Source organism: Piliocolobus tephrosceles, chromosome 9 (assembly GCF_002776525.5).
Source record: "Piliocolobus tephrosceles isolate RC106 chromosome 9, ASM277652v3, whole genome shotgun sequence".
Lineage (NCBI taxonomy): Eukaryota > Metazoa > Chordata > Mammalia > Primates > Cercopithecidae > Piliocolobus > Piliocolobus tephrosceles.
Window position 1 is genome coordinate 88,600,921 of NC_045442.1, and position 72,089 is coordinate 88,673,009.

At 44.4% G+C, this 72,089-nt stretch overlaps 1 long non-coding RNA gene across 2 annotated transcripts; it reads right to left on the minus strand.

Annotated features, from left to right (window-relative positions):
* Positions 1–29,251: 29,251 nt before the first annotated feature.
* Positions 29,252–31,982, minus strand: LOC111531328. Of its 2 annotated transcripts, none has more exons than XR_002728229.1 (3): positions 31,857–31,982; positions 30,792–31,006; positions 29,252–30,334 (listed from the first exon to the last, which is right to left on the minus strand). It is a non-coding gene; the product is annotated as an uncharacterized LOC111531328 (long non-coding RNA). The 2 variants fall into 2 exon arrangements; XR_002728228.1 differs by having other exon boundaries at positions 30,792–31,009.
* Positions 31,983–72,089: the final 40,107 nt, after the last annotated feature.

Sequence of the window (72,089 nt, forward strand, 5' to 3'; positions counted from 1 at the left end):
ATATCCTCTTTGCTCCAGTGAAACTAGCCCTTTCCAACGCAGGAAGCAGCAGGCTCACATGTCTGCAGGAGCTTTTCTGCACCACCACTCCCCACCCCTACCCCCTGAGATTCTTGCATGGCTGGCTCTTTCTGGTCACTCCTGGTCAACAGGTTCAGATGCCATCCCCTGCACTTCCTGTCTCCTCCCACAGGCCATCCTGACTGCCTGCTATGGTATGCCAGAGAGCTGCTGGGCCATTCACTCCTGCGGAGACGCTAGGGTTGTCTTCTCATCTGTGAACCCCAGTCCCCAGTCAAGGCCCTGGCACTACGTTGATGCCCAGGGAAAGCTGAGAAGGGAAGGTGGGCAGGACCGCTCCCAGGCCACGAAGCAGGTGCTCTGCATATACTTCTGCTCACTTGTGCCACATTCAGACCTGTTATCTCATTTGAAAATGACCAGCCTCTAAAACTCATTTCTGTAATATTACATTCTAGTCATCGATCAAATTCTGGCTTCCAGAGCAGCCAATATGGCCCATGTGCCTGGGATATAGATGCATCGAGGCAGCCAGGGAATGGGATATGCCACAGACCAAGGTCAAGGATGTGGCCTCTAATGTGTGTCTTACAGCTGGTTGCTGTATGACCAGATGCTCCCTGAGGCTCCACTTCTCCAAGAACAGGAGGAGAGGCTGTAACTCTCTGGTCTCTGCAGCAGGAGGACAGAGGTCCTAAAGCCAGCTACGCCCAGGTGTAAATCATGCCTCTCTCTCCTACTAGCTTTAGGGCCTGAATAATTAATTTAGCCCCAAACTCCACTGATCATCAGAAGCTCCTGGTGAACTCTTGGAAATTACAGATATTTTGACTCCAGAAATGTTAATTTAGGACGTCTAGAAAGAAACTCAGAAATCTGTGTTCCAAAAGCTTCAGGGTGATTCTACTGACCAGCCAGGCTGAGGAGCCACTTCCTCAGTTGCTCTGATCCTGTTTCCTCAACAGTAAAATGGAAATAAGAACAATGTTTTCTTCAGAGGATTTTTAAGAGGGCTCATGAGATAATGTGTGCACATGTCTCGGCAGGCACAGCGGGCATGCCTGTGGGTGGTTGGTCGATGGTGACTGGGTCAGTAGGGATGCCTGAGACCTGCCCTACAAGGCACTTCGTCTGGCACTGGACAGTGATGATCATGACAGGTGCTTTCCTGGCCCCAGGGAGACTGTGGGCCAGAGCAGGGGAGACAGACAGCACACAGAACACTGAGGAGGCATTTCTGTTTGCCATTCTCATTCTCTGGGTCTGCCACTAAACCCTCCCTGGACAGTCACTGTAAGGGTGGCCAGAGTGCAGAGGTCCCAGGACACAGCCTGGGTGCCGGGGACAGGTGGGGCTGGAGAGGCAGAGAGAGACCATATTCTGAGTGAGGAGCCAGCTGGATGCTGACTCAGGAGGAGATAAAGAGGTGCCTGGTAGGAGGTGGGGGCTGTGTGGGGAGAATTCACTGGGGGTTGGGGTGTCCAAGTAATGGGGAAGCTGCAGGTTCAGTAGGTATCGTATCTTGAAGGCAAGAGAAATGGACATGGCTCGCCATTCCACTCTCATCCCTACCGAGCAAGTTGAGCTCTGACGAGGAGTGAGGCCACTTTGGGATCATTTCATTCCTGGATGGGGCATGGCAGCAGAGGTGATTCAGAGGCAAAAAACTCAGGACAGGAACCCTCGGCTTCCTGGAAAAGCTGAACCACTATGTCCCTCGTCCTTAGTGAATGCCTATGAGGAGGGAGGGGTAGGAATCTAGGGTATGGGGTGAAAATTTGGTAGAGTTTAGAATAATTTAGAAGAATAAGGATTTCTTGAACGGGGAAAAATGAGCTATGAAAGAATAAGAAGTAACGGTTTAAAAACAAAACAAGCAGGATGGAGTTATAGGTTGCTCTGCTTTGAAAACAAAATTTCGGCACCTGGGCTAAAGGTCAAAGCTGATGGATCAGATGTCCACCAAATTTTGGGTACTCAGGCAGCAAGGTGAGACAGCAAGAGCTCAACTGTCCCTGAAGGCATAAAACCTCAGGGAAGGAGCTGGAGCCAATCGGAGGCCCTGTAAAAGGCCATAGGTGCCTGTGCAACTTGTGATGAGCAAAGAAGACACCTGGAGTTACATCAGCCAAGTGGTAGCTTCCAGCCCAGGACCTGAGGGCTTCAGAAAGGATTTGCCCTTAATCTACACTTAGCAGACTGGTGTCTTTGAGCACATGTAGGCTCAGTGAGTTGCATGGGGCATGTAGAGTTAGAGCATGTATGTGCCATGATAAAAAGAGGAAGCAAAAATGGGAAGGAAGGAAGGAAGGAAGGAAGGGAAAAAGAAAGGAAGGAAGGAAGGGAGGGAGGGAAGGAGAGAGGGAGGGAGGGAGGAATGGAGAGGGGTAAAGGAGAAGGAGAAGGGAAAAGGAAGTGTGAAGATGAAGGTGTAATTCCAAAGCCTCCACCCTGGGTCCTGCACACTGCACTCCTGTGCAGATCAGATGGGCTCATGCACCTGTTAGCAGCCCTGTGTCAACTGCTGAGCCTGTGCCATGGCAGGGGGCACAGTAGCACTGAAGGGGCCCACCCCTCTAGATGAGTGTTAGTTCCAGGAGGGAGGCTTCAAGTTTAGCCACATCTTCACCCTAACAGACAGCAACCCCTTGATGTTGCAAACCCATGCAAGAGTCCTCTCTGAACAGGATTTCCTTATTGGTTAATTCTATAGGAAAGTATTTTCCCCCTAAAAACTTGAAGAAAATAATTTCAAATTGGCTGCAGTATGGAGAGAAATCTAGGTGTAACCAAGCCTAGGACTCATCAGATGAAGAGCAATGGAAGATGCAGAGATACACAAAGGCAGGATGGGGTGTTGTGGCCCGAGAGCCTGGACCAGAACCACAGGCCCAGGGCAGCCCTTTCTCACCTATGTCTTTATGCAAGCTATTTATCCTCACTGCGCCTCAGTTTCTTCATCCAGGAAATGGGATATTAAAAGTATCTCTTGACATGGCTGTGAAAAGCAAATGGATTAGCACACATATGAGCTAGAACAGACAGTATGGCATGTAGTGACACTGCACAGGGTGCTTATTCTTATCAGGTTCTACAAAGCTCTGCTCCCCAGGTGTGCTTTGCCACTGCTGACGTTTAGAAGGAAACTGACTGCAGAAAAGACGCCAGTCATTAATTTCTGTGATCTCCTGCCCCCAGGTTGCAGATCAGAGCTCAGAAAGGACTTAGGTGCTCACCCTGAACTCAGAACATTTTTGGCAGAACTTTTCCATCCCAAGGAGTCACCAATTAATTATATCTAACATGCCTTGCTCTGAGCTAGAAATGTCACAACAAAGATTTTCCTTCAAGAGATGGATCGGGGGCCTGTCTGTCCTGAAAACACCAGGGAAGCTGACAAGACATTCAATGGATATGCTGCCCTGCAGAGGAGAAGCAGAGCAGGAAAGGGGAGGAGAATCAGCAGCAAAGCGAGGAAGAATAAACAATTTTGAAAGGCACTTCAGTTTCATTTTATCCTCACGCAGGTCAGAAACTGTCTTTCAGGGCACATTAGCACCACCTCGCTCTCTGCACTCTCTCGCCCGGTCCTCCATGGCTGTGACCAAGCAGAGGTTGGGTGCCATGTTACACCTTGCTATGTTCTGTCTTCACCCAAATATGATAGATCATCAAGCACTACTGCTTTTGTCTAACCCTGAATGGGTTCAGGATTTCATTACCACCACATGGCTCACTTAAGGAAATCCGTCTGGCAGGAAAAGAAAGGACAGCTCTGGGTTTCATCCTATGAGGGAAGTCAAGAGGAGAGGGAAAAGCATCCACCAATGAAAAATATCTAAAATTCAGGCCAGCTGCAGGGAGGCATCTTTCACCGCGTTCTGGGCAAGTGTGCCCTGAACTCTGCCCTGCACCCCACATGGAGATCTGACTTTTCTTATCTTTGCATCTCCCTTTGGTTGCTGCCAATCAAATGCCCCGGAGCCCACACAGGCCCTGCTGTCCAAAGGCGTCTGCTCACAGACCCTCTCTGTGAGTCATCTGGCTCACCCTGGTCCAATGTCGGCATCCCTGTGTGTGTCTCATTTTCAAAATCCAGAAGAAAGACAGTGTAACTGGTCAATATGGCACCATATGGAGCTACTCAGCTGGGCAGGGCTTTCCCAACAGGCCGCTGACAGAATATCTGAAGTCAGCTGCTTTCCAGCAGGCTCAAACCCACAGTCCCATCATTTATAGCAACATCACGTAAAAAACATATATGTATTTTTTGACCTTCAGTGGTCAATGCACTCACATTGGGCAGCAGCAGGTATGGGCATGTAGGGAATCATGCATTAGAGGGATGAGAGGAAGATAAAGAACAACAAGCTCCTGAACACATTAAAGCTCTGTTGGGGTCATGTTGCACTTCATGAATCCAGACCCATGGCAGAGAAGAGTTTGCCATAGTCAGTTACAAATTGTTTCTTTTACAATGTTCTTTCTTATCAGCAGTTCACGGGAGGAGTGTCTCTACCGCAACCCACCAGGGCAACCCCACACGTGAAGTCAGCATTTAAACATTGGCCAGGGATGCACGAGACCACCCAGGCTCCCACAAACTCCCAGCCCGGCACCCACGCTGGCCAGGCCTGTGCTGGCTGGAGCTCTGGATTGGGGCTGCCAAGATGCTTTGAGAGGTCTGACATTACCACTTATTTAACCACGGCATTGAGGGTACAGGGTCAGAGTGTGGTCTCCATGGGAACAGATTGTAGCATTGCACATATCTGGAGGGAGAAGCACATTTTTAGATAGATGATAGAGGAGGTAGTTTGAGAAAAATGTCCAGAATGTAAAACTTTTTTGTGGCATTGGGAAACTTATTTAACCTTCCACTTCTTTTCCACATAAAGGAACTATAGATGTGTACATGGATTTCAGTGGAGATTGGTAAGAGCAGTCTAGGATAGCATTTACCCACTAGAATAGAGGAGGATCATTTGGCAAGGGGTGGCTTCATTTTCTGAAATTGGCTCCAATTTTAGAAATGATAAAAAGCAAATGAGATCATCCTGGTGGCCTGACAAATACCTTCAATTTATCCCATTATTCTAGTTAGCTCTTTAATCTTAAACAAAAGATGGCTAAAACTGTGACTTTCATAGAGTTGCTACACAGTAATACTATGTATGGGTCACCCCATTTCCTTCCTGGGCTAGTAAATACCTCTGCTTTTATGGTGAGGACTTCTGCCAGCTGTAATGAGCTCCCCTGCATTCCCCTGGGCTGAGAGCAACTGTGTTGGCCCCTCATGACTCAGCTTCCTGTGCACCTGGTTTCAGGTCTGAGCCCTCAGGCAGCTGACCTGGGGAAAATGGCTCCTGCTTCATGAGATCAGCATGGCTTTTCATGCCATGAGGGGCAGGCACCAAGGCCCTGCTGAACCCAAGTCTCCTCTGAGCTCACAGAGGGCAGCCCCTGACTGGCTGAGCCAGCCTCATGCCCCATCATGATCAACTGGACACAGAGCCTGGCCATCTAGGACAGGGACAGAGGGCTGCTGCCAAGAGCTCAGTCCTGGCTACTGTCACCCTGCAAATGGGGAGGAAAAATGTCCTCTTCCAGCCCGTGGAAGCTGGGAAACCTAGCAGATATTCAAATGAGTTCCTAGGACCTAGAGAGTTGATAATCAGGGCTCACAACTGCTGAAATGAGCTCCCAACCAGAGCCCCAGCCCAGGTTGGTCCAAGAGTAAAAACAAAGCAGCCCAGAAGACCTAACTAACAGGGAGCTTGAGGGAGCAAGCCAAACTCTACAACACCCTAGGAATTAATACCCAAAGTAGATACATCATGTTAAGAAATAGCTAAAAGCAGTCATGTATAATTTAAAGCTTATCTCACATCTCTTGGAGTAAAATCAAAGTCAGATTTTACTCTGACTTTACTCTTAGAATTTACTCTTCCTCTGTCTTACAGCAGCGGGAGAATCCTGAATAGGCTTGATAGATACAGATGGATATGATTGGTCAGGAATTTGGCAGAATGACCGTAAGATCAACTTCATGCATTGCATTGAAAATGCTAAGTTCTGGGGTGGAACTGCCTTATTTCAGAATATATGATGCTTGAGGGCTCACAATTATCTGAAAGAAAAACCCCCAGAAATAAGATGTCAACGACTTCATTTTTGTAACCCATATTGATGACTGTGAAAAACTCTTTGGCATCAATAAAACTTGAGTGATTGCCTTTTCCAATTGTCCAAAATGAGAAGCAGACCCAAGCAGGCACATTTCTGCCAAGGGAGATTTCTCTTAATTATCCCTGAACCTCAGTGACTGCAGGGCTTGGTAAACAGCCGCAGCCTCTGCTCTCTGTAACATGACCTCCTGTACAGCACTCGCTCATGTGTACAGGCATCTGCACACACATGTACAAAATGCACACCTAAGAAGAGAAACCAGCAGGACCAAGCCGGCTTGGAAAGATGACAATAGGACTTGCTAGGTAAGAATGCGGGCAGAGCACAAGACAGATGACAAATCTTTGCCAAATGCTTTATAACATGGGACCCAGTTCACTAAGAGGTCCTCAGCCTCTGTGTTTGGATAGATGAGGGTTTAAATTACTCAAAAGTGACTTGCCTTCCAAACCCACATGGAATTTTTTTTTTTTTTTTTTTTTGCAATAAAACCTCAAGACTCCTAAATCTCAAAGAAGCAAAAAAACCATGTCCCTTAGGATTAAAATAGAAAGAGAAGGAAGCAGCAGCCAAGAACATTATTTCCAGCTCACATAGGACCACCCCTCTGTTTGCATACCCGTTACGACTTGGAAAGGAGGTTAAGGGTCCAGTTTAACCCACCAACATTAATATTTTGAGGCCAAGTGGCATCTTCCTGGAGTGGGAGCTGAATAGGCGCATGGAGAGTGTGTGTTCTTTCGGAACGACGACAAGGCTGTAGTGCCTTCAGTGCTTACATCCAAGGAGCCAATGATAATTACCAAAAGACTGTGCTTTCTAAGGGTAGAAGGTGAAGGGAACAAATGATGCTCCATCTCCCTGAGGGCTGGGAAGATTATTAGGTTACCATTTCAAGACAGGAACATTCTGACATGATGTAGTATTTGGACTCAAGAGTGGAAGGCTGAACCCAAAGCAAATCAGTTAAGCTTGGATGTTGGGGAAGTGATTTCTCTTCTCCCAACTTGACTATTTTCTTCCTGTATTGATTCATTGCATCTACAAACCTTAACACTTTTACCACATGACTGCTATTTTTCTCTCTATCTTCCCAAATGCCCTCATTGGAAACCACTGTTGGCCAAACATGCTAACGAGCGGGACTGTCCTGGCCAAGCCACAGGAGAGACAATTACAGACTTTGACTGCAGGCCACACACTCACTGGCTCTCATTCTAACCTCCATTCTCTTCCTTCTTTATCCTCCCTCTGTTGGGGTGAGCATTTGGCATCAAATGAACCTAGGCACGGTTCTGTGCCCTCACTAGTGTTGATGGTGTAGGCAAGAAACAACTTTCTGAGCCTGTTTTCTCAGATGGGAGATAAAACCCACAGGGGTGAGAATTAAATGAGATAATTAATAAGGGTGATGCCATTAACCTACCAGCCCTGAGCTCTATCACACCAGCCCTTTAAAAGCAGAGAGCTTGCTCTGGCTTCCCTGCGGCATGGGTGGGTGCAGAATTCCCAGGGGCTCGTTTCACCAAATTTCCCCACAAAGTCCTGCGAAAAAGGTTCTTGTAGGACCCAGCTCCATCTGAGAGAGCCTGTCAGGACAGGTCAACAGCCTTGTTTCCAAATAAGTAGAAATATGAAATACGCTGGTATACTTTTGTTTAAAATCTGACCTCTTTTTAAAGATGGCCATTGTTTTTCTAAATTCACTTTCCTTCCTTTGCTTCCTGTCCATAAAGAAAGTTCACACTCACATGCTCAAAACACCTCACAGCATGGAATGCACATGATGTCACCCAGGAGGACCTCTGCAGGGGAATTCCAAGTCAGAGCTGTGCCACCGTGAGAAGTCACTACCAGTCTTGGGTCGCGTGGATCATGTTCGGATGCTCCGAGCTGACCCTCCCACTGCCCTCGACATGGCATGTGCACACACGCCTCTTGGGGGAGTGGAGCCCCATGAGCCCAATAGAGAGAGAGAGAGAGAGAAAGAGAGAGAGAGAGAAGAGGCTACAGAAGGCTACAGAAGGCTCTGTCGGTGATGGGCTTTCCAGATGGCGATTTAAATTATCCTGAGTTGTCTGAAATAACATTGCCCTTATTGTTTTTATGTTTTTCTTATAGACTTTTTAATTCTAATAGATAAAAGGCTTTTAAGTGATTTTCCATAAAGGTATAAAATTATCCCTACAAAGAGAAAAAGTACTAATGCATATAAATAAATGTATTCTGTTTACAATTTTTTGATTGCAGGAGAGGCCAGGGATGCTTTGATTCCTTTGCGACCCCTCCTCCCTTCATTTTAGAATGTGCCTTCATCTCTTTCTGCTTCCTTCCACCTTTGAAATGCTCCCACATCACCTCTTTGCTGATGGTGTTCCCTGCTCTCCTCTTCCCCCAAGAAGAATAAGTTCTTCCCTGTTGATGGCTTTCTAATTGTTTTATTTACCCCAGCTACAGCATTGATTACTCCCCAATTATCTGCATAAACTCTACTTCGCAACTATAATGCTAATACCACAGGAAAGCTCCTGGTCCTGGAAATTAAAAACAAGAAACTGAGCCCAGAAACCACATGGCAGGGAAAATGTAGAGAGTGTGAGAGACAGAGCTGGTGGTGGTGTGGGTTGATCTAGGCAGTGGGTGAGTGAGTCTTTCTCAAGAGAATTCGTTGAGGGATTTGGAAAGAAAGCACAGGTGTCCCACTGGCTATTAGGCATGCATGTGGAGTTGGGCACCTTGGTCTGGTGGGGTAACACTAGCCACATCACACCGGCTGGGAATAAGTGGGAATTACCTTCTCAGTCTGGAGCTCTTTGTAAATGTTTGCACTATTCTTTCCATGAAGGCAAAGCTAGCAAGGAGGGACAACACCACGGCCCCAAGAGGCACCCTTTCCTGGAAAGGAACTTGAAAGAGGGAGGTTCTCCAGGGCTGCCTGCAATGGTCCCTTCATCCATCCAACCAACTTGAGTTTAGTCAGCACCTGCTGTGGGTTAGAGACAGTGGTAAGTTCTAGGAAGGCAGAGCAGATTCTCAAACCTCTTTTCCAGAGGAGGATGAAAGAGGTCTTGTTGAAAAGTTTCCCAAATCCAAAGAAGAAAACAGTGTGAAAACAAGTCAGGCAGATGGAGAGAGGACCCCCAGCAGTAAGTCTGAATTTGTCATAGTCAGGGCAAGAAGAGCAGGTCCCCCGGGCAAGCCCTGAATGCGGTTTCTCTGGGGGCAGCTCCCAGGTATACAACCAGGAAATTATTTTCTCAGGGTTTAACCCTAAATGTGGGCCCCAGCACTGTGAGGGAGAGGGAGAGCCAAGGCCACTTGAGTCAGGTGTGACATTTGCACAAAGAATCACTGCTGGGGGACTGTGTAAGCAGGGAGGTGCCTTAGCTGGGTGCTGGTTTTCCCCAACCCACAGAATATGCACAGTTGGGAAAGAATTCCTCCACGGCGCTTGTGACACAGAAGCCAAAACATTGACTTTTTTCAAAATGAATGTATTGGGAAGCTGGGAGAAAGAGGGACGCTGGGCAGGAGAGAGAGAGAGGACCTGATTCTACTCCATTTGGGGAGGAAAGAATAGAGGGTTCAGAGAGGAAGAAAACGTGTCGACAAACCTAGAAGAGGGATATGTGTGTGTCACCTGGAAAGGGTGGGACAAGAGCAACCTTGACAGAGAAAACTCCATGAAGTGTGGCCAGAGCACAGGCTTGAGAAAGACACTGCGAAATAAGATCAGACAGGTGGAGAGGCCACACCTCAGAGGGCAGCGCGGGACGCACTAGGACTTTGTGTTTCTTTGGATAGAGTGATCTCCCTTAACCTTCAAACTCTTTAAGGAGCCTGATCTCATATCCCCTAAGGCCAAAAGGGAACCCCTGTGCACATAATTTATTTTAAATATTTTTTAAATATTCCAGTTTTATCTTCTACTCTGTAAATACGTTGATATTTGTTTTAATATTTAAAAATAGTTCTAAGTTTCAGGTAAAATGGGTGCTCCAGAGTAACACACGACATCTCCCAGGAGTCTTTTGGTGCCCTGGAACCCAGGGAAGTGCCCCCAGGGAGCCATGCAGCCCAGCCTGAGAAGAACGGTTACATACAACCGGGAGTCCTCGAAACGTTATAAGAAGCAGAGTAATTTTAGTAAACTAGGAAGCCACCTAGGTTAGGAGATTTGGAGCTGATGAGTACAAGAGGCGTCAAGGTGGAGACTGTCGGGGCCTGCTGATGGTGGGAAGGGCGGGGTGCCGGAAAATGTTCTCTCCTTGGCAACAGTGGAGAACCGGAAACAGTTGTAGAAAGGGGAGGGAGAGGCGGGGGGCTGGTGCCAGGCAAAGGAGGCGTTTACAATACCTACTGCCCCTAGCAAGGCAGGCACCAGCCACAGAGCAGACGCCGGCCAGGGCACCGTGCCAATGTGTGTCAGCAGCTGCGAGCCCTGCGAGCCCAGGTCGGAGAGCTCGCGGTGGAGACTGGGGTGGGGGGACACCCACAGAGTGGCCACAACACCGCAGGTCCCCCGCGAGCGGTGGGATCGAAATACGAGGTGTAGGTGGCCCCTCAATGCTAATGGAATAATGCCGGCGAACGGGAAAAATGACTTCTTGATAAACGTGGCTCTGCCCTTCACACGTGCTTTCGCGGAAAAAAAGAGAAACACCAGGGCACTCAGGCGCAGAGCCCTGGAGGGCCGGGGCATGCGGGTCACTGAGAGGCAGCGCTGGCTCCAACATCCGCTTCATAAACTGGGCGCATGTTCACGCTTTGCACAGTCACCCTCCTTGACTGCGGGGCCATTTACCTTACTTCCTGTAGCGGCAAAATTGACCCAAAAATGTAAAAACAAAACGAAATAAACAGTTCCTTTCCCCTTAGCCCTAAACGCTGATGGGGAAAGGAGGCGCAAAGGCCTGTCGGAGCCCTGACCCGCGACTTTAGGGTTCAGCAGCTGCCAATTTACCCCGAACAGCGGACTTCCAGAGCCCAGGGAGCGAGGACCACCCAGGCTCCGGGGCCCTGCGGGCTCCTGCCCCAGCACAGCGTTGGGAAGGGCCTGGGCCTGTGTCCTTACACTCACGGTGGAGGAGCAAGGGACACGGGGTGCTATCTGACCGCAAGCGGGGCCTCACGTGCTTTTGCCACGTTCATCTCCTGTCCCCTTCTTCCTGGCCCTTGCAAACTGTAAGCTCAAGAAGGGGAAATCCCTGCCAAAGGGCAACCCAGCCTCTGCTTAGAAACTTCGGGCCACAGGGACTTCAGTTCCTCCAGGCAGAGCCTTTGGACATTCCTTCCTTTGGACATTCCTGCCTATGTGGTTTTCTTTCTGCATAGCTCCCCATAGTCCCTTTGGAGAGACCGAGGAGCAGTGCGGCATCTAGGAGGCTCCTTCCGGAGTTTTCCTAGTGGCAGGATGCTGCCAATGAAGGGACCCTCCCCTGACTGTGGAAAACCCAGGACCTGAGCATCTGATACTTTCTGAACTTCATCTCGGAGCCTTTCCCGTTCCGGTGGCTGAACACTCTGCCCCGACCACTGGTTTCTGTGGCAGGCAGAGGGTGTATATGTGTGTATTGCGGGAAATTCTCCCTTCCAATTTCAGTCATTTCTCCTCTTGGGCAAGCAGGTCAACTAGTAAGGAGGACACCTCGTTTGGATGGGTGAATACTAACTCACTTCTGCTCATTTGCATCTGCAGATGCAAAGCGGACTCCCAGGATATTTCCCCATTTTTCTTCTGCCCCACCCCATCTCCAGTCACTCCTCCTGAAGTGACAAAACCTAAGTGACAGGGCCATGTGGTCTCCCCTTTAGCCAAGGCTTTCCAATTACTTTTTTTCTTTCATTTTATTTATTTATTTATTATTTTTGTTGTTGTTGTTGTTGTTGTTGTTGATACAGAGTCTCGCTCTGTCGCTTGGGCTGGAGTGCAATGGCATGATCTCTGCTCACTGCAACCTTTGTCTCCCGGGTTCAAGTGATTCTCCTGCCTTAGCCTCCCAGGTAGCTGAGACTACAGGCAGCCACCACCACACCTGGTTAATTTTTGTATTTTTAGTAGAGATGGGGTTTCACCATGTTGGCCAGGCTGGTCTCAAACTCCTGACTTCAGGTGATCCGCCTGCCTCAGCCTCCCAAAGTGCTGGGATTACGGGCATGCGCCACCCCACCTGGCCCTGATTTCTTTTACGCAGTGAAAATGAACCCTAAGCCATCCATAAGGTAGAACTCCTTCCAACTTGGAAGCTGTTTTTAAGGCTGCCATCGTCTCTCACCTCCAAGGGCGCTCTCTTCTCTGCATTAGGAGAGATGCTTACCTTGCCTTAGTAGCCTCTTCTAATTTGGTCTAAAATTTATTGCATTCGGTACATATTCTTCCATTCATTATAGGAGCTGAGTTGTTTCTTTGTTTCACCAATGACCAACTCTTTCTTTACACTGGGGTCTTTTTGTTCATGGGGGGCATTCCAAGAGGGACGTTTTATAAATATGTACTTCATCCACAAGCTTCCTAGGAACTCTTGCTTTATTTTTCATGGTGCCTTATTTGACACACATAAGTTTATTCATATTATTTCTTTACTGTTAATTGTACCTCTCATCAATAATATAACTTTCCTTATGTTTGTTAATCTTTCTTTCACTGAATTCTACTTTTCATGAAAGTGGTCTTTTTGGAGAGGAGCTGCATGTGAGCGGCAGTGGGGAGGGTATCTGTGCCTAGTTTTACTTGGCATACTTCTGTGTCTTTTTAGGTGTTTTCTTTTACGTTAACTGTAGTTGATTCTATTCATTTCTTAATTTAAGCTGAGTGACTTAATATATATTGTTCTTAATTCCATCATCTCATTTTATGCTTTCTACTTTGGTAAGCTTTTACTGTTTCTTTTGTGCTTTTCTTAAGGACATCTCCTTTGTTTTTATTTTCTTCAGTGATTTGGAAGCATATAGGCTGTATCGAATTTATTTCTGGTATCCTTTAAGATTTTCCAAAACATACATCTTTATTTGTTTTCTCTAATTGTCAAATTCAAGAAAATTTAATAACTTTTGACCCTCCCTTAGATGAAAATGTTTGCATGCTTTTATTTGTTTGCTTATGCCAGAATGATTATTTTTATTATTTTACTGTTGAAATGTCATGTACCTTCTGATTTAATATGTTTTAATTTTTTATAAACAACTTTGACTCTTTATTTACAAAACTATTTAATATCTGGCTCTACATGTGTACCTGGTAATAATGCCATCAGGTTTTTTGTTTTTTGTTTTTTGTTTTTTTTTTTTTTGGAGACAGAGTCTTACTCTGTCACCCAGGCTGGAGTGCAGTGGCATGATCTTGGCTCACGGCAACTTCTGCCTCCTGGGTTCAAGCGATTCTCCTGTCTCATCTTCCCAAGTAGCTGGGATTACAGGTGTCCGCCATCACGCTAGGCTAATTTTTATATTTTTAGTAGAGACCGGGTTTCACCATGTTAGCCAGGCTGGCCTCGAACTCCTCACCTCAAGTGATCTACCCTCCTCAGCCTCCCAAAGTGCTGGGATTACAGGCGTGAACTACTGCACCCAACCACTACTGGTTTTTTACATTATAATCTCCCTATTCTTAAATATTTGTGTTTGATTTATTTCTCACTCTACCAGTAAGTTTTCTGAGAAAGGCACATGGGTCTTGGATAACCAAACATGTCTTTCTTATAGGCTGAACACAGAAATTTTGAATCTCTATATCTTTCCCCAGAAAAATGTACAAGACTCCCTGCAGTATTCTCTATTGCTCAATGTCAGAAGAATTTTCTAAAATCTCTGGAAGACTTTTTTCTAAATATTTTCCTTGTAATTTTTCTTTCTTCCTGCAAGGGTGATTTTGGGCGGTTATTCTTCATCACTGAAATTAAGACATTTGGGCAGCATATATCTGCACGCAAAGTTCTATTTACAAGATGGTTGATTTTATTGGAAAAATCCGGATATCCTGTTATAACCTCAAAAGCTTTCTTCCAGGTGACGGTTGTTTTTTGCCACATTTCTTTTAGCTTTTGTTAGCAGAATGTCATGTAGTCATAAATTAGATTTTCCATATTGATATCTATTTTATTTCCTCTCATCATATTCTACTTACATGTTCATTCTAATTTCTTAGACAGCCTATGTAGTTTGGCCTCCAAGTCATTGATTTTTTTTTAATTGCCAGCTCCTTTTTTCACTCTTTATGGTACAGGTTTTAATTTTGTAACAGAGTCCTTCGCATTCTTACCTCTCTTTAGTTTTTATCCAGTCTTTTTTTAAAATTTCAGCCCACTTCAACCTTTTTCATATGATTATCTCTATTTCATAAACTTCATGGTTTTTTTACTATGAAAAAGATGTATTTGTCTGTACAGGTTGGTTTTGATAAGCTGTTAGTTCCTTGTTACAGTAAATTGACAAACTTTTCACTGAGATGGTATTTTCCCACACATATCAGAATCTGGAAGCAATATGCCTTTCTCAAATTGTTATTTAGTGCTTTTTTTCCACACCCTTCAAAACAGAAATAGGTTTTTTAATATCAACTAGACATTATGAAAGCCATAAGATACAGATATTCATAAACATTACACAAGCTACAATTGAGGTACTCAAACAAGCACTACCAACGTTTACAAAAAAATAAAGATGCTGGTTTTAAAAGTGGTTAGGACTAGGAGTTATGATACACACTATTCATGTCCCTCTGAAACTAAAATGGGGGGAACCTTATTGTCATTCTGCCAAATATCACATAAATAAAAATGCAGCATAAAGAGTCATGAATCCAATATACATATCACAGGATTAAAACTCCAGTTAAACAGATGAGCTAATCCTTGAAGTAGATTAAAAATCCCAAACTTCTTAAACATATCAGTGCTATTTTAGAAACATCATCAGAACAAATAGAGATTCAATTATAAATTGTTCTGGGTTACATTCTGTAATGAGAATTTTGCTTAGTCTAAAAGAGAATCTCAAATGTCTTAGAAAAGCTGTGGAATCACACTTTTTGTTATTCCTCAAAGGAAATTTGCCAGGTTTGATGATACCTGCATACTTCCCTGTGGTTCTAGGAGTTCCATAACCAAATCATTCAGTAATTGATAGGAGTATTCAAGCAAAAAGAATACCAAAAGCAGACCTTCTATCAGTACATACTAGATCGATGGATTTTTAATTGCATGATAAATGTAAATCATAAAGTTGAATGTACTTAACAAGGTACAGCTATTTTATGTAATATGAAAAACTGTAGACCAGGCGTGGTGGCTCACACCTGTAATCCCAGCACTTTGGGAGGCCGAGACAGGCGGATCACTAGAGGTCAAGGGTTCAAGATCAACCTGGCCAACATGGTGAAACCCCGTCTCTACTGAAAATACAAAAATTAGCTTGGCACGGTGGTGCTTGTAATCCCAGCTACTCAGGAGGCTGAGGCTGGAGAATCTTTTGAACACAGGAGGCGGAGATTGCAGTGAGCCGAAATCATCATATTCTACCTGGGAAAGCTGGTGAGTAGGATTATTTGCAAATATTTACTGCCAACTTTATGATTTTTTTATACTTTATTCTGAGCATAGAAGACATATGAATATTAATGTTTTATTCTGTTGTAGGTGGTAAATCATTTTCTTCATATCCTTAGAATAATCATTTTTCTCTTTTAGTTCCAGTGTCTTATTTCATAGACACTTAGTTCTAATAGGATGAGAAAAAAAACTCTCGAGGTTCTTTGCCAACAGCTGGGAAAAAGTGTCTCCTTTTTCTCATCTGCAAGGGCTTAAGCTAAAGGACAGGTTGTGATGTGATAACTGTGGGTGAAATCCCCTGGTCTATCAGGAGCTGATTCATATGTTTCTATTGAACTGACATGGCCTGTCCTCTGCTGGGACGGCCCAGGGTGCTGACTGTGAAGAGAAGACAGTGCTCTGGTGAGTGGACACACACTGTTTTTCATCTTTGCTGAAGGTATTTCATGCACAGTGGCAGTGCCCAGAGTGGGGGAGTTCCTATCGTTCCCACTGTTTTCCTCATCTCTTCTGTTGAGTTCAATTTCTTGATACAGTGAATCACTGTGTGAACACTTACACTCAAGTAGCAATGTGCTTCATAGATATGGCAACAGAGAAATTCTCGATTGGGTGGCTAGGCATAGAAGTGTTTGGGTAAAGAAAGACTTGAGCATCTCAAAAGCAAAGCCTCTTACTGGGAACTGGTAGCCAGGCTTTCTGATTGACACCTGAGACCAAGTCTCCAAGGCAGAACCACGCAGATGGAGTGAAGGCAAACAGTCTCCTTTCCGCTTCCTCCCCAGTGTGGTGGTGTTCCGAGCTTTGGATATGAGCTGTATGTAAATCACTTATGGAAGTTCCACAGCTGGGCTCAGTGATCAAACCTCTTCTTTCTAGCGCTACAGATTTTGCACCTTTTCTTTATTCCCTGGAAATTCCAGTGGAAAGTGGAAGAGATTTATTTAGGCATAGGTAGCAAGTTTCATTCATAACCTGGAAGTCTCCTTGTGTATACTTTATCTTCTTATATGGTGTGTACTTTTGTAAACTGTATCAAAGACTTTATTAAATGAAGTATGTTACACATGAAAAAAATAATTAAAACTAAACACGTAAGTCTCTGAAAACTAAGCCTCTAGTACTTGATAAAGCCTGAAGCAATTTTCCAGAACACTTGACCATATCTATGCCTTATAATTTTAGCATAATACAAGCTCCGCTGAATTCCATTAAATGTTTCCATTGGGTAGATTATCAAAGTTTGCCTTTTGCTTGGCTTGTCAACAGATTACTTTACCTGAGCATATCTTCCTCAAGGCATGTTCTGAAGGAAGACAGGCAATTGCAGTCCTTGTTATTTCACATTCAAGGTCACTCAGCAAACTGGCAAGCAGGGATTGTAATGCTGAGCTCATTGTTCTCATAACTATGCTGATCTACAGAGAGGTAGGGAATGTCTCTTTCAAAGACTGACCAAAGAACAGTAAATGAACCTCTCTGCAGAGGTTGTATCAGGCAAAATGCATCAGTGGAAGGATCCTGGGCCCGCTGCTCAACAGTGAGGGCCCTACACACTCACTGGCCTCTTCACTGGTGGAGAACTCATCCCCACGTCTCTTCTACAGAAAACATTGAACACATCTGCCAGGTGCAGTGGGTTCCCGCTCTGCAAAGGCTCTGGGCTACTGACATCAAAGGGAACCTGAAACCACAACACTGGCATTTGAAAAAGAAAATGCTGAGGCTGAAATGGTCTTTCTCTTCCAGCTTTTGCTTTGGAATTCACCAAAGCCAGACCCAAGGAATGTGATGACATTCTAAAAGCCTGTGATTAATTCATGCTGGTCCCCAGGCCTTGCCCCTCAGTGCCACATGGTGAAGCAGTTACCACCACCTGGTTTTCTTCCACAGCCAGACAGCACTTCCAAGAATTCCAGTCATCACTTGGACAGAGATAGGCTTGAGTGTGCAGGTTTCTCTAGTGCTGTGTTATACAGATCTCTCTCCCCCACACCCTCACTGAGATTCACTTGCATAAATACCCCTGCCTACAGATAGATGATTTACACACATCATTGATTGCTTTTTTTTTTTTTAAATGACTTGTTCAATTTGGGATATTTAGCTCCCTGTTCCGTGTTTTTGTACAAGCTGGAGGCTAAGGTAGCAAGAAATGGAAGCTCCCCAGAGAAGTCACAGTGATAAATGAGGCCATGCAAGGCTATTTACATACAGGAAACAATAGAAGCAAAAAAATGAGACAACTCCTCAAACTTTTCAAGTTATTTTAAATCAATAGTGCTGGAGTTTGGGGATTTTTTGATGTTTTATTTTTGGTTTAATTTTGGTTTTTTGGCCAAACACAAAGTTTTGAAAAATATAAATTACTTCCTTTGGCTTAAAAAGAATTAGTATATATGAGAAAAAGTTTATTGTAATTATTCAAAGCAGATATATAATATGTGTTTATACACCCCTGCCATACACACACATATATTTGAATGTGAGTTTTTATGCAGCCTAGATTAGACCATTACAGGATTTTAATTAAAATCCGGAAAATAAGAATGCATCAGCCAATGCCACAGTGAGAAAACGCTCTAAAAAAGCAGAAGGCATGCATCAACTGTTCTCCAGGGGAGAGGACAGTGTTGCTGGGATCACACAGTTCTGGATGGCTCTGTGTGGCCTTGGTGGTCTGCAAGATAAGAAGTTGAGCCTGAGATGATGGTTGTCTACTAATGACCTCAGCCCCTCAACCTCCGAGGCTTGCCCAGGATACTGAGAAACTGAAGGTCAAAGAGTTCAGCAGGAGAGAAGCCTTGACCTGGCCCCTGGGTTTCACTGTAACATGGCAAGATCATTTCTAGTCTGAGCCTACAGCAAACTTCAGGTTTTCCCAGAGGACACTCGGTCTGCTCCATGCTGACACGAGTGGAGTAGCATTCTTTTTTTTTTTTTTTTTTTTTTGAGATGAAGTACAATAGCATGACCTCAGCTCACTGCCACCTCCGCCTTCTGGGTTCAAGTGATTCTCCTGTCTCAACCTCCAGAGTAGCTGGGATCACAGGTGCCTGCCACCACACCCAGTTAATTTTTTGTATTTTTAGTAAAGAAGGGGCTTCATCATGTTGGCCAGGTTGGTCTCGAACGTCTGACCTCAAGTGATCCACCTGCCTCGGCCTCCCAAAGTGCTGGGATTACAGGCATGAGCCACTGCGCCCAGCCTGGAGTAGCGTTCTTTAAGCATTCTGGCTGCAGGAAGAATTCAGGGCTCTAAGACTGAGCTTCATCCAACTGTGTACGTTCTGGGTCACTGGTGAGGAGTGCAGTGTTGTTATGAACTGCAAATACAATTGCCAAAAAGTAGATATATCACCCCAAGCAGTAACAAAAGGTATCAGGCCCAGGACTCAGCTCTTCTTGATCAAGAAGTGCTGATAAATAAACAGCCTTCATCGGAGTAACTCTGGAGAATATCCTAGAATAGGTTACCCACAGGCCTTCACCACAGTTTAGGTTCCAGAGTTCAGTATGACTACCTGAGTTAATATAGCCCAGAGCCAAACTGAGATCTTGCTATAGTTTTTGAGTTGCCTTTTTAACTGGGTCTGTCTGCTGCAGGTCCCCAGAATTTCTCCTGCTTTCCTCTTGGATTCCTGAAAACAACAGGGATAGTCTATGTGAAGGCCCACCCGGGGCAAGCCCAGGTTCCATGTATCATCTAAATCGTGCCAGGGAAAGGACGAGACAAAGTGAACTGGTCCAGATTGTCTCTAGCTTCTGGACACAGAGGCCAGGGAGACCATCTCGATGTCACTGTGGAGCTGAAAAGGCCTCTGAAGGGCGATTCTTTGATCACTGGTTGCTCAGCCTCACTTGCCTCTCACATCTTTCCTCACTCTGACCAGCATCCTTCCACACTGACCCACCCTTGCCAAGCTTTAGCAGGGCTTTCTGGCCACCATGTCCTCTGGACACTTTCCACTCCTCCTGGTGGATGCCTCCCTCTTCCTGCACCCTCTTCTGTGACAAACAGCTACTCATTCTCCTCCTTCCTTCTCTCCCCTGTGGGCTTCTCTTCCTCTGCCTGCCTACTAAGTCTCAGCATCTCTCTGGTCTGTCCTCAAAGCTCTTTCTGTCTCCTTCACCCTTTGCTCAAATGGCCCCACACACTCTCACTCCCCAGATGCTCTGAGGACTCCTGAGTCAATATCCTCAGGGTAGATATGAACCTCTTCCTCTCGACGGGCATTCCCAGCTGTGTATTTCAAATGCATGAATTTTATGGTGTGTGCACTGTATCTTTATTTTTCTAATAGCTTCAGGAGTACAGGTGGTTTTTAGGTACAAGGATGAACCGTATAGTGGTGAAGTCTGAAATTTTAGCACACCCATCACGCAAACAGTGTCCATTATACCCAGTATGTAGTTTTTTAATCCCTCATACTTCTTCAAACCCTCCCCACTTGTAAGTCTCCAGGGTCCAACATATCACTCTTCATGCTTTTGTGTACCCATGTATCAGCTCCCACTTATAAGTGGGAACATATGATATTTGGTTTTCCATTCCTAAGTTACTTCACTTAGAATAATGGCCTCAGATTCCATCCAATTTACTGCAAAATACATTTTTTTTATGGATGAATAGTAGTGAATTGTATCTTAGTAAAGACATTAAAAAAGAAAAACTGCATGTCAGCCCATTGATGTGCTAACCTACCACATACTACAGATTAGCCTGTCCCTCCTCTGGCCAGAGTTTCAGCTACAACTCTCCTCCATTGCAGCATACTGCGTTTCAGATACAGCAATTCATGACCACACTTAAAACAGTTAAATGTTTATACATGGTTCATACATGCTATTTCCCATCTCTGAAACACCTCTCCCTCCAATCCCTTGGTTTTCTGATGAATGCCCACTTATTCCCCACTCCCCTAACTGCAGGTGACATTTGATCCTGCCTTCCTCTGCACATGGGTCCATTATATCACTTATCTCATGGCATTAATAACTCAAGCTTAAGGCTTTTCCTAAATGCCAGGGAATAAGTTTAGATGAAAAAGAGAGACGATTCTGGAATCAGATAGACCTGAGTTTCAATCCCAAATATGTTACTGTATTATTCTATCCAAGAGAATTAGCCTTTCTGAGTGTCAGTTTCATGTTTATAAAAACAGGATTAACAATATACACCTGATAAATTGCTTTGGGGAGAACTACATGAGATGAGGTATATAAGGTGATTGACACACTCAACTTTCCTTTTGTCTTCCTGTACCTTGATTATTTCTGCATGTTTGGCCATAACTGAATGTCTGATGTAGACAATCCATAAAGTTTTTATTAAGCGAATGAATAAATATTTTTTCTACTCTCATTTGTGGTACCCACCTTTTTGAGTAGTCACTCATGGAGAATTGCTCTGACTCTTTACATGGGCAAAATAGGGTTAATAATGTAGGGCCTGAAGGTTGAAATTGCTACCACTGGTATTACTCCTCTCCTACTACTGATGATGATGATGATGATGATGGAGATGGGTAGGAGGAGGATGATAAAGATGATGATGGTGAGGGTGATGATGAGGATAATGGTGATAGTGGTGATGGTGATATTGGTGATAGTGACGATGATGGTGAGGATGATGGGGGTGATGATGACAGTAATGATGGGGAGGATGATAATGATGATGAGGAGGAGGAGTGAGAGTGGTGATCATGATGAGTAGAAGGAGGAAGAGAAGGATGACAATGATGATAGCATGAATCAAACTGTTTAGGACTTTATAAGAGCTTTCAACCAAGGCAATCATTCAAATAAAATATAGTAAAACCATTAGAATATCAAAAGGATTTAGTAAACCACATTCAGTAAAACGGCAGTTTATAAAACATCAAAGAGTATTTGTAAGCATAAGCAGCAAGTATTTAGAAAATAAAATGTTAATGGACATCCCATTAGAGTTGCAAAAACAATAATAAAAATGTCTAGGATCAACTAAATAAAAAATATGTGAAGGATTTTTATGAGAAACACTTTAAATTTCTGAGGAACAGAGGAGACTTAATATTTGGAAGTTATACCCTGACCTGGAGTATTACAAAAAGATCAACTTTCATTCCTCATATTATCTTATTCTAGAACCATGAAACCTATTTTTAAAGTTCATCTGGAAACACTATTATGCATGCACAGTCAGGAAAATTCTGGGGAACACAAAAGTAGTAATGAAGTCAAGGCCCATTTGATATTGAAACATATTCTACAGCTGTGGTCATCAAAAGTTTTGCTCTACAATATAAATAGACAAATTGATCATTAGAAGGAGAGTCCAGAATGAAATAAGTATAGGATTATAGCACATTATAATGCAGAATTTTGAATCATTGGACAAAAATTGATTGTTAAATAAATGACAAGAGACAACTGCATCATCATGGGAGAGGGAAAACTCAGTTCCACCCTTCCTGACAAACTTACATAAATCCTATGAACCAAAACCTCTAATGTTTTAAAAAGGCAAATGCAAATCTATTAGAAAAAACAAGTAAACATAACCTTTTGTTAGAAATGATATTTTAAGCAAGAAGCAAAAACTAAAGCCCATAAAAAAGACTGATAAATTTCACAACAAAAAATCATGATTAACAGCAAAAGTCCAACAACAAGAAAAAAGATTGCCAAAATGATAGAGGGGAAAAAATCCTTAATATATAAAAGCTTTTTGCATATCTGCAAAATATAATAAAAACAGTAGAAAAAGAAAAATGGGCAGTTTACATTAATAAAATGCAAGTTTCACACAAATAATTGAAAAGAAGCTCAACATACCTCATAATTAAATAGTTGCAAATTAAGATGTTGTTTTTCCATTGTTCACCTAACAAAATGTTGATGACACACAACTAGAAGTATATATAGAAACCCAGCGGATCTCGTTGAAGTCAATATGTCTTAATCTCAATAAACGATAATTGCTTGGATGCTATGAGTCTGCTAATCAACAGATGCAAAGAGCATTTTGCATTTGCACAAGGTCTAAGTAAAATGATACTGACTTTGTCTTTAGTGGCCACACAAGAAATGAAACAATCAGTCCATCAATGGAGAGCTACTTAGATCACAGTGCAGTTCCAAAATGAAATCCAGTGCAGCCACGTAGAAGAATAAATTCCATCTATATGTCCTAATACAGAAAAATATCTAAGACTGATTACAAAATGAAGAGGAAATGAAAATACTCTACAGAGCGCTCCCAACAACATTTTTTAAAATGATGAATATACATGACTTTATGTGTTTAAAACATTCTTGCAAGGATGTATAAGAAAATTCTAGGAGTAGTTGCTTTAGGAATGATTCTTAGGGGAATGGGGGCTCTGAGGGGACAGAGCATTTGTCTTCTTTTTATTATCTTTTGTATATATTAGAATTGTCATTCAGATATATAGATAGTTTCTCAGTAACAGCTCTAGCTATTTTTAAAATAGCATTGTAGGAAGAATTCAACATTTCTAAGTTCTTTTTCTCTTCAAATTAATATACAATTTATTAGTTGGTTTATAAAGTATGATTTTTTAAAACAGAAGATGATATTCTGATCACTTTTGTAATATGTCTTTAAAAAGTGTTCATATACATTATCACAAGTTTCAGTCACAACCAGCTTTGGACATAAACTTAACCTGAACTTGAAGAGGCTGAGTTTGCCAGCTTGTTAATAAGCCATCCCTCTGGTTATTAATGTTAAGTTCCTCTGCGATGTTTCCCACACACAGAAGACCCCATCTCAATCCCACAAGGCCTCTGGCTGCTCCTTGACAGGAGGTAAGGGTGTCCAGAATGAGTGCATCCTCTTTCACTCACCTGGGACCATGGCCGCTTGCAGCATGAGGTCAGCGTGTTTGGAGCTAATGGGTCCACTCCCCTACATGCTCAGAGCAAGCTTTCCTTGATTTCATAGCCACCCAGCAACACAAGGCCAGTGATCCCAGCTGCTCATATCCTCACATTCTTGCCTCCTCCCTGGCTCCCGATGGCCCTGTGTCCTCTGGCCGTGATGCTCTGCTGCTTCCCTACCTCTTCCCTCCATTACTGTCTTGACCACTGTGTCTAGTGCATTCCTTTCGTGTAGACAGTCTCAGCTGAGGCTCTGGCCTCTTTGCAGAGCAGATCAGCTCTCCTTCCTGTTCTGAAATGTGACACTGCTCTAAGAAACCCAGTGCCCCATAGTCTGCTCTCCACAGATGAACAGAGAGGGGCCCCCACCCACTTCAGGCACAGACAGGAGACTGCCATTCTCTGCTCTCTCTATTCACTCTGCTCATTTGTATCACTTTTTTGCAGCATCTGTTACCCACTGGCTGCCATCATCCCTCCCTTCTACCTATCCCTCCCCTTCACATTCTACAGTCCATTCACTCATGCAGTGAAGAGCACACCTGTGGCATTGGCTTTCTCTTATCCCCTCCCATCCCATCCACCACCTTTGCCTACCTCAGTGTCATTGCAGGCTACACATGGGTCCCAGGGCTAAGAGGAGAGTGCGCTTACCTGGCACAGCACCACCTCAGATACTTTAATTCTAGCATCCAGAGAGAAAAAGGACAAGCTTGAAAATTTCAAGAGAGAATTGAAAGCTATAAAAAGCAATGTGACAGATTTGAGAGGTAACAAATATCAAAACCAAATAATTTAAAGGTAAGAAAATAAATACAGAAGACTATCTCAGAAGCGACAATCTTTTCAGCAGGAATGAAGGCATATAGAAGACATGGAATTCTTTATTCACTATGATGAAAGAAAGTAATTATCAATCTTGAATTCCATGTCTAGCAAAAATATCTTTTAAGAATTTGAGCAGGAAAAATACATTTTCAAGTAAACAGTGGGATAATTTGCTACTAGAGCGTCTATATAGGTAGAATTATTGAGAGTTGTTCTTCAATCAGAAGATATAAGTTTTGGGGTCAAATTTAACAATAAAATAGAAGTTTCTGCTTCACCTGAACTTAAATGAGGTTGACTCTATAATTTTCCTTACACCTACACCTGAGGTGCTAAGCTCTGCTAGTAACTCACATAAGCATGAAGACTAAGAACAATAAAATTTTTAGTCTCCAACTTTGCTTCCATAATAACCCCCATTTTCTGGTCCTTGTAGGATTGCTTTATTTAAAATAAAACCAGTTCTAACTTTCACCACTTTCAGTATTCTGGACACTTCTCCTTCATTACTCCGATGACTAACTAGTTTACATGGAAAACAAAGTGTAGAGTAGAGACTGTGGTCTGCAATCTAGGCTCCGTTCAGGGCTCAGGCACTCATCATTCCAGCTTCTATAAATGTTGGCTGCTGATAGCTCACAACTGAATTCCTCTCTGGGACTTCCACATGCACAAAGAGCTCCCTCACCCAAAATCATGCCGCTCCCCAGAAATAACCTGAATCGTGACTGGTTGACACATGTGTATGAAAGCATGCCTTTGCCTCAAGGCAGGATAACTCTGAAGGGTCATCCCAGTCCAGAGCTCCCTGTAGGATAGTCTGACGCTTCTGCTGCAGCTGCCTTGCAGCTCAATGTCTCCATCTTTTCCCGCTTCCTTCATTCTTCAAGGTGTTGTTCCTGTAGTCACACCCCAAACCCTGCATGCAAAGCTTCATGTCAGTGTCTATCTCCTGGAGAATCTGATGGATATGGGGAAGGAACTCCCTCAACTGCCTGCCCTTCCCTCCTCCAGTCCATAGCTTAGCTAAGAAACTTTTGAATATAAATTCTACTTGTTTTCTGGACACCAGGCAGAGCACCCTCCCTGACTCTCTCACCCAGAATGTGTTTGCTTAAGACCCTGGTTCATGGATTTCCTCTCCTTCTCCTGTGTTCTCGACATCTCTCTGGCAGGTCATTCCCAAGGTCACATAAATGTGTTCAAATGACACTAATCTTAACTGGGGACAAAAAATCTTCGATCTTCTTTCTCTCACCTTATCTACTATCTGTTTTGCTCCATTCAATGACCAGTTTCTTAAAGAATGCTCCAGCTGGGCACAGTGGCTCACACCTGTAATTCCAGCGTTTTGGGAGGCCAAGGCAGGCAGATCACGAGGTCAGGAGTTCAAGACCAGCCTGGCCAAATATGGTGAAACCCCGTCTCTACTAAATATGCAAAAATTAGCTGGGTGTGGTGACAGGCGCCTGTAATCCCAGCTACTTGGGAGGCTGGAGCAGAAGAATCACTTGAACCCAGGAAGCAGAAGTTGCAGTGAGCTGAGATCATGCCAGTGCACTCCAGCCTGGGCAACAGAGCAACACTCCATCTAAAAAAAAAAAAAAAAAAAAGACAGAAAAAGAATGCTCCATCACTCCTTAACTCATTTCAGTGCCCTTCTTACCTCAAAACACCCCCAAGACAGTTCTCTCAAAAGTTATCAATGACTTCACAGCAGCTAAATCCATGTGAAGCTTTGAAATAAAGCAACATTGGACACCTGTTCCTCCAGCTGCATACAGAAGACTCTCAGTCTTGGCCAAATAAAGTTTTTGTCCACCCATCCTTACCCCTTATGTTAATATGTGTCAGGCTTTCATCTTTCACCCTTTTCCCATCTTTACAACTCATCCTCCTCATTGCCCCTACCTGAAGGCTGATGATCTCCGTCTGTTTCTGGTCTACACCTGTTTTCTGGGCTCCAACTCCCTATATTCCAGTGCATCTCTCCCCACCCATGCACACTGCTACCAGCCCTCTGCCTTCATGCCCTTTAGGGGCTTGTCAGAATGCCTGCATCCTTTAATGCTTTCAGGCCTTTGCACATGCTAGTCTTGAAAAACTTTTCTCCCTGGCTCCTCCCTATCTCAAATTGCTAACTCCCACTTATACTTCAGGTCACAGACTGGATATCAACCTTCTGGGAAACTTTCTCTACTTAGTCAATGCTAAGTTAGGTCTTCCTTTCAATGTATGCACATAGCAATTGGTGCTTACAACTGTCTTAGCAACCAGAGCCAGCATGGGCAGCTGTGCAGGCTGTGAACTGCATCCCAGGACAAGTATTTATAGACTGCAATGTGAATACAATCCTTTGGAATGTGAAATGCAGAAGTTCTCCTCTTATGTATTATATCATATTTAAATTACCTATCTATCCCTAGGTTGACTCTGGGGTCCTAGAATATAAAAAACTGTGCCTTATATTTACTTGGCCCCTTTGCCTTTAGGATAAAAATCTAAAACTCAGAGTCTAGCTTTTGCCTCTGTCATCATCTCATCCTTCATGTTTCCCGTTCCTAGCCAAGGATCCAGTCGTGCAGATCTACCCGTGGTTCCCCAAGACTCTTGCAAGTCTCCATGATTTGAGTATATAACTCCTCTTGATAGTAGGATACCCTGCCTTCCCCAAATTCCACCTGACCAACTCCCACTTATCTTGCAACACCAAGCTTTGCTGTCATGTAATGAAAACCCTTCACATTAAGGATGGGAGGCAAAAAGGAAAACAGTTATCATTTAGCATCTATGCCATTATAAAGTGTTGCTTTACATTTTATTTGCTTTAACATGTGCTGGACCTCTATGAAATGATGCTCTTGTTCATTGCAGCCATGCAGAATCTGTGGAAACAAGAGGTGCAATAACCTTCCTGCCCTGGGAATGGGTGGTAAGTCTAAAGTTTTTAAGAGGTCTCTAAGTCTAGTACAACTTGGGGCCAGCTTCTGACCTTAATAAGTCTTAACAACCCTGTTTGTGATTTGAAGGGAAAAAAAATAAAAATTTACAATCAAGATGAAAATAAATTTTCTACTGTGGATAAATAAATTAAAAACTATTTGTATATTTCAGGCACCTTCCAGATATGTCTCCTTTCCCACCTGAGCTTCCTCACCCCAAACCAAAGTGGATAAAGCCTGGAAACTATAGGTCTGCTCAAGTCCCTTAAACTTCAGTTGAATTCCCCAAGAAACAAGAATGCTTTCTATAAAACTTGGATGGCCAAAGAGAAAGAGAAACCATCTAATTCCCCTACAGCAGAGGTCATGGGGCTTTTCCTCTGCCAGAAGACATTGTCAGGAAAGACCCTGCTTCAGGACTGTGGGCCCTGAGGTGTACATGGAAGCTCCCAGTGCCTTGGGCAGCCTCCTGAGAGGATTCACTTGGGTCCTGCAGGTGTCTGAGACCAAGGAGAACTCCACCCTTCAGGACTTGCCCTGGTCCTTTAAGCCCAGGCTTCTGAGGACTATCTAAGCTTCTAATGACCTGTATTAACATCTTAGTCTTCAAAATACCTAGATTAGAATTCCTGACTAAACCTCAACTGAAAAAAAATCTGTGCAGTCCATTTATTTCCATGATCCATAAGGAAAGAGTTTCCCAGGCAATGATACCTGGAGCCCATGTGTAGAGCTAGACTGCTTATAAAGATGTGTTACTTAATTTAGGTTTGTTTGAAATACATCTTGTCTTCTCATTTTAGGACATGCATTTTGTATAAATTGTCAGTGGACTGATTCCACTATGTTGAAGAAAATGATAACAAGTATGGTATTTGATGTCTTACCCACTGCATGGATTTCTTTAACCCACCCGACTCACCTTTCCTGGATCTGCAGGGTGTGCGTTTAATTATACCACATGGGATGCACTGTCCAGGCAAGAGCTGTCAGCATAGTTAGGCTTCTCCCCCAAAATGACTCCAGGGAAGGCTGCATCTGAACACCACCTTCCCCTGCAAACTAGACTTGCTGTAGGTAAGTAGGCCCAGGTTGATTTATGGCCTATGGGCCAAAAAATGTAAAAAGGCCTGCCAGGTGGATAAATTACAGAATCCATTATGCTTTCGTCGTATGGACTAAAAGATGAGGAAGAAGGTGCTTTTCCCTGAAATACTAGTGTCTGGAAGATTACTTTTTGGATTATGTTAGGAGATCAAGCATTCCTCCTCCAGGCCTCTGGGGATGTGTACGAGTGAACATCTAACACGACTTGGCTATTCACTGCGATAGGAAATCATGGCTGCCATGAAACCTACTCTAGTCATTGATCCAGGAGGCTTCCTTCTAGAGATCCAGGCCAGTAAGAGTGTCATACCCTCCTAGCCTGGGAGGCTCCCCGAAGCTGCCCACTCAGAGCCCCCCGGGTGTGCAACTGCCTCCTCCTATGTGCTCAGATCCATGCTGCTTTCCCCTTCCCTCCCTCCCTCCCTCCCTCTTCCCATCGATCTTTTGGGAGCACCCCCTCTGTGTGAGTTACTGTGATTACGTGACAGGGATGTCCCATTGATCAGGACACCAGACACCCCTTCAGGAAACAGTCCCTATTGGAGAAGATGGTCAAGGGATCGGATTGGTGATTACAGGGTGTTTGACATGTGTTGTACTAGGAATAAGAAAGAACAGGGCCTTTTGGGAGCACACGGGAGGGACAACTGACCCAGACCAGGGCATTGTCCGATATAAATACAACAAGAGTCACAAAGGCGAGCAACATACTTCATTTTGAATTGTCTTGTGGCTATATTTTTTTTAAGTTTAAAAATGTGAAATGAATTTTAAGAATACCTTTTAACTAAATGTATCTAAAATATTGTTATTCAAGATTCTATATGTAATAGACATAAAATTGAGATGAATCTGCTGCATACTTTACTCACAGCTTAGAAATTCCCTTCTTCAATGGCACTGGCCACATCTCAGGAGTTCAGCAGCCACAGGGGCCTGGAGACTGCTGCCTTGGAGTCTGGGAGGTGGGGAGGTACTTCCTAAAGAAGCTCAGCTGAGGCTCAAAGGTGAGGGGATTGGAAGGTAATGAAGTGGGGGAGGAAAAGATACTCCAAGGAGAAGAAAGCCCACGTGCAGAGACTCCCATGCAAGACAGGGAGCCTGGCAGACTTGGGCCTTGGTCACTGGTCTTGTGGGTGGGGAGGGTGGGAAAGGGCAGGAAGAATGGCCTCTGTGAACTGAGAGGCCAGCAGGCAAGGTCAATACCAGCGCATTTGTGCAGAGTAACCTGCACCTCTTCCTGCAGCAGTGGAGCCCAGGAGTGTGTGATGGTGAGGTGACTTCGTCAAATGAGTCTCTTTAGAAGGATCTGGAAAAATGTCCACAGTATATAAGGTGGGATGAGGGGCTGCAGGCAGGACTTAGGGGCAGGAAAGTCACCTAGAAAGCAGCTGCCATCACTGGCTGAAGGTTAAGACAGCTTGCACCCAGGCAGCAGCCAGAGGGTAAGAGATGGGCTCAGGAGGACGTAAAGCTGCACCATGGGGTGACTATATAGATGCAGGGGACTGAGGAGGAGGAGAGGTCGGGGCTTCCTGGCCAGGAAAGCAGATGTGCGGTGGTGCTGTCGGGGACCAGGAACACAGAGGAGGGCAGGTTTTGTGGGAGAAATCCTCAGTTATCTGAAGAAGACACTGCATTTTAGGTTGTCTTAACTCAGGCTACCACAGCAAAACACCATAGGCTGGGCGGCTGAAACAGCAGACATTCAATTTCTCACAGCTCTGGAGGTTGGAATTCTAGATCAAGGTGCTGCTGAATTGGTTTCCACGGTGGGCCGTTTTCTGGCATGTAGATGATACCTTCTCACTGTGCCTTCACAGAGAGAGACAGAGAGAACTCTCTGGTGTCCCTGCTTTCTTATTTATTTATTTATTTATTTATTTATTTATTTATTCATTTATTTATTTATTTAAGACAGAGTCTTGCTCTGTTGCCCAGGCTGGAGTGCAATGGCACGATCTCAGCTCACTGCAACCTCTGCCTCCCATGTTCAAGTGATTCTCTCCTGCCTCGGCCTCGAGTAGCTGGAACTACAGGTGCCCATCACCACGCCCAGCTAATTTTTGAATTTTTAGTAGAGACAGGATTTCACCATGTTGGCCAGGCTGGTCTCGAACTCCTGATCTCAGGTAATCCACCCGCCTCGGCCTCCCAAAGTGCTGGGATTATAGGCATGAGTCACTTCACCCAGTCGGTGTCCCTGCTTATAAGGACAAGAATCCTATGGGGTCAGAGCCCTGTTCTCATGACCTTGTTTAACTGCATTTACCTTCTTAGAAGCTCCATTTCCAAATCCAGCTGCACTGGGGTTAGGGCTTCCACACATGAATACTGTAGGGACACGATTCAGTCCAGAGCAAGATTCCTGGAAGCCATCCAGGGTGGAGAAGCTGCAATGGAGGATTTGGGTCCCAGGCTGAGGAGAAGGGTCTGGGATCCAGGCTGGAGAGCCATGTGGACGTCACGCTCCCCCACCTGCGCCGTCTGCTGTTCACAGAACAAAGTCCTCAGACTGACATTCAAGGCCTTGACAATCTGGGCCATTCTTCCCCTCAATCCTTAAATCGTAAGCACAAAGACCTTCACCTCATCCCCAAAGCCAGCCGCTGCTACCCCACCTCTGCCCGCGTGAAGTGGGAACTCCTGCACTCCTCACTCCTCCAGGGCAGGACCCTTAGCCAGACCAAAACTGACTGCCGTGGCACTTCTTCACTGTGCCATTATGGAGAGAAGGGAGCAAGGCCATTGCATGTGGTTACACAAAGCAAAACTAAGACCCAGGCTAAGAGTTGGAGGGAGCAGATGCTAGCTCAGGCTACACCAGCCACCTTGAGGAACTGCTTCTCACCCTGCAATGTGTATGCGCAGCTCTGAGATCTACAAAGAGGGAGATTCTTGCTCGCTCTTTAGGTAGAGGGTGGGCCTGATGCTCTGCATTTCTAAAGAGGTCAGGCAGATCTGTGACCTATGGACTCTGCTTTGAGTTGCATGATGGCATGAGTGGTACAAGGTTAGAAATAACCAGGTCCATGCACGTGTGTGTCTTTCCACACTATCAAGCTTTTATTGAAGCTATTTCAATCACAAAAGCCATGAGTTACATGGAGTTCCCAAGAAGGCAATTCTCCATCGCACTTCCCAGTCACTAGGGAGTCATGGGCACATAGCCCTGGGCATACAGGCTCAAGTCACCCCACAAGCCAGTCAGTATTGCACACCATACATCATAGTGTACTTAATCAATATATGAATGTTATAGGCTAAACATTCTACAACAAACAAAGTAACATATAGCATCAAGAGGCAAAACAGAGAGAAGAAAAAGTGAACGAACCAGTCCAGGGGTAGCTAAGAAGACCAAAGGAGCCCTGGTCTAGGCTAGGTGGCCCATTGGTCTTGCAATGCAGAGTCTTTGATGCAGCAGAGCCTTTGGAAGCAGATGCTGAGCTCTTATCACAAGTGACTGCAAGATGGTGTCAGTTAGGATGGGCAATTTCAGGCTGCTGAAGGCCTAATCTTTTCTAGTCAGTCCTCTGGTGAGAACAGATAAAGAGGATTCTTGTTTATGACCTTATCTTGTTGGATGCAGTCATTATTTTTAAAATTTATTTATTAAACAAAACATCCTATCCTTGTTGGTAAAGTGCTCCGTGAACATAAAATGGAGTCTTTTTCTAAGATAGAGTTAGTTAAGGGTGCTCTGTACACACAGCTCTTCAAGACGTGTCCAGAAATGTCACAGAAGTGAATGAGCGCCCTGTCATGGGAGGTAGTCAGACACAGGTTGGACAACCACAGGATGGGGAGGTGCACTAAGGGATCGTGCTTGAGATTCAGAGATCTACTATTCTGCTGAGGTTACATAGTTTAGGCCCTGAGGACAGCGCGGAAGGTCTCTGTGCCTTGGCACGGAACTTTGCTGTGGGAAGCTGTCTCAGACGGCTGAGGGCACCCTACAGAAATGCTCCTCGGCCATCTGCTTTCCTTTCTTTGGGACTCTCTTGTCACATCTGTTCTGGCCGACAAAATGCACCTCCAGACTCCAACTACAGAAAGTGTAGATGACCCAGGCCCCACTGCTGCTGGGAAACCCAGGCTGCACTGGGACAGGGGCCACACTGCACAGGGACGGCTCCCGCTCACTGGGGCATGACTGGGAGACCAAGGCCCAGCTCCTGGAACTGGGGAGTCCTCTTTCTGGGGCTCCTGGAATCCCCAGGGTGTCCAGCGCACTCCCTCCCAACTTTCTCTCTCTCTCCCTAGAGTCCAGCTTCCTGTCAGCCCTGCCCTCTCTTCCCTCTCATCCCCCGTTTCCCTGAATAAAATCCTCCCATCTTCTGCTCTTTTTCTCAGGGACCCCTGACTTATCTAATGACCTTGAACAATTTTCTTCAGGAGTCTGAGTGCCTTTCATAGCGAGCGCTGAAAATACACTAACTAAACCTGATTCATCTTTGCTGTAAACATTTCTCTTAGTTTCTTAAGTACTTTTATTTCTGCTCACGGTACATTTTCTGTTGTTGCTGTTTTCAGAAGTTTTTACATTTTATGAAATACAAATGAATTCCTCGGAGGGTATCTTCCTTAACCCCATCAAAACTTCAAATTCCCTCCCCTCCGTTGCACAGTGCCTGATATTTGTCCCTAAATCATCTATCAGCTCTTAGCAGAACATGAGGTCAACTCATTAGCAAGGTCCCCAGCTTTCTGGAAGGCAGTTTTGCAATCCCTTTGCCCTTCCTAAGGGGATCTCCCTCCCTGATAAGTGGCTTATCAGGCATATTTTCAGCAATTACCATGCTCTTCCCAGGGGGGCTTCTGGTGAATTAATTTTCCCCAAAGCATTACAATTACAAAGCCCATCTTCATCCTGGAATCTGATAAATATTCATCTCTCTCCATCTGATTGTTTTCATTTCTTTACTTTTACATTTGACTCTTCATGCTATATAAAATATCCTTACTTTTTAAGAGGGGGGGAATACTTTGAAGTACCATCTCAGATGATTCTATAATAAATAATTGCCAACTCATTTATTTTTCAGTTCATTTATTGTTTTAATATTTGTCATGCCATTTGTTATGTTCCCAGCAGAGAAGTAGGAACACCTGGCTTGCTTTTTGCTTCCTAAGCTGTGAGTAGAAGAAGGCAGCAAGATGTTCCAGGCCTGGGTCAGGAACCCATCAGTGTTGGGCAGGCCCTGGAGGAGTCGGTTGGCTCAACTAAGCAGTGAGGTCTTAGCATGAAGACAGGTGTTTATCAGCAGCCCAGACAGAGGCCAGACTCAGAGCTTGGCAGAGTGCAGGAGCAAAGCTCCACAGGACCAAGGAGCAGCCAGTAGACAGCTATCCCGGCTGGCAGGTATGAATTCCAAAGAGATCCACTGTCAAGGAAGAACCAAGACACCACTCCACACCCATTAGGATGGCTACGAGGAAGAAAACAGAAACTAACAGATGTTGGCAAGAATACAGAGAAATTGGAACCCTTGTGCATTGTTTGCACAAGGAATGTAAAATGGTGCAACCACTGGAAAACAGTATGGCAGACCCTCAAAAAATTAAACACAGAATTACCACATGATCCTGAACTCCACTACTGTGTACGTACCCAAAAGAATTAAAAGCAAGGACTTGAAGAGGCTTTTGCATATCCCTGTTTATAATATCATTATTCACAACAGCCAAGAAGTAGAAGCAACTTAAGTGTCCATCAACACATAAATGGATAAGCAAAATGTGGTCTACACATACAATGGAATATTATTCAGCCTTAAAAGGGAAGAAAATGCTGACACGTGCTATACCAAGGAAGAACTTTGAGAGCATTATGCTCAAGTGAAATAAGCCAGTTACAGAAGGACAAATACTGTATGATTCCACTGACATCAGGTACACAGAGTACCTCATAAAATCACAGAGACAGAAAGAACAGTGGTTGCCAGAGGTGACTGGAGAAGGGAATGGAGACTTGTTTAATGAGTACAGAGTTTCTATTTTATAAGATAACAAGAGTTCTGGAGATGGATGGTGGTGATGGGGGCACAATATTATGAGTATATTTAATACCACTGAATTGTATGCTTAAAAATGTTAACATAGTCAACATCATGTTTTGTGTATTTTACCACAATAAAAACAAAGAAGAAGCCAAGATAGGGAAGGGGACAGAGAAGACTAGTCCCAACAAGCCTGGGAAAACCCCTCCATTAAGAGAAAATAAAATCTACCCAAAGATGTAGAAAGCATTTCAGAAAGTGCTGTGCATGTGGTGATTAAGCATAGCTGTATTCTATCTTGCGTCAGAATGGTTCTGGGAAGTGAAGCCACTTTGACAATCAATGTCTCTGCTTCATCAGCCTTTTTCTGTGTTGCAAATTCACTTAAAGAAGGTAAAAGAGGAACTGCCACAGCTGGGAGCATTTTATCCCTTGGTTCCCAAACCAGTGATTTCTGCATTTATTTGGACTACAGTGTTTTCCACTCATTGAAGCCTAATCAAATTTTGTGGTTATCTCTGTAATAGTTAAACTTTGATATGCAGTTACACCAAGAAAATTTGGACCCTTAAAGAGTGGAAAAATAGAGTGGAAAGTATGAACTTTAACTTTGTAAACCTTAGTCAAGCAGAACTATGGGACATCCTTTGGTGCTTGTCCGAAGCAATCTGAGGATAACAGAAATTCTATACAGCAGTAAGCGACCTGCCCAGCAGGCCTGGAGCCCAGCCCTGAGGATGAGGCCTTATTTGCACTTGGCTGTGTGACTTTCGGAAGGTGACTGTGGCTCTCTGGTGTTCAGTTCCCTTTATGTGATTTAGACACGTGTTAGTTGGCTAGTTCATGGTGCTCCTCCTTCACAGGCTGAAGGGAATGCATGACTGGCATCACAGCAGCTCTGTCACCAACAAGCATGGGATCCAACCAGCACTTGGTGTATGAGAGAAACTTAATAAATGATCTAATGTGCGCAATCATTATTTGCTCAAAGTCTGCAAATGGGGCTCACTCGGTGGCATGGTTGGTCTGCCCTGCACAGTGTGGAGGTGTCTGCTGGGGCTGGAGGTCACCATGGCTCCACTCGTGTCTGGACCACCTTCAGCTGGGCGGCTGGAGCGGGCAGGAACTGGCCAGGCCGCCATCTCCTGTGAGGTGTTCAGACTTCCTACACAGCAACTGCTTCCAAGAGGGCAAGGGGGCCTCACTGGAAACAGGCAATTCTGCTTCCGGCCAATTCTGCCACATTCTGTTGATAAGGAGAAAAGGAAATGAACTCCACCCACTGATGAGAGTAGCAGCAGGCGTGTGCAGGGTAGGGAGAGAGCAAGGACAGAGGCGTCCCACCGCCCACTGCCCCAGAAAACTCAAGCGTCTGTTTTAGCACATAAGTTACAATCACAATCTTACCTGTCCTAAAAGCTTGAGGAATCAGGCTTTATGCTATGTTGTATTATTTTCCTCTTGCTGATATAACAAATTATAGGCTGAGCATTCCTAATTTAAAATAATTGAATAATTTCAATAATAACAGTTTAAAATATGTTAATAAATGTTACCTTCAGGCTATGTGTACAAGATGTATATAAAATGTAAATGAATTTTATATTTAGACTTGGATCCCATCCCCAAGATATCTCAATATGTATGTACAAATATTCCAAAATCTGAAAAAATGCAAAATCCAAAATCTGAAACAGTGCTGGTCCCAAGCATTTTGGACAAGGGATATTCAGACTCAGTGGCAACACGTTTTTTTATCTTACAGTTCCCGAGGTCAGGGGTCTGAAGTCAGTTTCACTAGACTGAAATAGACGTGTGGCCCAGGAAGAAACTGTCCTTGCCTTGTCCACCTTCTAGGGGCTGCTCCTCCACCCTCAAAGCCCGTCAAGGCCGCAGCCTTCACAGCACTGCATGGAGAGCCTTCCACCTCTCCCACTGTCAGGACATGTGACTGCATTGGGCCCACCTGGAGAATCCAGGACCCTCTCTCCATCCCCAGGTCACCTGACTCACAATCTGCATTCCATCTGCTGCCTTAGTTCTCTCCTGCAACATAACTTGACACATTCACAGGTTTGGGGGATTCGGATGTGGACATTTTGATTGGCCATCATGCATCCTACCACAGTCACCATTTCGGTTGTTTATAATATTTTCATTACTTTGGATAATATTTTGTAAAAACAAAACAAAAAAAAATTAATTGCCATAAAGATGTAGCCTCTTTCCTCTATTCGAGTCTGCTAAGTTGGTTAAACATATACAATTTTTTTTTTTAAATAGGCTGTAAGCGAGAGCCAAGGGACTCTCTTCTGCAGAATGTCCATAAATTTTACTATGGGAGAGTGGAGATGGGGTACCTATCAGAAGCTGTTGTGATTGGAGAGTGGGAGGGGTGTTAGGACCTTATCATGGGAACAGGCTCACCCTTCCACCCGATGTCTGGATGTCACACTCCCCAAAGCTAGACACTGGTGCATTAACACTTTGGTGCTGGCTACCACATTATTTAATGAGGCATCCAGGTGGCAGGGAGTTCCCTGAAAAACTCCAACCTACCCGCGCACTGGGGCAGAGCCTCGGGAGGTTCACGCTGCTTGCAGTGGAGAGGAGCCGGGGCCCTCCTCTTCCTGTGTGGAACCTGGGATTCCAATGGCCAGGTGGGAAGCGCTCTAGCAGGGACTCTGACCCTGCGAGAGTCCCTGTTTCCCCGTTTTCTTCCTTTTCACATAATAAAACCCTGTCTTACTCATTATTCAAGTTGTCTGCAAGCCTGAAGTTTTGTGGCCATGGGACAAAGAACCCCATCTTTGGCTGAACTGAAGAAAAGTCCTGCAACATTAGGAGGCTGAAAATGTGACAAATGGAAGACCAAAAGAAGCCATTTTCTTCAGGGGCAGCACATGATTTCCTGAGATTTTATTTATAATCTTCTGAGTTTAAAGATCATAATAGAAACTTAATTTCCACTCCTATTTCATTCCTATTACTGTAGCCGCCCCTCCCCATCCATGGGAATACATTCCAAGACCCCCAGTGGATGGTTGAGCATTGGATTTTAGGGAACTCTATATACAATATGTTTTTTTCTATACATACAGACTTATGATAAAGCTTAATGTATGAATTAGGCACAGTAAGAGATTAACAACAATAACTAAGAATAAAATAAAACAATTATGACAATATACTGTAATAAAAGTTATGTAAATTTGGTCTCTCTCTCAAAATATCTTATTGTACCATACTGAAGGTAACTGGAAGCCCAGAAAGTGAAACTGTCAACAAGGGGAACTACTGTATAAGGGATAGAGAGAAGCTGAGAGTCAACCCAAACTTGTTCATTTAATGAGGTCATTAAAGAGAGAACTCAACTATTGCACTGCCTAGGAAAATGAGCAGGAAGTTATACAAGCTGTTTATGATGTAGATGAACCTACTGCATGTCTAGCAGTGAAAATAAAGTAGAAAATCTTTTTTTTTTTAAGAGGGGTAGCTGGGGTGCTCTTGCCCAGAAATCCTGACATCTCACTCACTTGTCTTCCCAGAGTTGAGAGTTGGTGTTCTGACATAGCGTAGTTCATAATAACATGGGGAGAATGCTGACATAGGTGGAAAAACTACTCGTGGAGTCTGCTTCACAACTACAACCAGGCATTTCCATGGAAACTCGGCCTTGCCATCCAGGGAGACTGAAGGCTCCAGAGCAAGGCTGTAGGTTCACGGGACCCTTAGGCTGAGAATCAGCCTGCACATCCTGATCAAACCTTATCATGTCCTGGGAGGCAGGGTTCTGAGTCTTCACTTGACCTTCTGCTTGGAGAGTTTTATGGGATCAGTTGGTCAACATCCCAGTCCCAGGCAGGGCAAACGACTCTTAGACTCAAATGTGTCCATCAGGTGAAGTGCCCAGGGGTTTCTTCTGTTCCCTCCTGCTGCCTTTGGCTCTATTAGCCCTAGCCTGATGTAAGCTGATCTACTACTAAACCACCCCACACACAATCTCCCATTGGAGGTGACCCCAAATTCACAGTATTCACAAGAAAGGTGCTTCAGTTTGTACTAACGCTAATGTCCTACTCCAGGATATACCACTGCAGCACCAATGGTAAATCAGAAAGAGAACTACAGACCTGGGTAACAGAGTTAATATTCCTCCCAATGCCAAATTAAAACCAGATGTTCTCAATCCACCAGCATGCTCCCTCCGTCCTTTCCCTTCTCCCACAGTTCCCAGGCTAGGGAATGAGGTACAGCCCCATTAACAGACACTCTCTACTAGTAGAGATGAGGTCGATCGTCTGAAATGCTGAAGTGGTGCTCTTACCTTTCCATTAATCAAATCATATGGGAATTATGTCGAAAAGAAAGAGCGGTGGCTTCTGCATGGGAAGTTTCGGAATTCTCACCCCAAATTGACTCCGAGTCCATTTCCTTGTCTATGAAGTAGAGATAAAGCCTTGGCCTTGACTGCTTCCTTCACAGTGGTTGATGAGGATGAATGAGATAATGAAAATGAAAATTTCTTCAAAAATGAGAAGGGTCAGTATGGCCTTTATTGTAACAACTATGTTTTACTTACACATTAGCAGTTGTATGAAGGGGAAGGAAAATCACACTGAAGAAGAAAGAAAATAATTTGCCTCCATGGTTTCAGGTTCTGCGGTTGACCAGAAGGCACAAAATCATCCCTCAGGAAGATTCCCTGAGTACTGGAAGCAGGTAAGGATTCTAAGGAGAAGTGTGTTCATGTTCTTGACACAAACTTCAAGGGACACATTGGCTATTCTATAAAAGGGGTTTAGCTAAGAAGAATATTTTTCAAGTTGATTTAGCCTGCTAGTTCCAGCCAAGGTAGAGCAACCCCAATTCATCCCTTGACATCTCTCTTGAAAATAAAAAAAGAATTGCTGAACATAACATAAAAGTTGAACATAAAAAATTAAACACAAAATTACCAGATGACCCAACAATCCAATTTCTGGGTGTTTACTCAAAAGAATTAAAAGCAGGGACTCAAACACAGCTGTGTATCCCCACATTCATAGAAACATTATTCACAATGGCCAAGAGGCAGATGCAACCTGAGTGTCCCATCAACAAAGGAGATAAACAAAATGCAGTACATGCAATGGAATGTCATCCAGCCTTAGAAAGGAAATCCTGACACATGCTACAACATAGATGAACTCTGAAGACATTATTTCAAGTGAGATAAGCCAGTCACAAAAGGACAAATACTTCAAAAATCATGGCGACAGGTATTAGAATGGTGGTTTCCAGGGGCTGGGGGTAGGCAGAAATAGGGAGCTGGTGTTTAATGAATCAGTTTCAGTTTTGCAAGATGAAAAGCATGCTGGAGAAGGATGGTGGTGATGGTTGCCCCCCAATGTTCATGTACTTAGTGCTATACTAGGTATACTTAAAACCATACACTTAAAACTGGTTAAATCATACATTTTGTGTTATGTATATTTTACTACAGTAAAAACAGTCAAATCTAGGAAGACTATGAGAGGTGGAAAGAGCAAGGTGACTTCTTAGAGACCTTGGGACTTAGAAGACCTCAAGACTCGACATAGTGCTATGTTGAGGTGCCTGGATTTTCTTTATGCTCCCATGTAATTCAGCCAAATCATTGGAGAAGCTTGCAACCTGGAACCACCAACCACTGCAGACAGACATGTCCCAAGAAAAGCCTGCTTCCTGCAGCTGCAGGACTGGGGAAATAGCAGTCTAACACAACAGAAGCTCTTTTTGACAAAAACTATTCTTCCCTAGCCAAACATCCATGGAAAACCTTCTGCCAATGGTCAGCGGGGTGGTCTGGGGAGATGAACTCCTCTCTAAAACCTGTAAGTCCAAATCCTTCCTTGCCTTTTCCTGGCTTCTGGTGGTTTTCTGGCCACCTTTGACATTCCTTGACTTGCAGCTGCATAACTCAGATCTCTGCCTTTCTCACCCCATGGCATTCCTCCTGTGCGGGTCTGTCTTCACATGCCGTCTTCTTCTAAGGATGCTGGTCATATGGGATTCGGGCTGCCCTACTCCATTGTAACTCCATCTTAACTAATGACATCTGAAATGGCCCTAATTTCAAGGGTCACATTTTGAAGTACTGGTGGTTAGGACTTCAGACATGCAATTCAAGCCATAACATGTACCAATATCAGTTTCCTGTCTGTGATACCATACTGTAGTCATATAAAATGTCACTACTGGGGGAAGCCGGTAAAAGGCATGGCACTCTCTGCATCATTTTTGCAACTTCCTATGAATCTATAATTACATCAAAATCAAAAGAGTTTTAAAAATTATTATGTTACATAAACGGAGATCAAATGGGGACTCTTACTCCATTTTCCCTCTTTATTGACACATTTTTGGGCTTTACATTTCCAAGTACTTTTCATAAGGCGATCAATTTTATCCTCTGTTTTTCCTGTGGTTTGCCCTAAGTGTTTGCTGAATATATTGCATACTTTTAAATAAGCTGGTCAGCAGCTTTGAGACTTCGGTGATATTTCTCTTCTCATTGCAGTCCCTCTTAAGAATTTCAGAAATAAATCACCAAGCCCCCTATGAAATGACAATTTCTCAATCCTGCAGATAGTAGAAGGCACTGTCATTCTAAAAAATCTTCACTCCTCTTGAGTTTCAGGTTACTGTGGTCTGAGCTTGGAACAATGGTAATATTTCTTTAACTTCTTTAGGGAAGGCCTGGGTTTTGCGGTACCTGTAAGTTCCTAGAAATGACCTGATGGGAACTAGGAACAGAGCCATGAAGAGTAGAGCCCACTGAAAAAGGACCACTGGGGTTCAGCGCCTGCTCCTTCCTCCTGTTCACTGAGGTGCATGAGGCAGAGGGGCTCATCCTAGGATAAGCTGTAGCCCAAGGCCTGGGACCATCACCCATGCCAGGGCTTAACCCTTAGGACGAGTATGAAGGATGGGATTCCAGTACGCAGGCCAATCTAGAAGTCACACAGTGGCAGAGACAATAAGGAGACCCTAGCAACTGTGCTAAAAATCTGACCCCTGTAGGTGGGGGTAGAGGGAGTTGGGGTACTGTATTAGTTTCCCATTGCTGTGTTACAAAGCACCATGAACTCAGCAACTTAAAACACCATGGGTTTACTGTCTTATAGTTTCTGTAGATCAGAAGCTTGGGCAAGATCTTTGGCTGAGGGTCTCACCAGGTTAAAATCAAGATGTCAGTAGGGGTACAGTCCCTTCTGGAGCTGGGTCCCCTTCCAAGTTCATGTGGCTGTTGGCCAAATTTAGTTCCTTGCAATGGAATGACCAAGTCCCAGCTTTCTTGCCAGGCGATGGCCAAAGGCTTTTCTCAGCACCTAGAGGCCACACCTGCTCCCTGCCACACCAAGAGGCCACACACCTCTCTCCCTGGGTCCACCCAGGCAGGGCCCCTAGGGACGTGAGACTTACTTCCCCAAGACCAGCAGGGCATCCCTCTCCTATTTGGAATCTCTCTCTTTAGGAAGATCCTGGCTATTTTAAAGGCTCAGGGAATCTCCCTTTTGATCATCTCAAAGGCAACTCATCAAGGAGCTTTATTACATCTGCAAAGTTCTTCACCTTTGTACCCTCATCACTGGCAGGAAGGCCATCAGATTTGCAGCCTGGCCTCCAACCATGGGGAAGGGATTACACTGGGGCGTGTATACACGGGGTGGGAATCGTGAGGCCTCTCAGAATTCTGCCTACGACTGATGTGGGACCCTCAGAGGGCCTGCAGTGCCCGGCTAGCCTGGGCTGGAGTCCAGGACAGGGTGCTGCAGGCCTGTCCAGCAGAAGGCAAAGCAGAAACACAAAGCAGAGCCCATGCTACATTCAACCAACACAGAACAGCGCTGGGACAAGCTACAACTCAGCCACCCTGAGCACCTGGGGCCACCAGCAAGCAGCATTGATGGACACCAATGGGCTATTCGGGAGCTGTAAAGGTAGCAGAGCCATGAGAATATCTGAGCCATGCTAAGATTTCATGCGTAAGTCATCAAGCCTCCTGAGAAAGGAAGGCCAGCAATTTCTCAGCACTGCAGTTGGAAGAAGATGCCATCACTCTCAGAAACTGCCACTTCCCTTTAGTCTCAAACTAATGTGGCCTGGACTTGGAAAAAGCATGGTATTTTTTGACCCTGGTTGGGAAAGACCCTGGTTGCCATCCTTCACACCCTCAGGATGGGCTCAGGCACAGGTAGTGAGACGTGCAGCTGGCACAGGACAGGCACCTGGCAGCCTCAGATCCCCCAGGCACTGATCAAGATAGGCAGGGCAATGCCAGCAAGGTCAGAAACAGGCTTCTCTGGAAAGAAATGTTGCATTCTCACAGATCTGGGGAGGCACTTTCTTCACAGGGCATACGGAGGAAGGTGCGCTGAGCCTGGGTGTTCCAAGGGTCTGGTGAGCTGGGGAGATACCATGGCAGAGGCCAGGTGGATGGGGCAATGGTCACACTGGGTTAGAAATCAGCACAACCAGCCAGGCGCGGTGGCTCATGCCCGTAATTCCAGCACTTTGGGAAGCTGAGGAGGATCATGCGTCAGGAGTAGTTCAAGACCAGCCTGACCAACATGGTGAAACCCCATCTCTACGAAAAATACAAAAAAAAAAAAAAAAAAATTAGCTGGGCATGGTGGCGCGCCTGTAATCCCAACTACTCAGGAGGCTGAGACACGAGAATTGCTTGAACCCAGGAGGTGGAGGTTGCAGTGAGCCAAGATCGCGCCATTACACTCCAGCCTGGCCACAGAGTGAGACTCCTTTCAAAAAAAGGAAGAGAAAAGAAATCAGCACAGCTGTGAGAACTTTGGGAGAATATGCTCTCCTCAGATCTTAATTTCTTATTTATAAAACAGAGACAACAATACCTGTATTAAATTTTAAAATGCTTAAAAACGTGGCCAGGAAGCCATAACCCATCATAACAGTGCCAGTTGTGGTTACTGCTATCATAACCCCTGGACAAATGGGCAGCTTTGATGAACAGAGATGCTTTTGCCTTCCCTGTAGACAGCTCACACTCCTGGCCTTTGGCTGCATATGTGACTAAACTCAAAGAAGGCCAACATTTGTTTTTTTCCATATCCTGTGCAAAACATCAAAGGCTGACAAGTGCAATTTTCTGTCTCCAGGTATTAAGATGAGGAAGACAAAGGAAGACCCTGAGTCAATGACATCCACGTTTATGCACGATTCCCCTCAGGTCTGTGATGGGGGCTGCCCTGGGACCCTGGCCCTCCATCTGCCTCCCCTCTGTGTCCCACCTTGGAATTGCTGGGCTGAGATAGGGGCAAGGAGGGAAAAGTAGGGACAGGTTCCGCTGCTTCAGTTCCTCTCACCCCTGTCCCCACTCCCCTGGGCCCTCTGGGAGGAAATGGCAGCCCAGGTGGTACCTGCTGAGTGGAGGCAGCTCATGCAAGATGGGGCCACACAGCAACGGCATCCAAAATGTGAAGGTGGAAGGCTGGGAACATCAGGAAGAATCACAGGAACTGTTGAAAGGGAAGTGAGCCGTGTGCATGCAGCATCACTGGGCTAAGTGAGCACTCACTGAGTGGGCACCAAATCCACCAAAGCCATAGGTGGGGCCACAAGAGGAATTCAGTCACCACCTGATATGGCTTGGATGTTTGCTCCCTCCAAATCTCATGTTGAAATGTGACCCTCAATGTTGCAGGTGGGCCTGGGGGAGGTGTGTGGGTGATGGTAGCCATTCCCACATGAATACCTTGGTGCCATCCTCATCCTCATGGTATCAAAGTCTCACTCTATTAGTTCCCATGAAATCTGATTGTTAAAAAGAGCCTGGCACTTCCTCCCCTCTCTCTTGCTTCCTGTCTCCTCACGTGGTACCTTCCCCCATGAGTGGAAGTTCCCTGAGGCCCTCACCAGAAGCAGATACTGGTGCCCCACTTCTTGTACAGCCTGCAGAACTGTGAGCCAATAAGTCCCTTTTCTTCATGAATTACCCAGCCTGAAGCATTCCTTTATAGTGACGCAAATGGACTAAGACACACCTGTCCTAGTTTGCCAGGGCTGCATAGCAAGGCACCACAGGCCAGGTTTGCATTGTTCCTGCAGTTCTGGGGGTGGGAGTCGGTGATCAGGTTGCTGGCAGGTTCGATTTCTTCGCATGCCCCGCTCCTTGGCTCATAGATGCTGTCTTCTCCCTGTGTCCTCACATGGTCTTCCCTCTATGCACATTTGTGTCCTCATCTCTTCTTAAAAGGGCATCAGTTGTATTGAATTAAGGCCTACCCCGATGACCTCAGTTAACTTTAATCACCTCTTTAAAGATTCTACCTCCAAACACAGTCATATCCTGCAGTAGTGGGGGGTTAGGGCTTCAACATACAAGTTTTGGGAGAACACAACTGAGCCATAATGCCACCCCAGCCCCAAAAGTCCCGAAACTGGAAGTACAGATCATTCAGTGGTCGTCTCATGTCTGCCCACATCCTCTCTCCTCTCTAGACATCCAAGCCCCTTTCCAAAGTGACCGGAAGCCACTGGGAAGCAGAAAGTCTCTGATGACTTGGAGAGCAATGTTCTGATGGATCTGTAACCATGGTAACATGCACATCAGAGAACTTTATGAAACAATGGAGAGAAGGAAGCCTGGGGTCATTTGCTATGACGCCGCACTGGCCTGGACATCCTTGTAGATCCGGGCTTTGAGGTGGGCAGGAGGAGATGGAGCTGCCGTTTAATCCACCTGGTGGAGCAAGGCAGTGAACAGGGCGTGTTGCCTGTGACCACAGAGTCCTGCTTTGTTCTCAGGCCCTGGGAGCAGAGCCAAGCAATGGATGCTGATGACATTTGGACTTCATTCTTAAGTTCAACACAGCAGGTCACACTGGGAATTTCTAGATCAGAAAGGATCCACGTAGGGGGATGATTTGCCCCCCTCTCCCAATTGGGCACCCCATAGTCAGCAGGGAAATGCACTGGGGTTGGGTAGAGAGTGTGCAGGGTGGGCAGCAGCACTGGAGGCAGCATGGAGGTCATGCCAGAGTTATGGGAGAAAACATATGTCAGCTGGACCTAACTGCATCATAGAGACTTCATTGTTAGGGTCCACAAACCAGGCCAGCATCCACAGTCTGTCCTCCTGTGGGAGTGCCTGGGGACAGATCCCAAAGACCAAGACACAAAAACATCTGTGTCCAAGGGAGGCCAAAGGGAAGGAGCCATCCTGGAGCTCCAGGAGAGTGCAGCACAGGCAGCCTGAAGCACCGCCCTGCACAGGGGCGCCCTCCTGACCCTGGGGCACAGGCCATCATCAAACCGTTTGGACAGATGAAGGCATCTGAAGACTCACGACCATCAGGATCCTGTCTCCAAGCACTTGCCTGACAAGTAGTCCCACCATGAGGGGAACCAAAAACCCAAAACAACCACAACCAAAAGGCTTCTTCCAGCCATGGGAAGCCAGCCAGCCCTTGCTCTGTCCAGACCTGCTCAGCCAGGGTCTGCAAGGCCATCTCAGCCAGCTTGGGTACATCAAGGCCCCACAACTGCCCTGTATTCTGTGAGTGCCTGCCCTATGCCTAAACTTGCCAAGAGAGAAGAACCAGAGCTGATCCCTGGCCCCACCTGAGAAGGATCTGGGCAGCTTACAGGTGGGCGTCTGTGAGGATCCAGTGCCAAGCAGGACTGCAGTAACTGCAGAATAATGTATTTCTTGCAGGGGTTTGGCCTCAAGCAGGAATTTGGTTCCTCAGCCTGTAGGGCTGCTGCTGCTGTTTCCACATCTGAGGCTGTGGCCCAGAGCCTGTATGGCAGGGCAAGCATTCAGGGAGGATGACAGATGTCAAGTATAGGAAGCAAGACCAAGTGGCCCCCACAGCTGCACAGGACCCACAAGGACCAACTGAAACTGCTTTGATCTCTAGTAGGAGAGGCCAGAGCAGCGGCTGCAGCAGGACCCGAAAGTGGCCACCAGCAGTTGCCCCACCCTGACCAGGTGAGCCAAAGGGTCAGATACAGCAGCCTGCACGGACCTATGAGCAGGCAGGCTGCTCTCATGCTGCAGCCTTCTGCATCACAACATGTGCTTCAGGCTGCCTTGGAAATATTCAGAGAAGACAATTCTGAGGAATAATGGCCAGCTCAGCTAAGAGGACCCGACATAAACCCACTTAACAGGTATCCAGGGCACAACCTAACAGGTGATCATTTCTCTTAGGAAGAGAGAATCTGAGAGCCCCAGAAACACAATTTCAGGGAACTCAGCTGCTCTTTTAAAATGAGGTCCAGAGATCAGGAAGGCTCCAGGGAGGTGGAAACATCTCAACTGGTTTTGGGAATCAGGTGAGAACAGGTCATGGGGGCTAGGAGGACAGAAGTTCTGACAGAGGGGTTACAGGAGCCAAGGCAGGGCAGCAATCACAGGAGAGGAGACTGTGACAGGTAGTGCACAGGCCTCGCATAGAGTCATGGGCAGCCGGCAGAGCAGGTGCGACGGCGGCAGCGTCTGCTGCAGAGCTCAGAGGGGACAGGACACGGAGATGAGCCTCAGCTTCCTCCCCGCAGGGCAAATAACCAAAAGTGAAAAACGTTTTACAGGCCATGAAGTTGCCTACTCCCTTGTGTGAAATTAAAGTCCTTGGATTGGAATCACAGTATCCTTTTTTTAGATTATGTTTCAGATGCTCCTTTTTAGGGCTCGAACTCCCCATGACACTCTATTTTTTCCCTGCTTTTTACTACACGAAGTTAAATATTAAAACATAAATGAGTTTTGGACCTCCCTTTATTAGTCATCAGCTATAGCTGGCTTAAAACTTGAGGGGATTAGCTTTTTCCTGCAGCCCAAATGAAATCGAACCTCCTTTTCTTTGTCTTCTCTCCCTCTCTACCTCTTTCCCTTCCCACCTCTTCTTTCCATCAGCCTTTGCTTAATTTGTCTTTTCTTTTTTTAATTGATTCTTACATCAAAAACCAAAAAGAATTATGATACTAATGAAGGAGGTATAACAAAAGAGAAGCAGTAGGCACATCCCCACTAAACTATGACAAAAACTGCGTGTGACCCATGCCCCCCCTCACTCCCGTCCACAGGCATTCTTAGTTGTTCTTGGTGGTCCCAATAAGGAGTAGAATTTAATAGTTTGCTTTATTCACTTGATAATATCATATTTTCCACTTTGCCAAATCAGCTTCCCTGTTATCATTTGCCACAAGCCTGTGGCTTTCAGGGAGTGGACTAAAGTCCATGGCGGGGAAGCCTTGACTGATGCCTCAATGTTGGTAGCTTTAAGGGAGGGTGCTTTAGACTGAGTGTGATCCACAGAGAACTGCCCTCTGGTTCCAGTGAACAGTGACGGGCAGGTCTAAGAGAGTTTCTTTGCCATTCGGATAACAATGTCTTAATGCACCTGAAGTGACTTGAGGAGAATGATCTGAAGAGATGCAGGTAAGGGGGAATGGTGGCTGAGGGGCTACTGGGAATTTCCCTATTCACAACTCATCTCTTCTACCAGAAGCATGTGAATCCCTACCTCCCTTCCTAACCCCTTCCCAGAGCAACTCAGCAGGACTTGCAAGGTGGAGAAGAGGTGTTCGAGTTCCTCCTACAGAAGACCTTGGAAGAGATTCACACACAAAAGAAAGAAAGCAAAATAATGCTTTATGCTATTAAATTTTGCATTCCAAAACCTCAATTTTGTAATATGCAGCTTTATATGCCAAATTTGATGAAAAAAAGATATGAGACATGAAGAAAAAAGTAAAATGGCGGACATAAATCCAAACCTATGGATATTAACATTAAATATTAATGGATCAAGCAACACAAAGGACAGAGATTATCAGACAGGATAAGAAAAACAAGATCCAACTATGTGTTTGCTACAGGAGATACACTTTAGATTCAAAGATATAAATGGGCTGAAAGTAAAAGGATGGAAAAGAAATAATCATTCAAACAACTGTAAGAACACTGGAGTGGTCATACTGACATCAGACAAAATAAGCTTTCAAACAGAAATAGTTATCAGAGATAAGCAAGGACACTTCATAATAACAAAAAGGTAATTCATGAAGAAGATATAACAATTATAAACGTATGTTTTTAACAGAGCCCCAAAATACACAGGGCAGACTGATATAAATGATGAGAAAAATAGACCAATAAAAATAGTTGGCAACATCAATGTCACACTTGGAATCACAGAGAGAACAACTAGACAGGAGATCAAAAGGGAAATAGACAATTTGAACAATAATCTAAAATGCAAAACCTTCATAAGTGAAAAGATCTCCCCATAAGTCCTTAGAAGAAAAATAGCCTTTCAAGGGTTACATAGAGCAAGGGTAAGAGGGAAATGAGGGTTACAGACCCACCTTGAGTACTGCTGAGCCAGGCACTCTCTGGGGAGTTTATAGTCATTTAACAGAAGCTTCTGGGTCTTATGTTTCTCATACATAAAATGAGGTAAAAATGCACCATTCACCGGGTCTTTGTGGGGATTTTGAGAATGAAACACATAAAGGAAATTTATTCCTAGGCTGTGGGATGCTGTCCAATGGAAGACGTGCCAATGCTGGGCCTGTCTGCCCTCAGAGCCAGTGCAAGCCCTTTCACCTCTCTGCATTATGGGGATGGGCTTCAGGGAAGGAAGGATTGAGCCTGTTAGACTGTCATTCCTGGCTCCTGTGCCAATTGGTTTCTGGTGGCATTCACCCTAGAGAGAGGTGCTAAAAAGAGGGGTAAGAAGGGGGAAGCCAGGGTATTTCTCCATTACCATTTTCCCACACCTAAGCACTATCTCCAGCAGACTTCCCTGAGGGTCCAGCTCCTACCAGGGAAGCCAAGACTCCAGGTTCCAAACGGTGACCCTCATACCTGGGCCCCATAGCACCACTTATCTCCTCAGTCAGTGCAACCCAGGAAGGGTTGCGGCTCCCTCCAATGTCACTGTGCTCTGGCCTCAAAGTCTTCCTATCACCTGGGTAATGAGAGTCCTCTATTATAAATACTTAGAGTGACCTCTCTTTTCTTCATTGAACCTTGGATGATTAATAGGATTTTTCTCTGAAACTATGACAAGTGTGTAGGCGGAGATCCTGTCTTCAAGCCAACCAACATTGACTGGGTTTCTGTAAACTGTTAGACCTTGAGCCAAGCCATAGAGAAGAAGCAGCAAGACAGGGCCTGCTCTACTGAACACAGAGCCTTAGCCCTCTTCACCCTGCACAGAGCCTGGTGTAGAGTAAGTGCCAGTGTGCACCTGTTGCTAAAAGTCTATTTCAATTGAGTTAGCATGTGTAGTGTGTGAGCTGTGCACCAGCTTCTCAGCCTGGTTTGCAGACATGTTGTATTTGGTCTATGGTGATACCCCATGAGAAACCAAGGCAGCTCACACCATGTAGTGCAGTGCTGTAAGCTTTGCCACCCTGCTATCGGCTCAAACCCTACCAGGGGTACAGCTGGCCAGTGGTCTCCCCATCAATGTCCTGCAACAACCTCCCCAAAACCAAAGTAGAATGGAGATTGGAGAATGGAGTGTCAAGAACATTTATTCATGATCACTCTTGTATTCTGAATGTACAACATGAGTGTCTCCGAGGGGTGGTGTGGATGCTCCTCAGCCCCCAGATGAACAAGGTGTCTACCTGGATTTTCACCATAAGGCTGCCCTGTTACACTTTGTAACCTCAGGCACAGAGCCGTGGACATGCATCGCAGGGCACTGAATCTGTCCTCCATGACTAACAACTTGGGACATCTGAGAATATTTCTGTATTGTTTACACTAAAAGAACATGTATTTTTATTTCATAACACAGAACTGACATTTGACATGTTAAGTCAATGTAAATCACTGGTGAAGTTCCTAAATTACTGCAGAAGAGTAATTAGTCCCTATGGGCCTGTCGCTTCAACAATTTGCTATTTATCTTCTTTCAGATGACAATGTGGTTTTTTTTTTAATTTAAATCTTAAAACCCATAAATACCTCTCCACCCCCACTGCATCCTTCCCCGCAGACATACCCAATTCTTGTCCACCTCTGGGTTCAGCCAAGACCTTGTGGTAACAACCACAAATGAAGCCTCGGCGCTGATGACACTTCTGCTCCTGAAATCCTCTCAGGGCCAATCTTTCTGAATCAACAACTTGACTTTATTAACTGATAAGATTGACTCTGCTTCACATTCTAGCTTATTCTTGTGTTGTTCGGATCATCCACATGCCTTAATTTAGAGAGAGGGAGAAGTGACATTTTTACCAGATTGGAGAGAGGCCAGTCTCTGGGGTCACATGCACAGCGGTACGACTTTCCTATTTATGTAAAAAGGAAACCGACTTTTCCCAGTCCTGGCTGTAAAGGTTCAGGACACCGTGGACAGGACGGGAGTTGCCTCAGTGATTTGCGGAACAGGAGGAGCTTTCCCTTCCAAGCTAAACAATAAGCTCCACTTTTTTAATGGCTCTTGGGTTAGAATTACTGATAAATAAGACAGAAATGTAAAAACCTCAAGTATGTGATTACCTTAAGTCTCGGGGACACTTAACTAGAATAAAGTAACCATTTACTCTATTTTAAGATTTGGGTTTCTTGGTTGTGGGGGATGTGTAAAACATAGTCATTGATTTTAACTTTCCCATCCAATAAATTTACCAATTCAGACAAATTGAAGACAAGGTAAGTTTAAATCAACTTAATTCTACAGGAAAGAGTACTTTGAGTATTTCAAATATTTCCAAGTACACACAGTAACTCAAACCAGGCTGGTGAAACGTTTCCTTCTTTAGAACAAAGGGAGCTCTGGTGGTGATTTGGGGATAGCTTTGGGTTCAGAGCCTGGAGGAGTTACTCAGATTCTGAGACAGTTTCTGATAGAAGGAAAGGTGGTAGCCTAACGCTGGGGAGGGCAGTTTCATTAATTGGGACATGTTGTTGGAGATGGACAGAGGGACATTCAGAAAGACAGAAGCGGAAGTATGGGTTCTGAGGAGGGCGGGGTTTCTAATGTGGCGAACAGAAGCGTAGGTAGACTTGAGCCAACAAAGAAAGCTGGGACCAGGCCATTTTCTCACAGTCACCCTGATGATGTTAGGAGCACCTTCAAGATAGGACCCAGCAGGGAAAATGTGTCATGAACGCTATGCAACCTGTGGTCACTTCTAGAGCTCAATTTAATTTTTTTTCCTTGGAAGTTATTTGGGGCACTCAGGGTACACAACCCTGAGAACATAGGCAGAGGAAGTGAAGCTTGGCCTCGCACCCAAGCACACATGACTAGGGTCCCAGGGCTCCAGTGTTGAACTCTGCATGTGGCTCCAGTGTGGGTCATGGGGTAGGAGGTGTTAGGGATGGAAATATGCTCAGGGCAGAGCAGAGGAGATAAGAGGCAGCCAAAAGGGAGTAATGGGTAAATGCACAAAGGTGTCCAGGAGGGCCCTGGTGCAAGCTGGCTTCCAGAACACAGCTCTCAGGGTAGAAGGAGCCTTTCTCTGACACAGTGGAGACCCAACCTTTTAAAGTGGCTGGAAGTAGGTGTCCCAGTGGCGCCTGACCACTGAGGGACTGGACAGAACAGGACTCAGACTGCAGCCCCAAAACACTAGTCCCAGGCTCAGCTGCTGAAAGCGCCAGAAGCTGCCAGGATGCAGAGCCCACATCAGGACTCCGGGCACGGACTGAAGCTGCTCCCCAATTAGCAGGGAGCTTGGCCAGGCCGGGAAGGTCATAGGCTCGTAAGTCTCATGTTCTCTGCCTTCTAGGATGGTTCTCTATGGAGGCAGCCTCGGCTACATTCTGTGTTTTGTTTGCTTACTGACAGCATCAACACAAAGAGAGAATGACAACGTCCTTCCCCATTCCACTCCAAAGAACTCCCAGAGTGAGGACCCAGACATGCCTGAGTCGCACCCACACCCTCTGATTCGTAACTTGCCATAAAAACCACCTGGGGGAGTGTCAACCACGCTGCCAAGCAAGGCGGGGTGCTGAGAAGTGAGGGCCATTCCAACATCAGTATCATAATCAGTCCCCCTGTTTTCCACTTCAAATTCCAAACATGTGCCTACCCCACAGTGTGGGGTAGGGGCATGGCACAATATTTCATTTCTTTTGTGAGTTGGGGTATTCAGATTGAAAAGCTACTAAACTCAAAATGTGGGCCAGGCTGTCAACATGCAATACCTGGACACTTCGGGCCTCTGTGGATTTGAAGCATCATTAAGACACATCACCTCTGTGGCCAACCTCGGGTCAATAGTTAGCCTCATCTTCATAAATTGCCTCCCCAACAACACAATATTTCTGTGCATTCATAGCTCTGTTTGTCCTCCATAAATCAACCACAGGCCTGTTTAATTATCCCTCGGCAATTTTAAACAACATTTTTAATGAGGCAGAGAATACATGAGGGCTAGCAAACAGGGCTTAAGGGTCTGTCATGGGTCACTCTGTGTATATTTTTCAAAGTCAGGCGTTCCCAAGATAAGTCACATCTCACCCAGATCTCGAGGCTTGGCCGATAGGCTTTTGCCCTGTGTGACCAGGCCGACTCAACCATCAGGAAGCTGCTTTCTGTCAATGGCCCTGAAGTGTGTTCATTATTATAAACACACATGATGAATGACTGTTGTGGTTATGCGAGGAATTTGGTCACCTTGGCTCTGGCTGTGAAAGCGGCAGAGCTATGGAGAAACTGAACGAAGGGCCATGCCTTCTACTGAAGCCCAGGCAGCTGGTGTTTGAGCTTCATTAACTTGGAGATCCATAAATCTCTCCCCATGGTTTCCAGGTCAACGAGATTGCCGGGTTGAAGAGCCTCAAGCCCTCTCAGTTATGGGAAACATCCCTGTGAGTCTGCAGAAAGGTAGGCCTGGCCCCGATGTCCCATAAGCCAGCAGGTCGCTCTTGAGGGAGTGGTCCAGAGGGTCCCACCCTCTGATGGACCTGGGCTGGGGTATAACACTCAGCGGAGCTGCAGGAGCGGGGACAGAGGACTTGTTGCCCAGATTTGTCTGTGCAGTGCTGGTGCTGGGGTCCCCCCACAAACCCAAGCACCAGCGCTGGCACCCAGCTCAGTGGTCAGCCCACAGTCCCAGAGATGGCAAGGGCTGGCAGGGAGGCAAAGAGTGAAGGAGAAGCAGCAATTGGGCACCTGGCCCCGGAGGTGCTGAAAGACAAGGGGGCCACTAGAAAGTGACAGGGAGCAGATTCCTGAGGGCCTGTCTGCAAATATTTATTTTTCTTTTTTTTTTTTTTTTTTTTTTAACATTCTTAGGACCACAGAAATGGGAGCCATTTCAAGAGGGCAGACAGATTCTGCCCCCTGCCCCGCCAACACCCACAGCCATGGCTGCCTTTCTTCCTCCTCCCCATCCTCCTTTTCCATCTCGCCACAAGCACAGATGTCATGCTGAACCCTGCACATGAAGTGTCTCCTTTAACCGTCATAACAACCCCATTCTACAGATGAAGACACCAGCACATTGAGGGCATGAACCACAAGCTCAGAGATACCCTGTCCCTCCACAAAGCTGGATCCAGACCTAGTCCAGACCTATTCCAGAGCCCAGCCTCACTGCATCTGGGGCACGATGGTCCCTGGCCTGGAGTGAAGAACACGGGATCCGAACCTTCAGAGTATGCCTCTGTGTCTCAGCCAAGCTCTCTGATCTGGAACATCTACAAGTTGTTTCTAATTGAGAAGGTGCAGCAGAGCGGTTAGGGACCTGGACTCTCAAAGGCAGTACAGTCACAGGTTCTCAGCCACACGACCTGGGGAAGGCACCCAGCCACTCGCAGGCTGGCAGGAGGTTACGGAGGTCACTGAGGCACAGCCCTCACAGGAGAGGTGGGTGGCTTGGGCACTCAGGAAGTTGGCTCTTATTGGTCATTATTCCTTGACACCCACTCTGCCTGTTTGTTCCCTCAAACTTCTTGCAAGAGAACTATGAGGAGATTGGGATTCTTGCTGATTTATGGTCATTACTGATGATGTCACAACTGTCCACTCAGGGCCCAAGGACACCAGGACAAGTTAGAAGCCTGCACAGCAATCCAGGAAGTTGTTATTTTAATCTTTAATACTACTCTTTTTTGCCAAGCTAAACAACCCCTATCGGCCCTGTAGCATGTTAACATTTTGGGAAAAATTTACGAACTGCTCTAATCCATTTTTAGTAAAGCCCATTACCTCTGAATATAGAATCAAGGTTCCAATTAAAGCTCTGCATTAGAGAATTAAAGTTATTTGCCAAACCAGAAGAGAAAAAAGACAATTTTTCATAATTTTGAAGTTCGTCTGCTGAAACCAGCAGTCTCCTTCCAGCCCCCAGGCAAGTGATCAACTCATTCAACATTTCAGAGCATCAACCACAAAACAGAAAAACTTCTGGGAATCTGGACAAAACAGTACCTCCCACCAAGGGATCTCAGACAGTCGCTAGGGCTTGCACACACACACATATGCATGCGTATACACATACTCACATGGTTACTCTAGGATCCTAACATCGGTAGTCAAGGAGGTAATGTTTTTAGAAGTAGAAATAAATCCCAATTTCTTCCACTTTGGAAGCTTATAGAAGGCAGGCTTTGTAGGAGAAGTTATTTCAGCCAGGTTTAAAAGTTTTTGTATGGTTTTGCTGGATAGAAATGGATGGGCAAAGACGCAGAGGTTGAGAAGTGGGTGGGTTCTCAGTGATGCTGAGGGCCAGGACCATCTGTGTCTGGAGATGGCAGGCGGGAGTGCAGAGATGATGCTAGAAAACGTCCCGAATACATATTATGGTGCTAGGCGTTTATTCTAATGGGTGTATTTTACTTCTGACAGCTCTCTGCAAAATCTCCAGCTCCTGCCTTTCTGGGCCTTCAGAATCCAGAAATGTATGGGAGCCATGGACAGCGCAGGCAGGGCAGGAGGCCTTTCCGGGCACTGAGCTGCCCTGCCGTGGGCCACACGCTGTGCTTCTCAGCACCCATGGTTGTGTCACTCTCATTGGTGGTGCTGGCTTTAGGAGGATGTTGGGGACTCTTTCTGACTCTCCTGTCAAGATGCCCACATTCTTTGTTAAGGAGTCATCTTCTTCCTGGGGTCCCCTCTGCCCTCTCAGTTCTAGGATGGTGGAACTATCTGATAAGCTAAGTTTTCCAGGGTAGCCGAGGAGGGAAGGCAGCGCATGGTAGCACGGAACCTGTCTGGAGATGCAGAATGAAGACCTACAGCCATGCAACCTCCCTTTACTCAGGTCTTTCCAACAGAGAAACTATTAGTCCCCAGGCCTGTGCATGAGGACAAAGAGCAACAAAGAAATGACAAACGGAGTTCGGTTCTAGGATGCCTGAAGTCTGCTTAAGAACAAAGGGGCATTTCATTTTGAGATGGGAACTGGGGACCCGGGGGCCCTGTCTGTTGCAATGACTCTTGGCTTCTGGAAGTAGGGGACGGCCCTTACCCAGCTCAGGCATCACAAAAATCCTCAGCCAAGCAGCTAGGAGCCCTTAGGGGCATTGTCGGTGTTGTCCTGCTGCCGGCTCCCCGGCCAGATGGGAGCCCAGATCACCGTGCCAGGTTCTTGAGGGCAGACCCTGCAGGCTGCTGAGTGAGCTGAGGAGGGTCAGGAGATACCTCCACTGACAGCTCTTGGCTGGTCAGTGAGTGCCCATGACCTTGGAGGAGGAGCCCAAGGTTCTGTCAGGCTCTCTCCCCTGTAAATTATTACATGGCCACCTTGTGGTTCAGAGGGCCCTACCTACTATATGAAAATGACATATCTTGAATGATTTATTTATGTGTTTAACAATCATCTAATGAGCACACGTGGCCATGTGATTCCTCCCCTTGAGCTCACAATCTAATAAAAATAAATATAAGTCATTTCAGTGCAGTCTAGTGCATGCAGTACCAGCACGTCCACACGACAGGGGTTGTTACAAAGGAGTATGGGATTCTCTTTAGGCAAGCAGGGACGTGTAGAGAGAGGCTGGGTAAGCCTCCTCAGCGAGGCGATGCTCTAGACTTCTGGGTAGGAGTGTGCCGGGCAGATGTCTGTGCAGCCTAATTCCAGCAGAAGGAACACCTACTCTACTGTCCACACTTGGAACACTGGAGAGGGAAAGGGGACGCTCTTACCAATGATAATCAAATGGTAGGCACAAACCGGTGCTGTCCCCAGCCATGTGGGACATGTGTTCACCCTGTGTCTAAACAGAGTATGCACAGGCATTGGAGGCATGGATAACATCTATTGAATTTGGGCTGTTAGTAACAAAAACCCTTGCTGAGTGTGTGTAACTCGAGTCCAAGTCGACCTCCAGGTGAGGTGCCATTCAGCATCTAAATGCTTCCACCAGGGACCCAGCTGCCTTCTCCCCACGTGTTTCACTGTCCTTACCCTCAGCTTCACCCCAGTGCCGTGGCCCCAGTGGTCTCACGCAGCCAATGGCAACAGGCTACAGGCTCTCTTAGCCACACCAGCGAGACAGAGAGGAAGTCATCTTCCCTTCAGCCTGTCTCTCCACCCCAGGTCAATTACCCTGGGGATGCTGCATGCAGAGGAGGGAGACAAGTCGCCCTCCTCCCAGGAGCTGTGCAGGGGGTAATGGGGCATGAGGAGACAGGAGGAGAGCAGTGCAGGGTGGGCAGTCAGCAGTGCCCACCGCCAGGACAATTCCAGATTCCTGGAGCTACAGGCAGGGACAGGGGTCATAGAGAAAGGGGAAGAACATCAGAGTAGACGGAGGAGGGAGCATATTCTGAACAGTCCTGTCTGCTTTTCATGGAAAGTCAGGTTGAATTTAAGCTTTGCGCGTTTAGAGAACTCACCCTGGATGTAACATGGAGGGTGGACTAGAACAGGGCACATTATAGGCAGGAAATCAACAGTCATGCTATGGCAAAATTCAGGTGAAGGGTGGTGTGGCAGGAATTTGGGTAGCCAGGAGGAGAAGGGGGAATGGAGAAATATTCAGCTACTTCCCACATCCAGAGGACTGCATGAGGGATTCCAGGACAATCCTCTGATTTCTGAATCCGAGAGCTGGGTGAGCACCCCCACCATTAATAAAGTTATAAAATTCAGATAAATAAGCACATATCTTTGGTGTGAGAGGCTGCGGACTGGATGGATATTGAGTTTGAGGCAAGTTGAGCTTGAAGTACTTTGGAGTATGCGCAGGGACAGAGCTAGACTTTGGGAGTCAGTTGGGGCTAAGGACATGATCCTGGGAGCCATTGGCTGGCAGAGGGCAGCTGGAACCTTTGGCTAGCAAATGAGGATGACTCCTTGGGGGCATTGGCCTTTCAAACTGGCTTCGTCTCCTTGGCCATGTTGGGAACAGGCTCGTCAACTGCGACTGAGGCAGAAGGATTAATGCTATGAGTTCAGAAAGGTCTGAAGTGACCTTTTAGGGAACTGGGAGAAGGAGCTTCCTCACAGTAGGACCCTATGAGAGCAGCAAATCAACCAACCTCAGACAGAACCTTCTGGATTCCTGTTTATCATCCCTGTACTGAGGGCTCTGCATCAAGGCTGACTGCTCCCTCCTCTGGATCCCAGATCTGGATGTATAAACATTTTCTGGGCATCTCTTTGCACTGTGGGGAGGTTGAAGTCAGGGTCTACCCTTCCCCACCTCTCTGTCCCTGCAGTGAGCAGGTGACTGTGCACACAGTGGGTACTTGGTAAATATTTGATGCTTAAGTGAATGATGGAATGGGTGCCTCTGATGAGGGCCCTGTTCACCCAGCCAGTCTGGTAGGCAGGCTTTCCTGCTCTGCCAGTCTCAAGGTTGCCACTCTCTGTGGCCATGTTGAAGGGCATGAAGCCAGGGGCTTAGAGAGCTTCTCTGCTCCCTAGGGTACTGAGATAGCAGCCAGGCAGGGCATGTTTCTGGTCACAGGCTTAGGAGAAAGACCAGGATCCTACAGGGTTCACGGCCCTGGTATTGTCTGACCCCGGCAGTGAGAAGGCACAACCCAAGCACAGCTGCTGCTCCTCTCCATTCGGGATGGGAGGTTCAAGGCAGCACTAAACAATGCCAGGACCCAGGAGGCAGGCGCAGTGAGCAGGGTCCTGTCTTGCACGGTGTGGCAGCATCTAGAAGTCTGATACCCATCTCTCTTGCTCCCTGGATGACCCCAATCCCTGAGGACTTTAATGAAGAGCACCACATTGCTTTGTGTGGTGTCAAGGGCCCCTGTGGCCTCACCTCTGATTCCCACAGGGTTCATCCTACCATTCCTTGCTCCCCATGGTCCAAATCCAGGAAGCCCATTCCCTGGCCCACCCCAGGCCTCCCTCCATGATGTGCCGAGCTCCTGGCTTTGTGGTCGCATCCTCAAGCAAAAGCCCTCCCATCTGGGTTAGCTGGGTGCCCCCAGAAGTCTCCGTGCACAATGCTGAATGCAAATGTCAGAGCGTAGGGGGCTGCAGGCTCCACAGAAACAGCTTCCTTGGCATGCTTGGTCTGTGCTTAGCCAACGTTAATAATAATGAGCAGGTGAGAGTATGGCCCTGTGAGATAGGAGGGTCTTCTGCACTAAGCTCACTGTCCAGGGATTTCCCTCAGACTCCATCTGATGCCCTTCAGTCTTAATGGACCAGGCATGGGTTAAAGGTTCACCAATAGTAACTGCACCCCAATAACAGAGACTCTTTGTGGTACAATGCACAGAGCATTGGAGTAGAGCCAAGAGGCCCGGCTTTACCACTACCGAGTCAATGTGACTGTTGACAAGTCTTATCACTGCTCTGATCCTTTGTCTCCCCTTGTGTATATGGGATCATCGTACATTGCTCATAGGGTCGCACCAGCACATACATAGAAAGACTGGGTTTTTACAAGATGTGCCACCTCACCCAGCGGTGAAGCCTCCTCTTTTTCTAAAACCCGGGCAAAGACACATGTCAAGCTTGCCTTGTTAGCACAGTTGAAATTGGGATAATCTTAGCCCTCCCAATCTATCAAAAAAATGGGCCCTAACTGGATGGAGATCATGTTAAGTTTTAGGGTACATCAATGGATATTGTTCTTGAAAGGATTCTGGAGTGAGACACTTCTCCTTTAGGGGTCTGGGTGAGAGTACTCCCTATTTTGAGGGGCCCTGGACTAAGGTACTTTTCCTGGGGAGCTTCAGTGGGCCACTCTTCTTTTGGAGACTGTGGAGTGAAACATTCTTCAGTTGGATAGATATAACCTGTTGGTGCAGATCTCTGGCAGATGAAACACCATCCCCATGGAAACTGCTCTACAAAGACCACTGTTTGGATTGGACTGTGTCCCCCAAAAAGATAGGTTGAAGTCCTGCTCCTGGTACCTGTGAACGTGACCTTATTTGGAAATAGGATCTCTGCGCATGTAATCAAGTTAAAAAGGTCATTAGAGTATGCCCTAATCCAACAACTGGCATCCTCATAGGAAGAGGTGAAGAGATACAGTCATAGAAAGGAACAGGACACCCCATAGCTGTAGGTATTGGCATGATGCTGCCACAAGCCAAGGAGCCCTGGGCTACCAGAAGCTGGAAGAGGAAAGGAAGGATCTTTCCCTGGAAGCTTTGGAGACAGCATGGCCCTGTCAACATCTTGGTTTTGGACTTCAGGACTCCAGAACTGTGAGAGAATACATTTTTGTTGTTTAAGCCACCCAGATTGTGGGACATTGTTATGCAGCCCTAGCAAACACACAACCACCTGCAAGCAAATAGAACTTTCTGCCCATTGCATGCAGGAGCTCCCTGCTGTGATGACAGGTTGAGCAGCCCTGCTGAAACTCCCTGTGCTGTGGGGCAGTACTCTGTCCACTGTCCCCCCAGTCCCTGAGCTCTGACAACTCCTTCTCTGCCATGCCCTCCTCCTCCACGTCATGCTCAAGTACAGTGCCTCCCCAGAGAGCTGCTCCAGCTAAATTAAAGCACACACCCCTGTGATGGCTGAAAGCACAGTGGGGGGTCTGGTCGTGTTGTTTTTACCTACTGTTTCTTCTCTTATCTCCAGTTAGTCTCAACAAATATATTACTGAGCACCTGCTATGTGACTGTCGCTGTCCTGGGCCCGTGGGACTCGGCAGCAACAGGGAAGACACGTGGACCTGACGCTCTGGTGACTGAGCTGAGGACAGGGAGGTGGAAGAAGGGGCAGGTCAGGAACAGAAAACACACTGAACACAAACAACTAAGATTGTCTCTAGTTGTGAGGAGTGCTATAAAAAATAGCATCTCAGGGGGTAGAGAGTGGCACACATTAGGAGCGCTCTCTTGAGGACGTAACCTTTGATGGGAATGGCAGGGCCTCCCGGGAGGTCCTCTGCAGACACAGAACAGCTTCATCAATGGCCCTGAAGAAGAACAAGCACATTTTCCTTAAGGAAAAGGAAGAATGTCCAGGGGCTGGAGTCAAGCGCCTGAATGGAGAACTCGAGGACACGCATTTGAAGGCTCAGGTATTTATGTTTTTTCCCATTACTTTTTATTATTTCTTTAATTCTAAAAACTGGAAATACAAACTTAAAACTGCAGGAAAACATTAAAAATCAGCTTCAGCAATCTCCCCAGGGACAACAACTAGAACCATTTTAAGGGTGTTGCCTTCTATATCAGTGGTTCCCAAAGTGTGGTTCCTGAACTGGCAGCAATCAGTACTACTTAGCAAGTTCTTAGAAATGCAGATTCCTGGCCCCACCTCAGACCTACTGAATCAGCAACCCTGGGTTCAGAGCCCTGCAAAATCTCTGTATTAAAGACACCTCCCCACCCCCAGGTGATTCTGATGCCTGCTGGAGTTTGAGAAGCGCTGATTGTTTCTGCCAGTTCTCTATTACCTGCAGCTGGGTTGCACAATGGCCGAGTAGGTTGGGAGAGGCCAGCGCTTAAAACATACCTTCCAACTGAGGTTGCACATTCACTGACCAACAGACCAGCTGTAGGAAGGGACATATGCAAGACCACAGAAGACTGTCACAGCAAGCTGGTACAGCACAGAAGACAGATGGGGCCCTGCAGAAAGGACACCAGGCACAGATAGGCGCCAGAGCCACGTGCAGTTGGACAGCTGGCAGTGAGCATTAGGAAGGCTTGTCATCGAGGGGCCGAGTCCACTGGGGGTGCTGTGTATGCAAATCTCTCACAAGGACACAGGAAAGGTGAGATAACACTCCAGGGCATAGATGCTCTGAGCAGCAGTCTCCCACAGCAATATTCAGAGGCAGAGAAAGTGCAACACCTCCGTTAAAAGAATCAGGACACTCTTGGCCTTGGGTGGGACTAGCTGCAAGGCCAGTGCTGGTCTCTTTGTGTTGGGTGGGAATTGTGATCTTCTTCCTGCCACACCACAGGACTGGCTATCAGTCCCTGCAAGCATCCCTAGTAAGGTGTTCCCTTTCTATGCTAAAATAGTAACACTCACAAGTCTCTTGACTCCCTGACTCAATCATCACTGCTGATGCTGGGAGCAGCCTGCGAGGTCCCTTGTGTAGCACCCCTCAGCTCCCCATGAGCCCCCTTTCTGGAAGGCCATCAACACCAAAATAAGCAGGACTCAGCAGGGGCTTTCGAGAGTCTTCGTGGAATGGCATGACTCGAAGCACCAGCACTTGGTTTGTTGAAGAAGTCTCTAGGCTTTCAATCAGAATGTTTTTACTGTAATTGTCCCACAGTTCTGATAAACTTCCAGTCAGCCTTGAATCGGAAAATTAGAAAGCATGAAAGACAGTAACTACAGACACATAGGCTGCGAAAAAAATAAAGCAGAAATGACTGACTGGCCAAAGGCAAGGAAAGAAAATGAAAAGCTAGAAAAACCAAGCTAAAAAGTTCTGGGACTATATTATGTGGGAGAATAAACCTTCATAACATTCAGTTGTGGAACTGTTTGTGATGGTTTTTGAAGGATTAGAGGAGAGCAGATTTTGCTCCATCTTCAAAAGGATCATCGGGCGGTGCAGATGGGGACATGAAAAGTGATGTTGGGAGGAGCTCAGCAAACCCTCTCCCCAGCAAAACAAACTTTTAACTGGAGAACATTTCAGAAAAAAATGATTTAAAGTCTCTGGGAATTGTCCTAAGGGCATATGGTAGATAGGAAACATTTGTTCAAGAAATTCTACTAAATCTTAGTAATAACAGTGAAAGTCTGTGACATCTGAATCACAACCAGCTCCCATGCCCACCCTTGGCTCAGGATGGAAGCTCTACTCTAAGTGGGTATGGCCAAGAACGTGGGGCTTCCTCTCCCTCAAGATCCAAGTCTAGGGCTACAGTTTCACTCAGGATGGAGAGGTTGTCAGCCAATCTTGCAGCCCTACCCAGCTCTGTGCTGCAGGAGCCCTATTCCAGGCAGGTGTGCCTAAGAGGACCAGGGCTCCCTTCCTGAACTCAGGCCCCACTTATAAGGCTGAGAACATGGGACCCTGATCACCCCTGCCCAGCTCACTTGCAGAGTGGTAGTTCAATGCCAGGAGAGGCAAGAGGAGAAGATCTCACTCATAGAGCAAGGGCATCTCTCCAGGAGAAAGGGGCCACTATCCCCATCCTCAGCTCTGGTTTTTGTGGCATAGAGATTCTGCCCAAAAGGAGAAGGGGGTTTTAAGAAAAGGAAGACCCTCAACTCTCTTTAAAGGGATGTACATTATTTATCATATAGTTTGAGAGAAGAATGCCTAAGGGCATTGTTAAAAGCAGTGGAGATCTTGGTGATGAATAATAGGAGGCTGTCTCTCCATGACAGTAGTAGCAGCAAGCAAGATGGTATACCAGTTAGAAGTTTAACAGAGGAACCAGAGAAAGAGACTGCTAAGAAGAGCCCTCCCTGGGTCAGTGCAAGACATGAAGATGGAAACACCTTGCTCCTGCAAAAAGACATGGCTTTAATTGAATTAGACTAAGAAGCATTATACACCAAGGTATTTTTTTTAAACAATAGAGCAAATAGCAATTACTGGAGGCTAATATCTGTGTGAGACATGAATAGAGGCAGATCAGCTGGAAGCTTAACAGGCAGATCAGGGAAAGAGAGTCAAAGTGCACCCAACTAAACCACAGATCTATGCTGGCCAAGGAGACTGTTTGCCTTCCCAAGGCTGCACCCTCAGAGCAGAGACATCAGAGACTTCACACTGCAGGGAAACAGACATCACTGAACTAGTCAAAAGGCAAAAGCAAAGAGAAAACCTTGAACACAGAACAAGAAAAGTGACTCATCACATGCAAGGGGACCCCAAGAAGGCTAACAGCTGACTTCTCCTCAGAAACAATGGAGGCCAGAGGTAGTGGGATTCCAAATACAGAAAGAAAAAGAATTGTCAGTCAAGAACCTTACAACCAGGAAAACACTTTCACAAATGAAGGCTAAGTAAAGAAAATCCTAAATTAATAAAAAATGAGATTATTCAATGTTAGAAGGTCTTCCCTGAAATAAATCCTAAAATAATCTCTCAGGCTAACAGCAGATAACTTCAGGAAGTATTTCAAATCCACACAATAAAACAAACACTGCCAATAAAGGTAATTATGTAGATAATTATAAAAGGCAGTATAACTGCAGATTTTTCTCTTTTCTTCTCCTAGTATATATATATTTTTTAAATTACATAAGAAAAGGTGTATAATTGTATCATTGGGTCTATAACACATAGAAATGTAGTGTATTTGAAAACACCAAAACAAAGGAGATCAATGGAGAAAAGGTTATATGGGAAAAGAGATGACACCAGATGGTAACTCAGATCCACAGGAAGAAATGAAGGGAACCAGAAATGACAATAATGCATCCTTATGTTTCTATTAATAACTTACATAGATGTTATAATATATACAACAATAATAAAAGAAATGACAGGAGCAAGGGAAAAAGCTATATAGAAGTAAAGTTTTTGTATCTTACTAAAATTAAATTAATTTAAATCTAAATTAGATAAGTTAAGATGTATATTGTAAGCACCAGAACAACCACTAAGAAAATAATTCAAAAGAAGCTTGAAAATTTACTAAAGGAATTAAAATATTAAATAGGAAATATTCATTTAATGCAAGAGAAAGCGGTAAAGGAGGAACAGAGGAAGAGGAAAAGAAATGAGACACAAAAAACAAAAAGTAAAATGGCAGACATAACTTCAACTATATCAGTAATAACATTAAATGGAAATACTTTAAACAATCCGATCAAAAGGCAGATATTTTAAGACCAGATGACAACCAAAATCCACAGACAAAATCCTACAGGAGACACTTTAGATTCAAAGACATAAACAAGTTGAAAGTGAAGGAACGTAAAAAGTCATGTCAAACAGCAACAATAAGAGAGCTGGAATGACTATACAAATATCAGACAATACAGACCTTAAGGCAAAAAAAAAAAAAAAAACAGTTACTAGAGATAAGAGAGAAATTCTATCATGATAAATAAGGTCAATCCATTAGGATACTGTAACAATTATAAGCACAGGCACCTAACAACAGAGCCTCAACTCAGATGAATCAAAAACTGACAGAACTGAAGGAAGACAGTGACAATTTGATAATATCAGCTGGAGACTTTCATACCTCATTTTCAGTAAAAGTAGGAGAACTAGACAGATCAAAAAGCATATGGAAGACTAGAAATCACTACAAACCAATTCGACGTAAGAGACATCTATAGAATAATCCAACAATAACAGAATACACATTCTTCTCAAGTGCACATGGAACATTCTTCAGGATTTGCTACACCCTAAGCAAGGATCAATACATGTAAAGAAATTTAAATCTATACCAAGTGTTTCTCTAATCACAATGATATAGGAAATCAATAGAAATAAAGAAATTTAGGAAATTCACAAATATGTGGAAATTACATATTATTAAATAACCAATAGATTAAAGGAGAAATCACATGGGAAATTAAAAAATACCTGAGATAAATGAAAATAAAAACACAACATAGAAAAATTTCTGGGCCACAGCTGAAGCAGTACTTGGAAGAAAGGGGGATTTATAGCTCTAAATGCTTATAAATTGAAAAGAAGAAAGGTATCAAGCCATTATTAAACCAAGCACCCCTGGTGGTCTAGCGGTTAGGATTCACTGTTCTCAAATCATTAAACTAACATTCCATCTTAGAAACTAGAAAAGAAGATAAACTAAACTCAAAATAAAACAGAAGGAAGGAAATAAAAGCATTAGAAAAGAAATAAATAAGATAGAGAATAGAAGAATAAACAAGAAAAATCACTAAACCCAAAAGTTGGTCCCTTGAAAGTATCAACAAAGTTGACAAACTTTTTGTTAGACTGACCAATAAATAAGAGAAGATTCAAATTACCAAAATCAAAAATAATAGAGGGCATCACTACTATTGGAGAAACAGAAGAGATTATAGAATTCTATGTACAATTGTGTGGTAACAAATTAGATAATCTAGATAAAATGGACAAATACCTAGAAACATACAAACTGCTAGGACTGACTCAAGAAGAAATAGAAAATATGAATAGACACAATAGCAAAAACATGGAACCAACTAATGCACCCATCAATGGTGGATTGGATTTTTTAAATGTGGTACATATACACCACAGAATACTATGCAGCCATAAAAAGAAGGAAATTGTGTCTTGTGAAGCAACATGAATCCAGCAGAAAGTCATAATCCTAAGTGAACTAATGCAGAAACAGGAAACCAAATACTGCATGTTCTCACTTATTAGTAGTAGCTAAACACTGAGTACACATAGACATGTAGACGGGAAGAGTAAACATGGGACTACTGGAGGGGAGACAGAAGGGATGAGGGAAAGGCATAAAAACTACCTATTGGGTATTATGCTCACTACCTGGGTAACGGGTTCAGTCACACTTCAAACCTCAGTGTCACACAATATACCTTTGTAACAAACCTGCACATGTACCCCAATTCTAAAATAAAAACTGAAAAATAAAATAAAATCTGAATAGATCTATAAAAGTAAAGATATTGAATTAGAATTGAATTGAAAAGTAATGATACTGAATTGAATTGAATTGAATGGAATGGAATTGAATGGAATTGAAAATAATTGAAAAGTAAAGATATCGGACTGAAATTATTCACAAAGAAAAGCTAAAGGTCAGATAACTTCAATGGTGAATTCTATCAAACATTTAATGAAGAATCAACACCAATCCTTCACAAACTCTTCCAAATAAATAGAAGAGAAGGAAACAATCCAACATATTTTACAAGTTCAATATTACCTTGACACCAAAACCAGACGAAAACATCACACACAAAAAGAAAACTATAGACAAAGCACTTACAAATATAAATATAAAAATCCTCCACAAAATAATAGCAAACCAAATCCAGAAAATATATAAAAAGAATCATGCACCATGACTAAGTAGTATTTATTCAAGGAATCCAAGGTTTGTTTAACATCTGAAAATCAATTCAAATAGTAATTCATATTAATAAAGACAAAAGCATATGATTAGCTTAATAGAGAAAAAGCACCTGAAAAATTCAAAATTTTGTTGTAATAAAAAGTCTCAATAAATTAGAAAAACAGGGAATTTTCTCAACCTGATAAAGATCATCTATGAAAAATTCACAACTAACTTCACAATTAATGATGAGAAACTGAATGCTTTTATCATAAGTTCAGGAAACAAGACAGAGATGTGCATTCTGACCACTTCTATTCAGCATTGTACTGGATTCTTGCCAAGACAGTGAGGCAAAGAAAGAAAGGAAAAGGAAGGAAGGCAGGAAGGCAGGAAGGCAGGAAGGCAGGAAGGCAGGAAGGAAGGAAGGAAGGAAGGCCGGTCACATTGAAGTAAAAGAAGTGAAGCTTTCTCTACTTACAGATGACATACCTTGTATATGGAAACTTCTAAAGAATACACTCAAAATGATTAAATCTAATAGACAAGTTGATCATATTTGCAGAACACAATATATACAAACACTGAGCCATACCAAAATGAAATTTTAAAAAATTATTCCATCTACAATAACATTAAAGGAAATAAAATTCTTAGGAATAAAGTAAACAAAAGAAGTGCATGTTTTGAACTTGAATCTACAAAACATTACTGAAAGAAATAGAAGACAAAAATAAATTGAGAAATGCCTCAGGTCAATATTGATTAATTGTATTAATTAGTATTGTCATATTATCAATATTAAGTCAATATTAACCAATATATAAGTCAATATTTAAAAATATTGGTTTAGAATACTGAACCCGTCACCCACAGATTCAAGGCTATCTCTACCAAAATACCTGCTGACATTTTTCGAGACACGATAAGCTAATCCTGAAATCTGCATGGAAATGGCAGTGACCTGGAAAACCTAAAGTAATCTTGAAAAATAAAAATAAACATGGAAGACTCCTACTTGTTGATTTTGAGGCTTACTACAACATTACAGTAATCAAGTCAATGTAGTACTCTTATAAGGACAGATCAATGAAATTGGTCTGGGAGTCCAAAAATAAGCCCCTACATTTATAGTCAATTAATTTTCAACAAGGGAAGCAAGACAGTTTAGTGAAGGAAAGATTAGTCTTTTCAACAAATGGAGACAACTATCAGACAACAAATGGTGACAACAAGTATCAGACAACTGGATATTCAATGCAAAAAAAGGAAACTGAGACCCTACTTTACATCATACTAAAAAAAACCCCAAAATAGTCATAAATGTAAATGTAAAAGCTAAAATTATAAAACTCTTAGAAGAAAACTTAGGAGCAAATCTTCATAATCTTGGGTGAAGCAATAGTATCTTAAATATGACACCAAAAGCACAGGTAAAATAGTAAAATAGATAAATTGAACTAAAAAACCTTTGCACTTCAATGGGCATGACTAACAATGTGAAAAGATGACCTCAGAATGAGAGAAAATATTTGCAAATCATATATTTGGATAAGAGACTTATGTCTAGAATATATAATATGCTCTTGTAAATCAATAATAAAAAGACAAATTAAAAATGGACAAAGGATCTAAATAGACATTTCTACAATGAAGATGTGCAAATGACCACAAGAAAAAGTACTCAACATAACTAATCATTAGGGAAATACAAATCAAAACTGCAATGAGATGCCGCTTTGCACCAGCTAGAATAGTTGTAATCAAAAAGACAACAAATAATCAGTGTTGGTAAGGAAATGGAGAAACTGAAACTCTCACATTTTGCTGAATAAAGAATTTACTCAATGTATTCTAATGTAAAATAGTGCAGCAAATTTTTGACAGTTCCTCAAATAGTTAAACATAGTTAACATGTCATCCAGCAACACTAATTCTAGGTATATATCCAAAAGAAATGAAAACGTACATTACAAAGTCTTGTACATGAATGTTCATAGTAGCATCATTCATAATAGTCAAAATTAGAAAAGAGTCCCAATATCCATCAACTGTTGAGTGGATAAATAAAATGTGGTATATCCATTGAATGGAATATTATTTGGCAATAAAAAAAGAATAAAGCAGTGATACATGCTATAAAATAAGTGAACCTTGAAAACATTATGCCAAGTAAAAGAAGCCTGTCACAAAAGACCACATAATCTATTATTCATTTACATAAATTATCTGGAAGAGATAAATCTATGAAGACAGAATTAATAATGTCCAGCACTTGGAGGTTGGGAAACATTAGGAGTTACTGATAATGAGTACAGGGTCTCTTTTGGGGATCTCAAAAAATGTTCTAAAATTAGATTGTAATGATGGTTGAATAATTGTGAATATACTGAATCATTTAATGTACACTTTAAATGGGTGAACTGTAGGGCATGTGCTTTATATATCAATAAAGCTGTTAAAGATGTGGAGATGTATATTAGCTTTTATATGTTACTCATAATTTTGTTTCACTTTTTATTTCTCTAAACCTATGAGATATTATTTTATGTTCTTTTTTTCTTTTCTTTTTTATTATACTTTAAGTTCTAGGGTACATGTGCACAACGTGCAGGTTTGTTACATATGTATACTTATGCCATGTTGGTGTGCTGCACCCATCAACTTGCCAGCACCCATCAACTCATCATTTACATCAGGCATAACTCCCAATGCCATCCTTCCCCCCTCCCCCCTCCCCCCTCCCCGTAATAGGCCCTGGTGTGTGATGTTCCCCTTCCAGAGTCCAAGTAATTTCATTGTTCAGTTCCCACCTATGAGTGAGAACATGTGGTGTTTGGTTTTCTGTTCTTGCGGTAGTTTGCTGAGAATGATGGTTTCCAGCTGCATCCATGTCCCTACAAAGGACACAAACTCATCCTTTTCATGGCTGCATAGTATTCCATGTAGTATTCCAAGAAAATGTGCCACATTTTCTTAATCCAGTCTGTCACTGGTGGACATTTGGGTTGATTCCAAGTCTTTGCTATTGTGAATAGTGCCACAGTAAACATACGTGTGCATGTGTCTTTATAGCAGCATGATTTATAATCCTTTGGGTATATACCCAGTAGTGGGATGGCTGGGTCATATGGTATTTCTAGTTCTAGATCCTTGAGGAATCGCCATACTGTTTTCCACAATGGTTGAACCAGTTTACAATCCCACCAACAGTGTAAAAGTGTTCCTATTTCTCCACATCCTCTCCAGCACCTGTTGCTTCCTGACTTTTTAATGATTGCCATTCTAACTGGTGTGAGATGGTATCTCATTGTGGTTTTGATTTGCATTTCTCTGATGGCCAGTGATGATGAGCATTTTTTCATGTGCCTGTTGGCTGTATGCATGTCTTCTTTTGAGAAATGGCTGTTAATATCCTTTGCCCACTTTTTGATGGGGTTGTTTGCTTTTTTCTTGTAAATTTGTTTGAGTTCTCTGTAGGTTCTGGATATTAGCCCTTTGTCAGATGAATAGATTGCAAAACTTTTCTCCCATTCTGTAGGTTGCCTGTTCACTTTGATGGTTGTTTCTTTTGCTGTGCAGAAGCTCTTTAGTTTAATTAGATTCCATTTGTCAATTTTGGCTTTTGTTGCTGTTGCTTTTGGTGTTTTAGACATGTAGTCCTTGCCCATGCCTATGTCCTGAATGGTATTACCTAGGTTTTCTTCTAGGGTTTTTATGGTTTTAGGTCTAACATTTAAGTTTCTAATCCATATTGAATTAATTTTCATATAAGGAGTAAGGAAAGGATCCAGTTTCAGCTTTCTACTTATGGCTAGTCAATTTTCCCAGCACCATTTATTAAATAGGGAATCCTTTCCCCATTTCTTGTTTTTCTCAGGTTTGTCAAAGATCAGATGGCTGTATATGTGTGGTATTATTTCTGAGGGCTCTGTTCTGTTCCATTGATCTATATCTCCGTTTTGGTACCAATACCATGCTGTTTTGGTTACTGTAGCCTTGTAGTATAGTTTGAAGTCAGGTAGTGTGATGCCTCTAGCTTTGTTCTTTTGACTTGGAATTGTCTTGGCAATGCAGGCTCTTTTTTGATTCCATATGAACTTTAAAGTATCATCTCAGCCCAAAATCTCCTTAAGCTGGTAAGCAACTTCAGCAAAGTCTCAGGATACAAAATTAATCTGCAAAAATCACAAGCATTCTTATACACCAGTAACAGACAAACAGAGAGCCAAATCATGAATGAACTTCCATTCACAAGTGCTTCAAAGAGAATAAAATACCTAGGAATTCAACTTACAAGGGATGTAAAGGACCTCTTCAAGGAGAACTACAAACCACTGCTCAGTGAAACAAAAGAGGACACAAACAAATAGAAGAACATACCATGCTCATGTATAAGAAGAATCAATATCGTAAAAATGGCCATACTGCCCAAAGTAATTTATAGATTCAATGCCATTCCCATCAAGCTACCAATGACTTTCTTCACAGAATTGGAAAAAAACTATTTTATATTCTTATATAGTAATTCCAATATCACAAGTTTCTTTGTATCTTAACTTTAGTTTCTAATTTCTGATGACTCCATTTGCTTTATCATGTCTTTGTGGTGTTTTGGATTTTGAGATTATATTCATTGAAACTTTATCTATGGAATTTCTTTGAGGTCTTGGTTGTGAGGTAATTTCCCAGAGAAGATTTATCTTAGTTTCTGCAAGGTGTCTTGGGCCCTTATCATCCAGGTCTACTTGAATTTTTAATCTTTTTCCCCTGGCCACACAAGTAGTTTGAATATGTGTTCCAAGCCTTTATTAGTTTTCTTTCATATGATTTTTTTATTGTTGGAGACAAGAATATTTTCTTGGTATCCTTCATTTCTTCCTTTTTGTTTTACTAGTTCAGAATTTTACTTGGAATTGTTCCCTTTCAAGTCATCAATTTTATGCAGGGGTCTCTAAACTAATTTTTTAAAATTTAATATATGTATTAAAATTTTTATATAATTTCAACTTTTATTTTAGAGGCAGGGAGTACATGTGCAGGTTTGTTAAATGGGCATAGTGGGTGATGCTGGGATTTTGGATACAAATGATGCAGTTAAACGGGAAGATGAAGGAAGAGGCAGACCTCAACATTTAGAAACCTGGCCTTAGAGAGCCCTGCTCCCCAAGGGCATGGGACTGAACAGGCAGAACTGGAATACTAGGCAGCGCAGAGCTCAGCAGCGGATTCAGATCT